A 54,676-nucleotide genomic window follows, 5' to 3' on the forward strand; every position below is an offset into this window, starting at 1 on the left:
TGTTGATAAAATTATAAACTTTAAAATACATTTATTTTATTTATTTTAATTACAAATTTAAACTTAACTGAAGGAAATTATACATTTAGATGCTTGAGGATTATTTCAAGCAAACATGAAGTTTGCTTGTGTGGAAAGTAACTGCATGAGTCCTTCACAGAAATGAGTGAGCACCATTTAAAACAATAAACATATAATACACACTGTTGCTTATTATTAAAATACAGCTTCAGATGCATGACATTTTCATTTGTAGGGTCCTATGAAATCCATTTTAATTGTTACCAAGTTAAGATCCAAAATCCATATATTTTTTTTTCTTTCGGTTCAAAATTTTCAGAATTAAAATAAATTATTATGGCCCAAATTCTGTGCTTCTTTTTATTTTAATGGTTTATTCAAAAACATATCTATTGAACTCAATAAAAAAAAAACAGCTTGATGTATTAATTTGTATACAAATCAAATGAAGGCCAAAAAAAAATCTATCTTTAATTGCAATAAACATCAAACAAACCCTTTTTGTACAAAGTGCTACACAACCACGAGTCTGTGCCATTTATCTGACCATCTGCGTTAAACAGTGAATACATTTTTTATTAATGGACTCCAGAATATTTTCCCTGTTTTCTGTATCGCAGAAATCATATTATTGCTACAAGAAGCACATTCAACGCAGATGTAATAAACACCACAAGCAACTTGTGCTTCCATGCTGAACACACATCTCATATATAAAAATAATTTTGGGGGTGCTTGGTTTTTTTAGGCAGTCGTTAACCTTCATTAACCTTTGCCTTATGGTTAAAGTCCACCAGTTTTTTTATGCATAGTTATTAGATTACATTGTTATGTAACTTCAATCATTGCCCACAATAGCCTAGATAAATTGTTTTTTTAGTCATCTTTATTTAATTTATGAAACTGATAACCGCTAAATCAGTGAGTGAAAGACATTGTCTAGAAATGTACAATGTTAAAACATGTGAAAGCTCACGTCTCACTTGTTGGTTTTGTTGATTTTTTTTTTCAGTTTACAATTCTAATGTTAGTGTAGTATAACTGTGACATATACCCTGTACATGTAATGTAATTTGAATATAGACCTACATTAAAATTAAGTTGTTTCATTGTTTTCTCTGTTCAACCCCAACATTTGAGCTTTTTTGTGCTTCAGCTAGGTCAGATCACAGCTCATTCGCTTTGAAATGCTGGGAAAAAATCGAAATAATACATATTTAAACCTTTTCAGTGTGAGATTAAAATATTCTAGCGGTCCCCCCAGAGTAAGTTTTTTTTTTTAAGACGACCGTTATTTCACAACGTTCACCTTACTGTTTCCATGGCGACGCGTCAGGCTTGTCACGTGACACACCGCATCTACAGAAACACCGCATGACAGATGGTTCGCTTTTATTTAAAATATCCACAAACTTGTATACCATGTCATGAACAATCTGATATTTCAGTTCATAAATATGTGTAAATGAGTGTTTGGTAGTTTAAAAACCTTTTCTAAATGATCTTGATCGTGATCTGTAATGTGAGACGGGCGCTGCCATGTTTTTTGCGCGCTGTAGTTCAGAGAGTCCTGTCAGTCGGATTTACAGCACGTGAATTCATCAGTTTCTCCCGGAATACAAGTAATAAGTGGCGGGTGAACTGGGTAATGAACACAATGAACTTTATAGTTACTTACACTATGTGTATCTGATACGAATAGGGCTTGGGCGCCAAGTTGCATTCTGGGACGTGGCGGCCATGTTGCCAGCTTCGCAAATGTAAACATACAGCCAGTTTGAACGAGAAGAGCAGAGTTGGGAGAAAGAAAAAAAGATGTCAAAATCGCGAAAAGGTTGTGGGATTTATAGGGATATGCTAAATAGGGATGCCAGGGACTGGTATGTGGACAAAATCAGCTCCATTAACTCCATATGAAATTCCCTACAAATAGTGGAGTACCGACGGAGACTTGTTGCCGCACATTTGCATTACAGATATCTTCGGCTACCTTGTTTGTTTTGTGAGCTTCTACACTTCAGAATAGTTCCGAAGCTACAAGTCAAGTCTCATGTACAGTTCACAAATGGATGGGTTCAGGAGCTGCAAATCATAGAAACGGAACAGCGGTAAAACAGTATACAGTAATCTGGTAAGCTGCGCTCTAACGTTACCTAGCTGCTAGTTTAGTTACCGTTAGTGCTAACAACCATTCACACATGGACTTTTAACAATGTGTTTCAAAAGTGTAGTTAGTAACTGTCCACCCTCCCGTTTTTCCGGGGTTCTCGCGTATTTGAGCTGTTTTCCCGCTGTCTTCCCGTTTTAGTATTTTCCTGTAAAATATCCCGTTAGCCCCTCCATCAGACCTGTCAAGTCTCTGTGTTGTTGTCCTGTTGCTACTCCTTGTCCTTCCAGCGAAACAGATGTTTTCAAAGCATCGTTTTGCTTACTTGAAAGCAACCTTAGCGTGATGTTGGGTTTTTTATGATAGCGTGGCTGTTGAGAGAGCACGATTTCACGCCAATCTGTAACTAAAGTCACGTTAGACCTAGCTTCATGCAGCAGTTTTATTGTACGAATTTTTGCTGTCAGCAGAGGGATAGCAACAAAAAGATGAATGTTGAAATTTCCCGTATTTTGGATGAGTAACTCGAGAAATTTCCCTTATTTTCAATGTTGACTTAAGCTATATAAATTAATATTCAGATGTTACGGTCTCCGTAGTCGCGCCTCCATGCAGGAAAGCGGTGTAAAGTTAATCCATTCTCATTTTATTTTCCCCATGGCTATTATGTGTTGCGTTATTACACTAATTCATCAAATTAAGACACACGGATGAGAGGGAGTACGTCTAAACACTGCGCAGTAGTCCGAGTGGCAGTAAAGGAGGCATTTAACGTGGCGGCCACGCCAAGTAATAACGTCACGACGCCCAAGCCCTATAAAGCACATCTGCAAATTAAATTTGAATGGATTGTTATTGTTGCTTTCATAGACATATGCATGTATTTTTCAAACTCTAAATGTATTGTTTTACTAGTATTTACATGTATTTAAATGTCTGAAACCTAAAATATGCATTATATGGTTAATACTACTGCATAGTTGTGATATGAATTTACGATCATTGAGAAAATGTAATACAACAAGCGAATACAAATCAAAAAGTGGCACACTGCAGTGCTGTAATGTAAAATATGTGACCTATAGGACCAATTGTATACCCATAACATGTATGTAACATGTATGTAGGTATGTACACAGTGTGGGCACAGTGGGGAGAGTGTGCGGACAGTGGGGAGAGTCTGGTAACAGTGTAGGGTGGGTGTGGGCACAGTGGGGGTGGGTGTGGGCACAGTGGGGGCTGGGTGTGGGCACAGTGGGGAGAGTGGGGGACAGTGTGGGCTGGGTATGGACACATTAGGGAGAGTGTGGGCTGGGTGTGGGCACAGTGGGGAAAGTCTGGTAACAGTGCGGGGAGGGTGTGGGGACAGTGTGGGCTGGTTGTGGGCACAGTGGGGAGAGTGTGGGCTGGTTGTGGGCACAGTGGGGAGAGTGTGGGCTGGGTGTGGGCACAGTGGGGAGAGCGCGGGGACAGTGTGGGCTGGGTGTGGGCACAGTGGGGAGGGTGTGGGGAGAGTGTGGGCTGGTTGTGGGCACAGTGGGGAGAGTGTGGGCTGGGTGTGGGCACAGTGGGGAGAGCGCGGGGACAGTGTGGGCTGGGTGTGGGCACAGTGGGGACAGTGTGGGCTGGGTGTGGGCACAGTGGGGAGAGTGCTGGGACAGTGTGGGCTGGGTGTGGGCACAGTGGGGAGAGCGCGGGGAAAGTGGGGAGGGTGTGGGGCCAGTGTTGGCTGGGTGTGGGCACAGTGGGGAGAGAGCGGGGACAGTGTGGGCACAGTGGGGAGAGCGCGGGGACAGTGTGGGCTGGGTGTGGGCACAATGGGGAGAGCACGGGGACAGTGTGGGCTGGGTGTGGGCACAGTGGGGAGAGCACGGGGACAGTGTGGGCTGGATGTGAGCATAGTGGGGAGAGTGCGGGGACAGTGTGGGCACAGTGGGGAGAGTGCGGGGACAGTGGGGAGGGTGTGGGGACAGTGTGGGCACAGTGGGGAGAGTGTGGGAATACTGTGGGCTAAAAGATTGCCCTCTATTCATCCAAAGTAGCGTCCCAGCTAAAAAATGTGGACCTAAGGCCCCAGCAGTCCTCACAGTATGCCCACACTTTGGAGGGAAATGTGGACATAAAGCTGTGTAGGGCCTTTGTGGCCTTAACAGATAAAACTTTGTACCTGCAGTACAAATGCTGCAATATTACTATTAAGTCACATGCAGAATAATTATAAGTAGGAGTAGAAATAATAAATTAAAGAGTCATAAATTTCAAATACTTTGATTTAATCACGGCCATGTAATAAATGAAGAAAAACACTGTTCAAAAGTTTAGGATAGGTAAGATTTGTAAATGTTTTTGAAACAAGTCTCTTATGCTCACCAAAACTACATTTACTGGATAAGAAATACAGTTAAAGCAGTAACATTATGAAATATTACAATTTTAAATAACCGTAAAAAAAGTAGTTTTATACTATGATGTTTAATTTTCAGCAGCCATTACTCATCTTCTGTGTCATACAATCCAAAATAAATTATTAAAATTTTCTGTTTTGGTGCTCAATAAACTTTTTTTTTAGTATCTCAAAAACAGTTGTGCTGCTTCATTTTTGGAAACAGTAATACATTTATTTTTTCAGGTTACTTTAGAGGTTTTAAAAGAGCAGCATTTTTTTTATATAAGATTTTTGTCCAACAATGTAATTTTTTTACTGTTGCTTTTTATCAGTAATCTTAAAGAAAAAAAACTTTCTGACCCCAAACTATTGAACACTAGAATATGTTGAATAGATTTATAAAACAGAATAATGACCAACTAGAAAACAAGTTTGTTGAGACAAACTTTAAGTTGGCTTGAGAAAGCCTGACCAGAAAGTTTGAAGAAGTTTAAAGAAGTTAGAAGTTTATAGTTTAAAGTTAGATTGATAGATTAGTTGAAAGAAAGAAAGATATATTAGTTAGAAAGAATGACAGATAGATTAGTTAGAAAGAATGATATAGATAAGCTCAAATGAAAGAATGATAGATAGATTAGCTTGACAGAAAGAATGCATGCGACTAACATGTTTCTAGCATAATTAGCAAAGTTACTAGCATGTTGTTAGCATGACTAGCATGTCGCTACCATGTTTTTAGCATGACTACCATGCGACTAGAATGTTGCTAGTATGATTAGAATGTTGCTAGCATGTTGCTAGCTTGTTTCTAGCATGACTAGCATGCGACTAGCAAGTTGTTAGTTTGATTAGCATGTTGCTAGCATGATTTTAGCATGATTAACATGTTGTTAACATGTTTTTAGCATGACTAGCATGCGACTACCATGTTGCTAGCATGGTTTTAGTATGATAAGCATGTTGTTAGGATGTTTCTATCATGCCTAGCATGTTTCTAGCATGATTAGCATGTTGCTAACATGTTTCTAGCATGATTTTACTATGATTAACATGTTTTTAGGATGTTTCTAGAATGCCTAGCATTTTTCTAGCATGATTAACATGTTGCTAGCATGTTTCTAGAATGAATAGCATACGACTAGCATGTTGCTAGCATTATTTTAACATGATTAACATGTTGCTAGCATGTCTCTAGCACGATTAGCATGTTGCTACCATGTTTCTTGTATGATTATCATGTCGTTAGCATGTTGCTAACATGTTTGTAGGATGACAAGCATTTTGCTTGCATGATTTAAGCATGATTAGCATGTTGCTATCATGTTTCTAGCATGACTAGCATTTTGCTAGCATGATTTAAGCATGATTAGCATGTTGCTAGCATGTCACTAGCATGTCTCTAGCATGATTAGCATGTCTCTAGCATGTTCCTAGCATGATTAGCATGCGACTAGCATGTTGCTAGCATGTCACTAGCATGTTTCTAGCATGATTAGCATTCGACTAGCATGTTACTATCATGATTAGCATGCCACTAGCATGCCACTAGCATGTTTCTAGGATGATTAGCATGACTAACATTCAACTAACATGTGGCTATCATGATGCTAGCATTAATATCATGATGCTAGCATGTTTCTAGCCTGATTCGCATGCGACTAGCATGTTGCTAGCATGTTTCTAGCATGACTAGCATGTGACTAGCATGTTTCTAGCATGATTAGCGTGTTGTTAGCATGTTTCTAGCCTGATTAACATGTTGCTAGCATGTTGTTAACATATTTCTAGCATGATTAGCATGCGACTAAAATGTTGCTAGTATTATTAACATGCATGTGACTAGCATGTTTCTAGCATGATTAGCGTGTTGTTAGCATGTTTCTAGCTTGATTAACATGTTGCTAGCATGTTGTTAACATGTTTCTAGCATGACTAGCATGCGACTAGCATGTTGCTAGCATGATTTTAGCATGATTAGCATGTAGCTAGCATGTCAATAGCATGTTTCTAGCATGATTAGCATTCGACTAGCATGTTACTATCATGATTAGCATGCGACTAGCATGCCGCTAGCATGTTTCTAGGATGATTAGCATGACTAACATTCAACTAGCATGTTGCTATCATGATGCTAGCATGAATATCATGATGCTAGCATGTTCCTAGCATGATTAGCATGCGACTAGCATTTTGGTAGCATGTTTCTAGCATGATTAGCATGTTGCTAGAATTTTTCTATCATGACTAGCATGTGACTAGCATGTTTCTAGCATGATTAGCGTGTTGTTAGCATGTTTCTAGCCTGATTAACATGTTGCTAGCATGTTGTTAACATGTTTCTAGCATGATTAGCATGCGACTAACATGTTGCTAGCATTATTAACATGCATGTGACTAGCATGTTTCTAGCATGATTAACATGTTGCTATCATGTTCTTAACATGTTTCTAGCATGATTAGCATGTGACTAACATGTTGCTAGCATTATTAACATGCAACTAGCATGTTGCTAGCATGATTAGTATGTTGCTACCATGTCGCTAACATGTTTATAGCATTATTAGCGTCTTTCTAGCATGACTAGCATGTGACTAGCATTATTAGCATGTTGTTAGCATGTTTCTAGCATGACTAGAATGATTTTAGCATTATTAGCATTTTGTTTGCATGTCTCTAGCATGATTAACATGCGACTAACATGTTGCTAGCATTATTTTAGCATGATTAGCATTTTGCTAGCATGTTTCTAGCATGATTAGCTTGCGACTAGCATGTTTCTAACATGATTAAAATGTTGTTAACATTTTTCTAGCATTACTAGCATGCGACTAGCATGTTGTTAACATGTTTCTAGCATGACTAGCATGTTGCTAACATGATTTTAGCTTGATTAACATGTTGCTAGCATGTTGCTAGCTTGTTTCTAGCATGACTAGCATGCAACTAGCAAGTTGCTAGTTTGATTAGCATGTTGCTAGCAATATTTTAGCATGATTAACATGTTATCATATTTATTGCATGACTAGTATGCGACTAGCATGATTTTAGAATGATTAGCATGTTGTTAGCATGTTTCTAGCATTATTAGCATGTTGCTAGCATGTTTTTAGCATGACTAGCCTGCGACTAGAATGTTGCTAGCATGTTTCTAGCATGATTAGCATGTTGCTAGTATGTTTCTAGCATGACTAGCATGCGACTAGCATGTTGCTAGCATGATTTTAGCATGATTAGCATATTATTAGGACAGATAGATTGATAGATAGATATATTTACTATAGTATACCATGATTTACCATGTTCAAGTATGATTTGATTCTAGCATGATTTACCGCAGTTTACCATGATTTACTATAGTATACCACGATTTGCCATGTTCAAGTATGATTTCTGATTCTAGTATGATTTACAATAGTTTACCAGGATTTACCATAGTTTACCATGATTTACCATAGTTTACCATGATTTACCACGATTTACCATGATTTACTATAGTATACCATGATTTACCATGTTCAAGTATGATTTACTGATTCTAGCATGATTTAGCATAGTTTACCATGCTTTACCACAATTTACCAGTTTACCATGAGTTACTATAGTATTTCCCACGATTTACCATGTTCAAGTATGATTTGGAGCTTGGGTCATCTGAACATCCTGTCAATGAAAGTCTATGGGCATTTTTATGATTTGTAATATTAATTTTTAAGAAAACCATAACTCAAACCTGTCTGAAAAGATATAGCACACAGAGTCAGAACAGTATGAAGGTCTGACCCGAGTTTGGAGTATGTAGCTTGAACAGTCTAGGAGGAGTAGGTGTCCAAAAATTTTCCGGCCAGAAAAATAATAATAACTAGAAATAAAAGTTAGTGAACTAACCTTGATGTTGGCTTGGCCATCTTGGCCATGGGGCAAAAGAGCCACAGTACTTGTGTGCCCAACATTCTTGAGTTGCCCTGCTGCAAAAAAATTAAAATAATAATACCATAAAAAAATACACCTGCAACAGTCTTTTTCCATGGTCCCTTGCTGTTTTCTTTTTTTAATAAAAAGCCTGGGCTATGATAACAGCTACGACAGGGTTGTCTAGCTGGATGTGAAATAAGTCATGCCTATTTTTCTCGTGTATGTATTTCACAGTCCTGTCACCGTCGCGTTGTGGGCAACGACACACAAGATAACTGAAACAATGCATTTTAAATCAAGGAGATCAAAAAGGGTCCAAGCACAATGGTGTGTATAGATGATGCAGTGACACAATGGACATGTATCTTTTCAAGTAAATTATGAGTCCTTTTGTGAGTACTATTATATGCACAACATGAAAATAGATAACTATCAGTGTCCCTTCTTCACTTTTTCAGTAATGTGTGATAACTTGATAAAAAATTGGCAATACTATTAAAATATGTTAAAATTTAATGATATCTAGGAGATGATGTTCAAGTCTTTGAACAAATGAGGTGTGCTATATTTTTTCTAACTTATTGGACTTACGGTTTTAATAAAAATAAATATTAAAAATCATAAAAATCCCATAGACTTTAATTGTCAGGATGTTCAGATGAGCCAAGCTCCAAATCCCATTAGACTCAATCAAACTTTGCTTCTATGAACTTTTTCTAATCAATTTAAACTCATTCAAACTCATGTAATATTTCAAATTTATTTATGTGCATAAATAAAACATTTATGAATATTCATTATAATTTTTTATAAACTTCAATAAGGCCCAATATAGTAATAATGCTAAAACTATAATCTCCTAAATACCATTCAATTTGACTCTATTTTCACATTGTGCATATAATAGTACTCATAGAAGGAATCATAATTTACTTGAAAATAGGATATGTATGTATTTATTTGTAAGAACTGCTTTGTCTCTAAATATATCTTGAAGTATTTAGTATTTATCCTGTGGCGCCATCGTGTGGACAACATACTGAAAGCATCTGGTGAATGCAATCTCTTTTAATATTCAATCCAGCATCAATACCTATTTATTTCTCAATAGTTTATGTTCATGTGTTTTCGTTTATATTCGCCAAGTTATTATGAATTTTTAAATAATCGTGTACTTGATTTGTCCGATCTACCGATGAAAAGCCAGAGTCACTGTCCTCTGAAGCTGGAGAGATGGACTTTTTTTCCTTCCAGTATTCATAAGCTCTATTGCGCTGATATTTCATTTTGCACACATACACAGCTAAAAAACACCTGAATTCTGCTCTTCTTGTGTTCTAATGGGTGGATTGTGTGAGACATAATTTATTAATGAGATCTGACCCGATAATAATAACATATGTTGGTTTAACTTGTCACTGTGAATGAAATGTGTATTTATTTGTCTGATCTTGCCCCGAAACACGGCTGTCATGTGACTTTTTTTTCCTTCACAATGTCAAATATTGCGTTTTGCACACATACACGGCTCAAAAACCCCTGGATTTTGCTCTTGTTGTGTTCTAAAGGGTGGATTGTGTGCATTCTGAATATATATTTTATTTTAAGATGCTCTTAAAAAAATATATAAATGACTTTACCACAGGGAACTACACTAACTTTTTCCACTGGTGGCTCTTATCAGTCACCACTTTTTCAGGTACTGGCACAAAACATAATTTGGTCGCCCAAATTATTTATAGTAATTACTGGATAAAAATGAACAATAATGAAACTCTATTGCATACAGATGTGCTTTTTGTTTTACTTGCCATCTTTTAAACCACATGCCTTGTTCTATTTCTTACAGTACACACAGTGCATTGCTCTGTCTTGTAGCTGGGGTTAGAGTTGTACAGAAAGAAAGTATACTTGTAAAGAAAGAAACACTTAAGCAAAACATGGTCAGGTCCCTAATTATTATTATTTTTTAAATCAATTTCACTGGTAGCCTACAGTATAAAGAATTTTAGGGTATAATATTTCACAGATTTCACACACTATTTTGCCATACTCACTTACATAAATGAACTAGTGGCCTGCACCCACTAGTAAAACAATTATATCTGATTTTTGGATTGACCTTGGATAAATTCTTGTACTACAAGGTAATTCAGTCAAGAGCAGTGATTGATTTACTTTCATTTTCATAAATTAAAGAAACTGCAGCAGAGCTAGTAAATAAGACGCGGTCGCCTTAAGAGACAAACGCATCCATTATAATGATACACATCCGATTTTTTTGCAACTCTTTACTTTTACTTAAGACATAACCACATAATCTTTCGAACACACTTTCCAAGACGGGTATTTCGACATATTTTGTATGTATTTGTTGTCGGTACAAAAGCAAGAAGACTTTGAGACGAGTCTCTGCTTGCTCCCTGAACACCAGAACACCGCGCTGCTGAATTGAGCTCTTTCGCTTTTCGCTCTTTTTTTTCTGTTTATTTAAACTGCGATTCGTATTTGTTCGTTCAGGTGCAAGGAGGCCTGAACGAGAGCTCGGTTCAATGTTGCTGTTCGCGAGACGCGGCTCTCTCTCGAGGGCACCGAACACAGCGCGAGCCACCAGCTGCTCAGTTCAGCTTTCCCGCAGCGCGGGGTTGAAGCCAACTTGATGTGTTGAATACTCGGAGCATGTTATAAAACGTATTCTTAAAATACACATTTCTGTTTTAATAAATGCTCATTTTAAATCATAGCATAACACATAAGTAGGTACAAAAATAATCAGTGATGAAAAAAAACATTTTTGTCGCAGTGTAGTTCCCTGCTTTACCATGTTATGCAACGCTGAGCAACGCAGACTTTCAGTCTAACAGAGAAATCTCACAAGCACATATAAACACTCATTTTCATGTGTATAGTATATTCTTCTAATTGTTTTTTGCCGTTTCGCTGCAGTGTTTTCATGTGAAGGCTGTAAATGTGGACTTACTTACTTGTAAATGGAGAAATACATCGCGAGCTCGCGGACATTTGGCTGCCGCGAAAATATCATGTTATTACTTTAAACAGTTCAGAAACATCTGAATTTAGCTCTTGGTGTGTTCTAACGGGTAGATTGCGTGCAATCGCGGATATAATTTAATAATAAAAGGTCTTAAATAAGAATGAATTCGCTCATTGTGAGCTCCATGGAGACAGCCTGAGCTGAGCAGCAGCTGATTCTTCTCTCGTCTTTCTGACTGCTCTCTGCCCAGAAAAAAAATATTAATGAGCCCTAACCCCTGTAATAATCAGATATGTTGGTTTAGCTTGTCAGTTTGAGGGAAATTGTATTATTTACGGAATGTCTGTCCGATTTAAAAGTGAAAGTAAACCTTAGATCGGGTATTGCAACTAGGGGCGCAATTTTTCTCAGATAATGTAAGTCTATGGGTAATGTATTTTGACATTTAAAAATTAATAAAAAAAAACTTTTAAGTCTGATCAGTCTGAAAAGATATAGCACACACCACCGCTCTATCCCGCAGGTGTCTGCCGAGTTTGGGGCTTGTGGCTTTAAAGCCCTAGGAGGAGTAGCGTTTAGAATTTCTGTCAGAAAATTAATAATAAGAAAAACTAGAATTAAAAGTTAGTGAACTAACTTTGATGTTGGCTTGGCCATGGGGCAAAAGAGCCACAGTGATTGTGTGCCCAACATTCTTGAGTTGCCCCGCTGCAAAAAAAATAAAATAATAATACCATAAAAAATACAACTGCAACAGTCTTTTTCCATGGTCCCTTGCTTTTTTCTTTTTTAATAAAAAGCCTAGGCTATGATAACAGCTACGACAGGGTTGTCTAGTTGAATGTGAAATAAGTCATGCAAAAACCATAATCTCCAAAATATTAATGAGCCCTAACCCCTGTAATAATCAGATATGTTGGTTTAGCTTGTCAGTTTGAGGGAAATTGTATTATTTACGGAATGTCTGTCCGATTTAAAAGTGAAAGTAAACCTTAGATCGGGTATTGCAACTAGGGGCGCAATTTTTCTCAGATAATGTAAGTCTATGGGTAATGTATTTTGACATTTAAAAATTAATAAAAAAAAACTTTTAAGTCTGATCAGTCTGAAAAGATATAGCACACACCACCGCTCTATCCCGCAGGTGTCTGCCGAGTTTGGGGCTTGTGGCTTTAAAGCCCTAGGAGGAGTAGCGTTTAGAATTTCTGTCAGAAAATTAATAATAAGAAAAACTAGAATTAAAAGTTAGTGAACTAACTTTGATGTTGGCTTGGCCATGGGGCAAAAGAGCCACAGTGATTGTGTGCCCAACATTCTTGAGTTGCCCCGCTGCAAAAAAAATAAAATAATAATACCATAAAAAATACAACTGCAACAGTCTTTTTCCATGGTCCCTTGCTTTTTTCTTTTTTAATAAAAAGCCTAGGCTATGATAACAGCTACGACAGGGTTGTCTAGTTGAATGTGAAATAAGTCATGCAAAAACCATAATCTCCTAAATACCATTCAATTTAATCTTATTTTAATAGTACTGACAACATATTTTAAGTTATCACACATTACTGAAAAATTAAAGAAGGGACACCATATATAGTATACTTCGGCGAGTCAAGAGCTAAACAAAAAGTCTTGTTTCATTACAAAATACTGTAACTTTTATAAACTTTATACTATCACCACAAAATTTTAATTACTATTTATTATAAAATAAATATTTCATAAAACTGAAACATAAATATATTATTTCTATAGGCTATACAAAACAGAAAAGAAAAAAGTCTAAATAATAAGGCTGAATAAGCTGATCTATAGCATGTTAAATGGTGGTTGCCTGTCTATGAATGGTACACCCCAACCACTAAGCTCACAGAAGTGGTTTGACCCAAGTCCTCAGCAGCCAATGACATTGACCTCTTCAAACTGATTTTTAGGGTGTACTTCAGTGTATTTCACGTGAAATACATGTTAAATACCCGCTGATTTTTCAGTTGTAAACAACACTATTTAACACGTTAAATAATATTGGATATAACATTGGAGTAATATAGTATTTTAAGAAGCTCTTAAAAAAATATATAAATGACTTTACCATGTTGTGCAGCGCCGATAAATAAATTATATTAAATACGTGTTGTCTACGCATGAAATACACGTATTTAACGTGTTGTTGACGCGTTAAAATTCACGTGTATTTGACCTTCTTGGCCTTCCATACACATTAGATATAATGAAGGGAGACGTGAAAAAAAGGACATCGCGTTGTTTTGATATGGATTACTTTACCACATAATATTTGTTCGGGAGCACTTGTTTAGTTTAAAAGTAGACATGTCAAGCTTTCTATAGATATATCTCTCATGTCTCTTCTTTGAGTATTCATGGAGTTACAGTTCATTTTAATGATGTGTTTGTAAATGAAGATCAGCGCAGACCAAGGCTGCAGACAGCACACCTTGTTTGTTATCTTTATTTTATAAGTGCCCAAAGTTTTGTTGTTATTGTTTTTGTAACCAAAAAAAGTAGACCCTTTACAGAGACATGATAAAATTCACGTGTATTTGACACTCTTGGCCTTCCATACACATTAGACGTGAAAAAAGGACATTGCGTTGTTTTGATATGGATTACTTTATCACAGAATATTTGTTCGGCAGCACTTGTTTAGTTTAAAAGTAGACATGTCAAGCTTTCTATAGATATATCTCTCATGTCTCTTCGTTGAGTATTCATGGAGTTACAGTTCATTTTAATGACGTGTTTGTAAATGAAGATCAACGCAGACCAAGGCTGCAGACAGCACACCTTGTTTGTTATCTTTATTTTATAAGTGCACAAAGTTTTGTTGTTACTATGTTTGTATCAAAAAAAGTAGACCCTTTACAGATTCGATTGATGTATTGCTCTTATCTGTACGATACATCAATAAACATCAATAAATATCAGTGAAATATTGCATATATCAATACAAATTAAAATGTATTTTTATTTTGACACCATTGAGAAGAGACGCAGGATGACTGCTAGGTTGATCACTTACAACAGTGGCGTCCTGGAGGACCAGCTTCCTGCTGAGTTTATCTCCAGTCTGTCCACACACCTGTCTGAAGTGTTTGGTGATCATGAAGACCTCGATCAGCTGCTTCGGCAGTACAGGATTGAGACTGGAGCTTAACTCTGCGATCAGGACTAGATGGCAATCAATACTCAAAAGAGAGAAGACAAACATTATGTTAATGAATTAAAACTAAAGTTAAAAATAATAATAATATATGGTATATGGTTTAATATCTGAGAATGGATAAGGGAGAAAAAAGAAATTATCACTTAACGTTAAATATTTCATAGGTTTGTATGAAAGAATGTACATACAAATTAACTGTACAGTCAAGAGAAAACTATCAGTTATGAACAGCCCTACATTAATGATAACGAGATTTGATAAGCGTGCGTTTGAAAAAGTCAGAATGACAGCTCAGTAAAGCTGCAGAAGGTAACTTTTGTAAATATATATTTTTTACATATTTGTTAAACCTGTCAATATGTCCTGACAGTAGAATATGAGACCGATAATCTGTGAAAAAAATCAAGCTCCTCTGGCTCCTCCCAGTGGTCCTATTGCCATTTGCAGTTACGTAACTTTGTTTGTGTTCAAAATGTAGAAAAAATTATATAATAAGCGAGTACACCATGAATCCATTTTCCAAACCGTGTTTTTAGATTGTCCTGAATCACTAGGGTGCACCTATAATAAGTGTTTATATTCGGACTATTATAGATTGCTTCGGGGGTACCGCGGCGGAGTAACCCAGTACCTTTGTGATTCTTCATAGACATAAACAGAGAGAAGTAGTTCCGGCTACGATGTTCTTCCGCAAGACGCAAGCAGTTCTGTTTATTAACCGCTAGAGCGTCAAAAGTTCCCTACCGCAGCTTTAACTATGCAGAGTTCCGGCAGTTTCTGCTCTCATTGGCTAGAATTAATCAGGTGCTGAAGAGCTGACACAAATTTCATGTATTATATTCATAGACTGTATAAAAACATGGACGTAGTGTCCGTGACGTCACCCGTAGACTCCTGAAGAGAAGGTGTTTCTCAATGTCAAGGAAGGATCCTCGGAAGCCAGTATTTCGAGGATGCTACGTCATCGACATCCGTCGAAGGACTGTTCCAATGTCGTGGATCCTCGGAATTTCAACCAAGTACTGAGTCCTTCGTTCCAAGAATATCCCATACACAGGAAAGGATGCATATGTGTATCCTTCACTCTTTGCGCTCTCAAATCACCCACAATCCTATGCGCGCAGCTTTGCTATCTTGTTCAAAGATTCAAAAATGTCGAACGTTAGCGGAGTCGGAGCGTTAACGGTTTTTATTTACGTTACCAAACATTTGTTATAAATTATAAATTATATAGTATTATAATTTGTTATAAATTATTAGTAAATATAATAAAGTTTAACGTTTAAATTCCAGTACAAATTACTACCATATTGATATTGTAAATTATACGAATACAAATGGTTAACTGAACCGGACCTGTCATTTAACAATTGGTTGCGTCATCTGCATTTCTTTTATAAATAACTATTTAAGTTGTCCAAAGTAATTTAACGATACCATTCACACCGTTACTCAAATGGACCTTTTCACTGACGTAATGACGCAATTACGTGCACTTGCTAGCCTGTTCCATTTACGTGTTCTCCGAATGCTAAAGAGCATTCCTTCGCCTAGCCTCTGAAGGAAGTGACTTGGAAGGACCAGTCCTGCCAAGGAAGTATCCTTGACATTGAGAAACGCCTAGAGTTTTTGAAGCCTAAAGTGTGTAGAGCGGCCATCGCCTTTTTGGCAGCGCGTCACCGCGCGACTCTCCCGGACAATCAAAAATGGGCAAAAAGGCGGGAGCTAGTTGCTGAAGCCACACCCACCTAGCACAACTGCAGTGTCAGCAGCGGCAATCCACCTGTCACTCAAGTGGCTATGCCCTTAATTATGCAGAACTTTAAGTCTTAATATAATGTAAACAGATGAGTTATAAAAAAATTCACCCCCCCTCACAGTTTTCATGAAGGGCAAAATTAGCTATTTAGACCGAAATCATTTTTTGCACCAGGCTGTAAACATGTTCTTCCTGCTGTAAAGTTGGGCTTTCTAACATGGGGATTCTATGGGACTGACTCCCTTTTGCAACCAGCCTCAAGCGGCCAGTCAATTGCAGTTTTAATCACTTCCTTATTGGCCTCATGAGAGAGAGCGGGAGGTTGGCGCTCGAATATATTATTAAATATTACTTTTTCCTTTCAGAAATATTTGATAATTAAACGATCGATCATGAAACGTATCCAAAATAAATAAATACATTTATTTTTTTTACATAATATATGTGTGTGCTGTGTATATTTATTATGTATATATGTTTATCAATTTGCACTGGCTATAAATTGCTGCTCACATAAAATTCAAGGCATTGATGTTTGCATACAAAACCAACACTGGCTCTGAACCCCTTTACCTAAATGTGTTACTTCAGACTTATGTGCTTCTAGAAGCTTGTGTGTCACTTTTACAGACTTTTAAATTAAATGTTCCCTCCTGGTTGAATGACCTCCCCATCTCAATCCCAGCAGCTCAGTCCTTAGCCATCTTCAAGAATCGGCTTAAAACACATCTCTTCCATCTTTATTTGACCCTCTAACTTTAGCACTCACTATTCTTATTGTATTCTTAAAAAAAGTTCCCCATTTAGACTTAAACTCTATTAATTTACTTGTTTTCTCTAAATAAATAAATAACACTAACTGTTCTATTCTTTTTGCATTCCATTTTCTTTTTATTTATTATACAATTAACAAAAGCAAATAGGCCTCTAACACTAGCTTACTCTATTCTACCCATTTTCTTTTTATTATATAATAAAAAAAAACTTGCTACATGTACTGTGTCTAAGCTAACTGAGACTTGTTATAGCACTTATTATATATCATTGCTCTTTTGTTGTTTTTGATTGCTACCATTGTCCTCATTTGTGAGTCGCTTTGGATAAAAGCGTCTGCTAAACAACTAAATGTAAATGGATATAAATACAAACACATGCATGTATATATTTAAGAAAAATGTTATGTTGATATATTAAATATATTTAAATATAAAATATAAGAATGTAAATATAAAAACGTATATACACATGTAAATATATAGGCCTAGAGTAAAAAATATATAAATATATACTGTATGTGTGTGCATTTTTTTTATTCATATTTAAAATACACACTACACATATTATGTAAACAAAAATGTATATAATTAAAAAAATATATACAATTAATGGCTATTAGTGCTGTAAAACAATTAATCACTATTAATCACATCCAAACTAAATGTTTTTGTTTACATAAATATTTTCTACATGTATTATGTATATAAATACAAACATTTATTTATATATAAATATATTTAATATAAAAACATTGATTTCTTTTTCTTAAATACATGCATGTGTGTATATTTATATATACATAATAAATATACACTTAACACAAACATATATTATTAAAAAAAAACAGTGTGCCCACAGAAAATCCCCATAGGGCCCCAAATGACCAAACTGCTATGGGCCCTGCATGGGCTAACCCACAAGGGGCCCCAAGCGGGTTTCGTGTGGGTAAGACCACAGTGGGCTTGCCCACACGAAACCCACTTGGGGCCCCCTGGGGGCAAATCTGCTGTGGGTTTAGTGTCACATGGGTTTGGTGTGAGTTTGCTCTGCACACGGTCCCACAGAAAACCCGCAGTGGGCCCACGTGGGCATGTTTGCAGGGATGAGATCATGTTCTATTTCAACCCCAAAACAAAATCAAGACTTTGTAAAAGAACATAGACTCCTTTAAAAAGTAAATCACTTCTGTGTCTTTTTAAAAGCAGGGCTAAATTTACCTCTAATCATCACACACAAGCAAAACTCATTTTAGTTTCCCTTTCATAGGTCACTTCGATGCTGCGGTGACGTCATCACGTATGGGAACACCTTCGGTGTGACGAATGTCTGAAGCCCTATACCATCCCGCCAATCCTATTGGCCAAATAGCGCTTAGCACCGCCCTACGCATGCGTACGCATCGTATACCCGGGTGCCGCACGCCATTTTGCTCAGATTTCATTCCTTCAGGAATAGCGAATCATCTGTGCCCTATCATCTCGCGTTCTCCAGCGATTTTCTTTGAGCAGTGTTTAACTCCTCTTTCGCGGACGCGATGAGTCAACGAAAGGTAAGAGCCGTATAATGGGTTTATCACAGGGAGGCACTCATGAGAGATGAGAGCTTCGAACTCAGAGTAGGCTCTGGCCGGCATACGCGGTTCTCATATGCGGTTCTCTCCCTCCGAGCGGACAGGAGAAACGCGCCTCCCCTTCCTCAGTGAGCTATTATGGGCTATCCGCGCGGTGGATAAACTACGCTTCTCACGGACCTCCACCAAGAGGTTTCGAGGTCCTGGAAGCAGCCTTAATCAGCGCATATCACGAACGGCGCGGGTTTTTGCCACGATTAAGTGACATGGCGGACTGCTATCATATAGCTATGCCGTTTGACTACCTCTCTAGCCGAACGGATTGCGCCGAACTCCACCGCGACCTAAGTCTCGTCGAAGACGTATCGAGTCATGTCTATTTCGGCAAATTTTATTCTCTCTTAACCCCACGATCTAACATTGACTGTCTCGCAGCACAGGCACTTCGAGTGTCACTGAACTGTTATTTGAGCGCCCCCTCAGACACTGCACAATTCAGTCTTCAGAGTTTGAGGAACGGCATAAGAGACTGGCGAATATGGCCAATTTATGAGGGCTCACACAGCTGCCGCGTTTTCGCTAGCGGCGTGGCCCTATGTTTATTTTATTGGATTAAGTCCTGCCGTGGACACGTTTCAGGATTATACACAACGAAACGCAGCGAGTTTGACGCATGCACTTTCCTTCAATGTTTACCAGGGTCTCTGCCCTCCACTAAAGAGTGCTGTTGGACTGCTAATGCACATCCAACCCTCTCACTGCAGTCCCCACGCTCTAACATTGACTGTCTAGCAGCAACGGCACCTCGAGCATCAGTGGATTGAGCTATCATTTGAGCGCCCCCTCAGACACTCTGCACAATCCAGCCTTCAGAGTCTGAGGGACGGCACAAGAGGCTGGCAAATATGGCCAGTTTATGACGGCTCATACAGCTGCCACGTTCTCGCTAGCGGCGTGGCCCGATGTTTATCTTGTTGGGTTAAATCCTGCCGTGGACACGCTTCAGGATTATACACAACGAAACGCAGCCAGTTTGACGCATGCGCTTTCCTTCATGTTTGCCAGTGACTGTGCCCTCCACTATAGAGTGCTGTTGGACCGCTAATGCACATCTAACACTCTCACTGCCGTCCCTACGCTCTAACATTGACTGTCTCGCAGCAAACAGCGCTTCGAGCAGCATTGGATCGGGCTGTAATGCCAAAGTAAAAGAAAAAAAAATAAATCCCTCAGACACTCTGAGCAATCCAGCTTTCAGAATTCGAGGGGCAATTCAAGGGTCCTACACAGATGACCCGTTTATGACGGGCTCGCACAGCCGCCGCTTTTCGTTAGCGGCAGAGCCCGATGTTCAATTTGTTGGCCTAATTCCTGCCGTGGACACGTTTCAGGATTATACACAACGGGACGCAATGGCTCTTATGCATACACTTCCCCTGTGCATGAATGCCGCAGGTTTTTCCATGCACGGACATTTAATGTGTATTACAGCATTGCAGAAAGTGGAAATTTTGAGACCGCTAGTATGGTTTCGGGCCGTGTGGAACGCTTGCCCAGCATTTCTCAATGGGTGTTACGCACAATTTGTCACGGATACACTATTCAGTTTTTTAAGAGGCCCGCCTCTTTCAGCTGAATTCTTTCCACGGTGGTAAACCGATGGAAATAGCGGAGTTGCGACAGGAGATGTCAACTCTGTTGAGCAAAGGGGCTATAGAAGACGTACACCCCTCTCAGATGGAGGCAGGGTTTTTACAGCCGCTATTTTGTAAAAAAACAGCGGATTGTGACCCCGTACTTCTCAAAATGCATGGATGCAGCTCTGGCCCCGTTGCGGCTCCAGGGCGTCCGTGTTTGAACCACTTAGACGATTGGCAGGTTTTAGCGCAATCGCAGATCAAGCACATTCTCATCCTGGGCACATAAGAGCCTGGGCTTACACACAAATTTTCAGAGAAGTGTTTTATCTCCTCTCAACGGATAACCTTTCTGGGAATAGAATTGGTCTCTCGCGCGATGACAGCCAAGCTTTCTCTCCCGCGCGCTCAGTCGATTGCATCATGCGTGTGGCGCTTCAAAGTGGGTCGCACAGTGACAGCGAGATTGTGCCTCAGACTTTTAGGTCTAATGGCAGCGGCATTCCCCGTAATTTGTCTGGGGTTACTTCACATGCGACCTTTTCAGTGGAAAAATGGGCAAAAAGATATTTTATATATTTTAGATATATATTTCACCCCGTTGTCTTCCGCATTGGACGATTTCGGTGACACAGAGTTGTGTGATGTTGTTAAAACTATGGATGCCAACCGAATTTCCCCTACCGGAGTTCGGCTGGGGATTTGTGCTTTCCCAGAGACCGTCACGACGGATGCGTCTTTGACCGGTTGGGATGCTGTTTGTCAAGGGCGACCAGCCCACTGAGTGTGAACAGCGGCACAACGCAGTTGGTATATAAACAGGTTGGAATTACTGGCAGTTTTTCTGGGTCTCCGGTAATTCACGAATCTGCTGATCGGCCGTCTTGTGCTGCTTAGATCAGACAACACAGCGGTTGTGTCATACCTGAATCATCAGGAAGGATTTCGCTCTCGCCCCCTGTGCAGGCTGGCGAGACATGTTCTTCTTTGGTCTCAGAACAAATTTCTGTCGATCCGAGCTGTTCATGTCCCCGGACGTTTGAACTTCGGAGCGGATATGCTATCCAGACAGGCTCTGGAACAAGGGGAATGGAGATTACACCCCAAACGATGAATCTCTCATGGCCTACGCATTGCCCACTATGCTTCTCCCCTTCGCCCCTGGGCTTTGCTGCGTTAGCTCACAGTTGGCCCAGGACCAGTCTGTATGTTTTTCCCCGATTCATTTGATCCCAGTGGTATTATCCTAATAAGGCTGGACGGAGTGGAACAGCTACTACTGGTGGCTCCGCGATGGCACACGCATCCGTGGTTTGCGGACCTGATCAGTCTGTTAGCGGGCTCTCCATGAAGTTTCCCCTCAGACAGGATTTATTATCACAAGCACAGGGACTGATTTGGCACCCGAGGCCAGATCTTTGGAAACTGTGGGCGTGGCCTCTGAGCAGAGTGAGTTGGTATGTCCCGGTCTTTCTGTTGAAACTACCGAGACTATTCTGAATTCTAGAGCAGCTTCTACGAGACGCTTATATGCTTTCAAGTGAAGACTGTTTATGACCTGGTGTGAAAATTGTAATGTGGATCCAGTTTACTGCCCAGTGGTTTCAGTGCTGGAGTTCCTTCAGGATCGTTTTTCGAATAGAGTGACACAAATATATAGACGGTACCTCAGTGGACCGTTGTCCACTGGTTTCTCGTTTCATACAGTGTGCGTGACGGCTGAGGCCTCATGGGATTTATCCATTGTGTTGCAGGGTTATTAGGGCATCTGTTGAGCAAATGGTCCTGGAAGCGTTATCCCCTGCTGAGGCAGGATCAGAAGATCTAGGTCTTTGCCCCTTAGGGCTTTAAAGACTTATGTGTATCTTACAGCCCCATGGCGTGAGTCTGACCAGCTGTTTGTCTGTTTGGACATAAGAGTAAGGCCATGCGGTTACAAACAGCGCATGTCCCATTGGCTGGTGGAGGTAATATCTTTGGCCTATGAGGCGCGCAGACTCGCTTCGCCCTTATGAGTTAAAGCTCATTCCACTAGAGCTGTGGCTTCTTCTCAAGCTTTTCTCAGTGGATCTTCGATGGATGATATCTGTGCTGCGGCAGGATGGTCCTCACCGAGCACTTTTATCTAATCCTACAGTCTGAATGTGAGGATGGCTCCTGGCTCCTGGCTCCCGGGTTCTCTCCGCTGAGCAGATACTTCCTCGGATCCCAGCTATCAGGTACGTCAGGCGTTTTGGTGTAGCGTTCCCATACGTGGTGACGTCACCGCAGCATCGAAGTGACCTATGAAACGGAACATCTCGGTTACGTATGTAACCATGGTTCCCTAAATAGGGAACGAGATGCTGCGGTCCTGGCCATGCCGTACCTTGATAGCATTCTTCTTCTTCAGTCATGAAATCTGAGCGAAAATGGCGCGCGGCACCCGGGTATACGATGCGTGCGCATGCGTATGGCGGTGCCAAGCGCTATTTGGCCAATAGGATTCGCGGGATGGTATAGGGCTTCAGACATTCGTCACACCGAAGGTGTTCCCATACGTGGTGACGTCACCGCAGCATCTCGTTCCCTATTCAGGGAACCATGGTTACATACGTAACCGAGATGTTCTTGGCAGGCTCAGTTTGTAAATGTAAGCTATTAATTTAAGTTATAGACAAGTGAAAACTCTGTGCTTAATGCAAATATTGGCTTCATTTACAAAATTAGGTGATTATTTTCGCCCATCTATGCAAATGTCTATCTATATAGAAACAAAAGAATGAGGTTAACCTCATTTTATAGGTCACCTCAGTTTATAGTGATATATATTAGCAAAGACACTGATAAATACACCACATCTTCAGAAAACATCTTCAGCTTTTGGTTTTATTTCTCATCAAACACAAAACAACTTAAAATCAAAGGATAGCAGCGGTGTTTATTTATATCCATTTATTTGTATTAAACACCAAACTGACGGAAGGAAGATTTAAAATAAGACAAATAGACAAGTAAGTATTTATTTATTTATCCATTCATTCAGCAACGGATGTAGTGCTGGATGTTGCTCGGACGCGCAGACAGTAATGTACTACACCCTTCGCTTTTCTTTTTAGGTCCAGCGGGTGGCGCTAAACACATTCGTTTGTTTGAAAAACACCATTAAACCTCAGAAGAAGAGGTTTATCCGTTTATACCGCGCTCTCTGTTGTTGTTATGCCAGTATGCTGCCTTAATACAAACAGTTAGACATCTTTCTTTTAAGAGAAAAATACAGTTTTTGAACCAGGTCAGTAAATAGCTGTTATATTGTCATCCTCACAGTCGTGACTAAGTTTTGAATCCAGCAGGAATATCTGGAGAAGTATCGTCTGAACTGAGATCTGCTGCTGTGAAGATGGAGTTTATTAAAGAAGAGAGTGAAGAGAACACGAGAGAACCAGAAACCTGGAGAATAAAACACGAGGAACCAGAAACCTGGAGAATAAAACACGAGGAACCAGAAACCTGGAGAATAAAACAGGAGGAACCAGAAACCTGCAAAATAAAACAGGAGGAACCAGAAACCTGCAAAATAAAACAGGAGGAACCAGAAACCTGGAGAATAAAACACGAGGAACAAGGAGGTTGGAATTTATTTTTCATTCATCCTTAATGTTTTGTTTGTGGTAATGTTACAGTAGGTATGTGACAAAAAAAATCAATACTAGAAAATTTATATATAATCATAACCATATGATAGATATGTTTTTTAAATGTTTTTTAAATGATTAAAGTCAGATGATTAAGAAAATTGTGGAATTTTTAAATTCGGAAATTAGGGGTCATTTTTGTACCTAATTAAAACAATAAAACTCAATATATCATAACTTCCTCATTTCTTGGTCTATTTGCATAATTCAAACACCTCTTTTTTAAAAGGTATATATAAAAAAATTATTTTCGAATTAACCACTAATTAATGAAACCGAGAACATCAATCATACTCCAGTTTTTCATTATAATTTAAAATAAATATCTACTTATTAAGACTACTACTCCATAATTCTATTTATTTCAGTTAGGATGAAAAATGACTCACCTTGGATGATATGGAAGTCAAGTTATTTTCAAGTAAAAATACAAGTAAAGTCAAGTAAAAATACCTAAGTAAAAATACCTACAAAATAGACAATTATTTATTTCTCAAAAGTAATATTAATTGATTATGTTATTTATCATTTAGAAATCAATAAATGCATGTATGTTGAATTTTGTTTAAGAATAAACATCAGTAGGCCAAAGAAATTCATTTTCACAACACACAACAATGAGGCCTACAAGTACATTCTCGGATATTACAATCTGAGAACATATTAATACAATTGAGAACATTTTTTTTAAATAATCAGCCTTTTAAAAATATGATATATTATATCAACAGTAAATTATTATATTTATTTATTTTTAAGTATATTATATTTATATTATATTTCAAATAGTAATATATATCTGTAAGTCTACAAGTACTATAGACATTTGGTTGTTTTTGCTGCTTTAATTTACAAAAAAAAAAAAAAGACATTTCAGTAATTGTGAAAATAATTCAATTTTACCAACTCTGTGCAGAATAATACAGCACACATGGGCTGAAATATTTGTCATATTCGGCCAATCAGCTTGCCAGAAATTGGACCTAGCAGGCAGCCAGAAGCACAGTTGTTCCTAAACGAATCTATAACCATCCATGGTATTTATTTATATGTTTGACAAAATTATGCCAATAATGTAATCTAGAGATTCTAAACCTTGGTTCTGTATGATTACTTTGAAAAATACTGCAGGGATTGATGAAAACTGGCAGAAGTTTTGGAAGGCAGTATGATTGAATGGCCGATTCTGCTTTTGACAACATCGCCACTTGCGGATCGTCAAAAAAAAACACACATGCGAATGTTACAATCAATCCCAAACTTCCCCTAATTCAAGTTAAATGTATATTCTATCAAAAGTATTGGGTTTGAAACAAACAATGCACTCGTGTGTATATAGGTCAGTTTGTCACATACATACAGTAGGGTTACAAAGTTTTACTTATCTGGTGTTTTGGAGCCCTGACATCTGCGGTTTATTTATAAAGACAGCACCCATTTAAAAATGGGTTTGCCGATTTCAGAGACGGTCAGCTCCACACGATCAGCGGGAGCTCAGTGCACATTTATTCGCTGAGAGAATTCTTACCTCGGCTAGTCCTTCTGATATTTGCAGCGGACTCTGAAATCTCTTTAGTGGTTAAACATAAAATATAATTTGTTTTGGGTTAATCTAACTAGAGATCCGATACCCTTTTTCTGTTCCCGATACCGTTTCCAATACCTGGGCTCAGGGTATCGGCCGATACGGAGTACTGATACGATACCTGGGTGTATATCTGTATATACTACTAGTACTACCTGTGTAAATTGCTAGAATTATTTTATGGTGTGCTTCACACTGATCCCTTAATAAAACATGAACAAATACATGGTGAACTACTCTTAAGCGAAAGAGAACTTCAAATGCAGCCAAAAATCTAACAACGCAAACTAAAAAAGGTTTTTTAGTTTTACAATATAACTGTATAAAAAACTGCAACAAATAAGTCTAGGAACATAAAAAATTATATATTAATCAGATAATCTCTTTACAACAAAACAAGTAAAAAACAAGCAACCGTCTAGGCATAATTATTATTATTATTATTAATAGAGACGTATTATTATTACTACATAGAGACATAGCTAAATCTACTGTAGGCTGCAACAGTAGCTTAATATATTGTCAATTTACTCATGTTAAACCAAACATTTATTTTAATGAGCTGCCATGAAGATCTTTGAGTGTCTGTGTTTATGATATGACCGTTTTCTTAAATAAAACGGTAAATTCTCATGAAGTGACAGTTTATGCGTTCGTGTCCTCATATAGTGACACACAGCAGAGACTACAAAACGGTGAGCTCCCGCACATCTGCGCCCGTCACCCACAGAGATGTAGAATTTGCAGGAGTAATATTTAAATAGTATTTTGCAGTTTAATGTTCACAGACACTAGTATATATTCGGCTACTGTCTGGAGCCCTGCGCTTTGACTAACACGGAAGCGACTGAACGCAGCTGCGGGTACCGAATATACTCAGAAAGTCGGTAACTACCGGTACTACAGAGACATACTGCTAACCACTGATCTATAATATAGAAGCGGCTTCACTGTCTGGTGGCAGTTTAGAATGCGATGAGCGATCCAGTCATATATACAGGTCCTTCTCAAAAAATTTGCATATTGTGATAAAAAAAAGTTACTTTTCCATAATGTAATGATAAAAATTAAACTTTCATATATTTTAGATTCATTGCACACCAACTGAAATATTTCAGGTCTTTTATTGTTTAAATACGGATGATTTTAGCATACAGCTCATGAAAACCCAAAATTCCTATCTCAAAAAATTAGCATATCATGAAAAGGTTCTCTAAACGAGCTATTAACCTAATCATCTGAATCAACTAATTAACTGTAAACACCTGTAAAAGATTCCTGAGGCTTTTGAAAAACTCCCAGCCTGGTTCATTACTCAAAACCGCAATCATGGGTAAGACTGCCGACCTGACTGCTGTCCAGAAGGCCATCATTGACACCCTTAAGCGAGAGGGTAAGACACAGAAAGAAATTTCTGAACGAATAGGCTGTTCCCAGAGTGCTGTATCAAGGCACCTCAGTGGGAAGTCTGTGGGAAGGAAAAAGTGTGGCAAAAAACGCTGCAAACTGAGAAGAGGTGTCCGGACCCTGAGGAAGATTGTGGAGAAGGACCGATTCCAGACCTTGGGGGACCTATGGAAGCAGTGGACTGAGTCTGGAGTAGAAACATCCAGAGCCACCATGCACAGGCGTGTGCAGGAAATGGGCTACAGAGAAGCAGCACTGGACTTTTGCTCAGTGGTCCAAAGTACTTTTTTCGGATGAAAGCAAATTTTGCATGTCATTCGGAAATCAAGGTGCCAGAGTCTGGAGGAAGACTGGGGAGAAGGAAAGGCAAAAAATCAAAGGCAGGGTCAATGCAGCTAGTTATCAGGAGATTTTGGAGCACTTCATGCTTCCATCTGCTGAAAAGCTTTATGGACATGAATATTTTGTTTTTCAGCACGACCTGGCACCTGCTCACAGTGCCAAAACCACTGGTAAATGGTTTGCGGACCATGGTATTACTGTGCTCAATTGGCCTTCCAACTCTCCTGACCTGAACCCCATAGAGAATCTGTGGGATATTGTGAAGAGAAAGTTGAGAGACGCAAGACCCAACACTCTGGATGAGCTTAAGGCCGCTATCGAAGCATCCTGGGCCTCCATAACACCTCAGCAGTGCCACAGGCTGATTGCCTCCATGCCACGCCGCATTGAAGGAGTCATTTCCGCAAAAGAATTCCCGAAAAGTATTAATTGCATAACTGAACATAATTATTTGAAGGTTGACTTTTTTTTTGTATTAAAAAACACTTTTCTTTTATAGGTCGGATGAAATATGCTAATTTTCTGAGATAGGAATTTTGGGTATTCATGATGTATGCCAAAATCATCAGTATTAAAACAATAAAAGACCAGAAATATTTCAGTTGGTGTGCAATGAATCTAAAATATATGAAAGTTAAATTTTTATCATTACATTATGGAAGATAATGTACTTTTATCACAATGTGCTAATTTTTTGAGAAGGACCTGTAGATCAGTGCTGCTAATGCGTTTTCATTCTTCTACTGTGCAGCGGTTAGGCAAAGCTAGCGGTCATAACTAGGTCTTGTTTAAGAAAATGGTATCGGATCGGTATATGGGTTCATGTACTCGCCGATGCCAGAATTTGTTGTGGTATCGGAGATATTTCCGATACTAGTATCGGAATCGTAACAACTCTAAATCTAACAGGGACTCTTTGGTCTGTATTCAACTTATCTATATGTTTAAAAAAAAAAAAAAAAAGGCAAGTGATTATAATATTTCAATACATTAATGGGTGTATATGTAGCTCCCCGTAGAGCTATGGCAATGCTAACTACGCCACCGCTTGTACAAGACTGGTAAGGCAAGGGGACTCTATGTTAGAAAAGGAACACACGCACAGGCTTGGTTTAGCAAAGTAGAAAGATGCAATCTTTATTTTATCTTTAATTAAAATTTAGTCGCTTTTGGTTGTCAATAAATAACACGTGAATACATAATTTGACATGTATAAGCCATAGGAGGGCAGGCCCCCAGGTTACAAGCTGGACCAGGTCTAGCTTTCAATACCACACGTTGAACTAAAGCACACTGATTTTATGGTAGAACAAACACTACAAACTCAGCCTACATAACCACAGCAGTCATGCTCTTTGATGCATCCAGAACTTTGAAAAAGTACTACCTCACCCACAGGTACTTTCTGAGGGGCATTTTTTACCTGGAACTTTTAGATCCTGGTTCCTCCAGTGGACCGAGTACCAGCCCAAAGTCCCTAGTTCCTGTGGTGGAAACGTGGTATTAGAGTGGCCTTTTATTGTGGCCAGCCTGAGGCACACCTGTGTAATAATCATGCTAGGGCTGGGCGATATGGCCTAAAAATCTCAGATTTTATTTTTTTTAATTCGATTTCCGATTTTTTCCGATTTTCCCCCCTACTTAATGAAAGCAATAAGTACAAACAGCAGACAACTTAAAGCAAATTTTGCTTTTATTTAATCAAAAGTAGGGCTGCTCCGTTCTGTTAATGTGCATCTCATAAGTAAAGCCGGTTTTCTAATCAGCGGTAAACTCCCTCAGGTGAGTGATTTCACATCGAGCAGCTGTTACTAAACAGAGCCGTTTGTTAACTGAGAAGATGTGCAAATAAACGCTGAAAATTAACGTGTATTTGTGCATCTTCTCAGTTATGGCTCATTGTAGTAACAGCTGCTTGATGTGAAATCACGCACCTTAGGGAATTTACCGCTGATTAGAAAACCGGCTTTACTGAAGAGATGCGCATTAATGATCGGCCGATCGTGATCGGAGCAGCCTTAATCAAAAGCAAGACCCCCAGTTTCATATTCGGCTGGTGCTGCTGCTTTTGACTACGATGGGCTTTAGGCAGTGTGGGGTCTCTTGCTCCACGTCTGTCGCAGCAAACCCATAGCAGTTCCAAACAACAGATGATTTTATTCCTTTCTTGGGAACAAACTTCCAACTCTCACTAGTAGCCATGTTGACGCTTGTTGTTTCGTGTGTGCCATGATGTTGTTGTTGTTGTTGCTTGCCATACTGCCATGTGAAACTAACACTACGGAAGCTCCGGGGAGCCAAAAATGCGGCATTACACAAAAACTCGATTTACTTATTTTTTTAAATCGCCTGTAACAAAAAATTTGTATTAATTCATTCAATCGATTTTTCGCCCAGGCCTAAATCATGCTGATAATTCAGTTTTCCACTCCCCTGATTCTTCCTTTTCCTCAGCTGTCTTTGAGCAGTTTGAGCCGGTAACATTCTCCTATCTTTCTGACATAGTTAAACCACTACCTCCTGCAAACTGCCCCCTTGACAGTATTCCTGCACGCTTGGCTAAAGATGTCTTTGACACTATTGGGCCAAGCATTGTATCTTTGGTCAATACATCTCTCAGCTCAGGGTGTGTACAAGCTGTTTTTAAACATGCCGTTGTGCAACCACAATTAAAAAAGAATAACTTGGATCCTTCCATTTTGTCTCATTTTAGACCTATATCTAAACTCCCCTTTTTATCAAAAGTTTTGGAGAGAGTTGTTTTTAATCAAAATCGTTTATCGATGAATTTCGAATTTCTGAAAATTTTCAGTCTGGTTTTAAGCCCTGTCACAGTACAGAAACTGCTCTTTTAAGAGTTTCTAATGATCTTCTTTTAACTGTGGACTCTGGTAACTCTGATGTTTTAGTCCTTTTGTATTTGACTGCGGCCTTTGATACTGTCAACGACTCTATTATTTCATCTAGATTTAAACAGTGTGTCAGCATAAAGGACAACGCCCTTAAATAGTTTCAATCATATTTGACATACAGAAGTTTTCACCTTGGTGAATTTTCGTCATCTGCTGACCCTCTTTTTGTGGCATCCCCAAGGGTCAGTAATGGGCCCTATGTTATTTTGTTCGTACTAGAGCTGTAGTCAAGTCCGGCTTTGTCGAGTCCGACTAGTCGAGACCGAGTCTAGACCGAGTCCAAAGAGGTTCGAGTCCAAGTCAAGTCCAAGTCCAAAAGTTTCGAGTCCAAGTCCAAGACCGAGTCCAAATGAAAGAAAAAAGGGTCCTCTTCAAGACAACATACTTAATTATAATGTTTGTGATGCGAGAGAAAGCATATCTCCTATTCTAAGAAAATCATTTTACATTATTATTTGTAATGATCAAAAAGCATGTGCAAAGTAACAACTCTGTAGGTCAGGGGTCTCCAAACTACATCCTGGATGGCCAATGTCCTGAAAAGTTTAGCTCCAACTGGCCTTAACACACCTGGAAGATTAGTGTATCTAGTAAGAGCTTGATTAGGTTCAAGTGTGTATAATTAGGGTTAAAGCTAACAGGGGCGTTACACAAGATCCTGGGCCCTATGCATAGGCAGTCCTGATGTGCCCCCATGGCCCCCACCCATGAAAATATCCAGGTAAAAAATATATATTTCAGATTCATACTTTTCAAGGGCCCTCTCTTCCTTTGGGACCTTGCTAATGAGTACTGGTTTTACCCCCAGTCCGACCCTGGGAGCTAAACTTGGATAAACAAACAACGTTTGGAACTGTAAGGTCAAATAATTTTTATGTACTTTATTTTTTGTTGACATTATATCTGTGGTCAAAAATGTATATGACTATGCCTAATTGGCACAGTGCACAGACACACGCAAAGCTCGGGACAAATGCGCGCAGCAAGGCTAGAATGGATACGTTTGGCTCTACTGGACATGCGCACATAAATACAGCGAAATTTTTGTCATATGCCGCGTTTCCACCGAAATTACCCGGAACATTTGTACCAGGAACTTTTTTCCCAGGAACTTTTTTCCCCCCAGACCTGTTGCTTTCTGCGTTTCCACCGCGGTGTAAAGTACCGGGTAGATTAGGCAAATAGACTGGTGACGTAGGTCTGCGCGCGTTTCTCAATACAAAGTACTGCTGATTAAAAAAAAAAAAAAGTACGCTGATTTTGGACGTGCATCCTCGGTAGTTGGTTCAGACTTTGTGCATTCCTCTCGGGAGTGTGATGTCCGCAACGACGCAAGTCCGGTAAATCTATAAACAGCAGCGTACTTGATAACTTCAGTCTGCTCGTCTTGGCTACTGCAATTTTCCTTACTGTATATTTACAATAAAACGAAATATGATATCAAATACCACTGCCTCCTGTCGTTTTCATTTAAGCATAATAACAACTGCAGAAATGTACTTAGTTCAGGGAAATGTGTATATGCAGCCATTACAATGAAACAAAATATTATATAAATTTGCCTTTTTTATTTTCATTTTAACATATAGATAAATTGAATACAGACCAAAGAAAACCTGTTAGATATACCCCGCAGCTGAATTATATGTTATGTTTAACCACTAAAGAGACATCAGAGCCAGCGGCACATATCAGAAGGTCTATCCCAGGAGAGGCTGCTCTCTGCGGATACATGAGGACTGAGCTCCCGCTGATCGAGTGGAGCTCACCGTCTACGAGATCGGCGAAACACATTTTTAAATAGGCACTGTCTTTATAAATAAACCATAGATTTGAGTTTTAAACAACTACATTCTCGCCTGAAATACTTTTAAAATTACATTTCATGACACAATAACATTAATATTTGAAAATTATCCGAATAAATGGTGGTTGAACTCAACCAATGCTGCGTGAACTCAGATCGCTTTGGCTACTGCAATTTTTCCCCTCAGTATATTTACAATAAAACGAAATAGGATATAAAATACCACTGCCTCCTTTCATTTTCATTTAAACATAATAACAGCTGCAGAAATGTACTTAGTTCAGGGATAAGTGTAACGTTATATACAGCCATTACAATGAAAGAAATATTATATAGACTTGCCTTTTTATTTTCATTTTAACATATAGATAAATTGAATACAGACCAAAGAAAACCTGTTAGATTTACCCCGCAGCTGAATTATATTTTATGTTTAACCACTAAAGAGACATCAGAGCCAGCGGCACATATCACAAGGTCTATCCCAGGAGAGGCTGCTCTCTGCGGATACATGAGGACTGAGCTCCCGCTGATCGAGTGGAGCTCACCGTCGCAGAGATCGGCGAAACACATTTTTAAATAGGCGCTGTCTTTATAAATAAACAACATATTTGAGTTTCAAACAACTACATTCTCGCCTGAAATAATTTTAAAATTACATTTCATGACACAATAACAGTAATATTTTGAAAATGTTGATCCGAATAAATGGTGATTGAACTCAACCAATGCTGCGTGAACTCAACCAATCAGCATGTTTAGTGCCAAAGTCCCGCCCCCGAAAGTTCCGGAACTTTAAAAAAGTACCACCTCGCCAGCAGGGACTTTCTAGGGGGCATTTTTTTACCCGGAACTTTTATTTAGTTCCTGGTTCCTGCGGTGGAAACACACCAAGTACCGGACCAAGTCCCTAGTTCCTGGGTAAAATTCCTGCGGTGGAAACGCGGCTATACTGTACTAGGGCTTGCATAGACTAGTCGAGCTCTGTGTGAAACAATCGACTACTCCAGCATGTATTAACCATAATGCATACAAAGTGTTTGCAAGTACGACGTGAATTTTAGAATTACAATATTGCGTGGAGCTGTTACTATATGACCTTATCTATGTTGCATGTAAAAATAAAATATGTAATGTAATAATTAGGGTTGTGCCTGAAGCCGAATACCTTATTCGGAATGGCACGGATAATGGCTTAAAAAACGAATAACGCTCAAGGAATAATTCTGCCTGAATACTTGGCTAAAGCTGACAGAGTCTGGTGTTTGCTAGATAACAGGTGAGCCAGGGCATCAGCGCCAGAAGTGAATGAATGTAAACTTTATGAGTGAAAAGAGAGCAAATCAAACACCGCATTGTTGTCGCCTCTCTGTGCATCTCTCAGAAATCAGAGCATTGCAAGAGTAATTTTACCTATAATAATACATCATAGCTACACGTTATATTATTTGTATATACTTAAAAGGCAAATATTGAAAGCTTAGGCTACCATGATACGAATGAATGGAATAAGCACAGCGCGCTCACCAATAAAACAGCCGCGCTGCACGTCTCAGTCTCTCAAAAAACAAATCAGTTCTCTCTCAAGAGTAGGCTAATAATCAGCTTCGATACGGATACATTGTCTACTTGTCCTACATGTTGCATATTTACCTTTTGCTGGTTTGCGCGGAACACACACATCTGTTTAGTGAAGTTCATTAACATTAAGACTCGCTCAAAGTGTTCTGCGTAATGAGAATGTGTGCATTGAATGGATTCAGTCGTGTTCAAATGATCACTAAACGTTTGTCATGACATCTCTCTGCTTGCATGATAAATATTATTTTAGAAATTAATAATTATTTCAGTTTAACACGACATACTTGTTCAGTGATAACTACGAAAAAATATATAAAAAGTCATAACAGTCTTATCAAGTAACTGTACGATATTGTATCCGAATGCAGATAGGAAAAATTTTGTGATTGTTACAGATACAAATACTGGCTGTTACATGAAAATGTAAATATGTAATGTCATATATAAAGTTTTTAAAATTTACATATTTAATTGTTGCATAAGGCTATACATTAATACGCGTTTATTGATTAAAAAAAAAGGCTATCTAGGTGTAGACGTAAATAAAACACAATCTAACAGGTAGAAAATTAAATTAGAAACATCTAAACTTTTCAGGTCGCAGTGAGTGCACCACTGGTCCTGCACATCCTTTCCCGGAACATTTACATTTACATTTACATTTAATCATTTAGCAGACGCTTTTATCCAAAGCGACTTACAAATGAGAACAATAGAAGCAGTCAGGTCAACAAGAGAACAACAACAGAATACAAGTGCCATGACAAGTCTCAGTTAGTCTAGTATAGAACGCATAGCCAGGTGTATATAATTTTTTTTTTTTTTTTTTTTTTTTAATTAAATGAAAAAGACAAGAAAAGGAAAAGTACTGGTGTTAGTAGGTTAAGTGCAGGCGAAAAAGATGAGTCTTTAGATGTTTCTTGAAAGTGAGTAAAGACTCCGCTGTACGAATTGAGATTGGGAGGTCATTCCACCAGCTGGGCACAGTCCAGGAAAAGGTCCGTGAGAGTGATTTTGAATTTCTTTGGGATGGCACCACAAGGCGTTGTTCACTTGCAGAGCGCAAGCTTCTGGAGGGCACATAGGATTTAACCAGTGAGTTTAGGTAAGTTGGTGCCGTGCCAGTGGTTGTCTTGTAGGCAAGCATCAGTACCTTGAATTTGATGCGAGCAGCTACTGGTAGCCAGTGTAACCTGATGAGGAGGGGAGTAACATGAGCTTTTTTTGGCTCATTGAAGACAACCCTCGCTGCTGCATTCTGGATCATTTGCAGAGGCTTGACAGTACATGCAGGAAGGCCGCCAGGAGAGCATTACAATAGTCCAGTCTGGAGAGAACAAGAGCTTGGACAAGAAGTTGGGTTGCTTGCTCTGACAGGAAGGGTCTAATCTTCCTAATGTTGTATAAGGCAAACCTGCAGGACCGGGTCGTTGTATCAATGTGGTCAGTGAAGCTTAACTGATGATCCATCACAACTCCTAGGTTTCTGGCTGTCCTCGAAGGAGTTATGGTTGACGAGCCCAGCTGTATAGGAACATAGAAAGCTGGTTGAACACAGCTAGAGCTGAAACAACGAATCGATTTAATCGATTAAAATCGATTATTAAAATAGTTGTCAACTAATTTAGTAATCGATTCGTCGCTAAATAAATTGTATTTGCCATAAGCGGCTCATTTCGTGCATATTTCAAATCTGCGGTGACCAAAGTGTGGCAGTAATGAGCCACCGGAGGTTTTACTCAGCCAGTATAGCAGGTGAAGTAGCGAATAGCCAATAGCCGACCTCGTTTTATGTCACGTGCTTCCCGAACAGCGTCTCTGCAGCATGCCATTCAGCGGGAAGTGGGAGTACTTTACTTTGAGCCTTCGAAATGAAGAGTAACCTGTAAACTCTGCACTACTGAACTGTTTAAGGGGCCGTTCACAAATCGTGTCTTTTGCGTGCTCAAGTTCATTATTTCCTATGTAGGCGCGAAGTATGCACTCTCATAATGGAAGCGACGCGGTCGCGACACGCACGCGGTGCGATGCGCCCGTTTTTCCAGGCGCGTCCACACCGCATCCAATTATCCTTTGCTGAAATTTCTGGGTCTTCATGGAGAGGGCACGTCATGGAGAGAGCACGTCATGGTTGCTTAGCAAAGGCAGACGCCTCAGGGGCGCTTCTGCCCGAGCGCTTTGGAAAGAAGGAGAAAGCGGCGCGACTCGCGTTTTCCACGCGTTTTTAGGTGCGATATGTGAACGGCCCCTAAGAATTTTATTTGTGCAGATTCTCCAGTACAAGGTTGTTTGCAAATGTTTAGTCGTAAAAGCTGATAACATTGCTTTTTAACAGTTAACATTTAAAGCTTTACAAACATGTTATGTGATCAGTTTGTCGTTTACCAGTTCATAATTCAGACTTGCAGCCTAATTATGACTGAATGAGAGAGGTAAATGTTTGAGTATATTTAAAATGCACTTCTTTTCTAAGTATTCAATGCTCTTTTTCACACAGCAGGTTTTTTGTGTGTGTCCCAATTTTTTTTTTTCTGGACAACCCTCTGATGGATTTTACTTTAAATTGTGAGTTCCATTCAGGTTTCATGCCATTGGCACTTTTTTTCGAAGGGTTGTTTACAATTTCACAGCATAAGCTATAAAGCTTTTTCCCAGTAAATAATAAAATACAAGGCACTGCAATTTTATTCTGTTTTATCCTTATACTTCGTGAAAATATGTTCTCAAAGATTCCTTAAGCTTTGTTTGGGATGTTAAACTACTTTAGGAGCTCTAAGGGCTGCCATGGTGAAAACAATATTTGAAATCTCCTTGTGAATTTTGCTAGAGTATGGGTCAGTGTTTTGATTGCAGAAGAGTTCGACAAAGGATTACTAACATAATAAAACAACTCCAGGTATATTTTTGATGAGGATATGACAATGCAAAATGGTTAAAATCTCTTAAAAATCTATGCTGAATGATAAAGACCCTTTATTAATAATTTACTTGGGGGAAAAAATTGAAAAAACTAAAATATAAGTACATAAACCGATTAATCGATTAATCGTAAAAATAATCGACAGATTAATCGATTATCAAAATAATCGTTAGTTGCAGCCCTAAACACAGCCCCCTCAAGTGTCTTTGCAATGAATGGAAGAAGGGATACCGGTCTGTAGTTTTCAAGAAGCGCTGGATTTAGAGATGGTTTCTTGAGCAGTGGGCTTACCCGAGCCTGCTTGAATGCTGAGGGAAATGTTCCAGAGTGAAGAGAGGAGTTGATAATGTGAGTAAGTGAAGGTATGACTGAAGAAGAGATCGCTTGAAGGAGGTGAGTGGGGATAGGATCAAGTGGACAAGTAGTAGGATGATTGGAGAGGAGAATTTTGGAGACGTCCATCTCTGAGAGTGGGGAGAAGGAGGATAAAGAGTGTGCATCAGTCATTGTGAAGTTTTCCTCAGTCTGTGGTGTGGAGAATTGTTCACTGATGGATCTCGTCTTATTTGTGAAGAAAGTTGCAAAGTCGTCCGCTGTAAGAGTCGATGGAGGAGGTGGAGGCGGCGGATTAAGAAGAGAAGAGAAAGTCTTGAATAGAGTCCGAGCGTCACAGCAGCTGTTAATTTTGTTGTGGTAGTAGGATGTTTTAGCTGTTAAGACCTTTGCAGAGAAGGAAGAGAGGAGTGATTGATACACACTGAGGTCCGTAGAGAACAATACTGAAAGCTAAGGCAAGATGGAGAAACAGATGATCATAGTTGTACAAGGATAGCCATTTTTTAAATGAATCTATTAGCAGAGCTACTGCAAGTGATTTTAAGTGAATTCCATTTATTCTTTGCTGAAACTTCTGCCTCATCATGGAGAGCGGGTCATGGTTGCCCAGCAACAGCAGACGCCACTGGAGCGCAAGCGCAGGCTACAGAGTGCTTTGGAAATATGGAGAGCGGCGCGCCTAGCGTTTTCCACACGTTTTCAGTCGCGACATCATGCAAATGTGGTTTTGTTTTGAAGGAGAAATTTTTTATTTTATTTTTTTGCTGGACTCAGTCGAGACCAACTAGAAGACTTGGCGAGTCCAATGGCCAAGTCCGAGACAAGTCCAAATGCAAATTCAACGAGTCCGAGACGACAGAAAAATGTCTCGAGTCCAAGACCGGACTCGAGTACTACAGCCCTAGTTCGTACATGCTGCCCTTAGGGTATTTTTAAGAAAGCACAATATCACCTTCCACTGTTATGCAGATGATGTACAAATTTATTTGCCTGTCAAAGCAAATGACAAAGGTTATTTTCTGTCATTACTTAATTGCCTTAGAGATTTAAAAATATGGCTGGATCAGAACTTTCTTTGTCTTAATGAAAATTAGACTGAGATTGTTGTGTTTGGTCGTCCTGGGTATTTAAGGGCTTGTGTAGATGCACTTGGTAATTTAGGTGTATATGTTTGTCTATTTACCAAGAATCTTGGTGTGATTTTTGACAGTGGTTTTAAATTTGAAAAATAAAGTAGTTCTTTTGTAAATGCCAGTTTCTTTCAACTGAGACTATTGGCTAAAGTGCTTACAGTTAGTCAAAAATGCAGCAGCTCTGCTTTTAACTGGGACTAAAGAGTATGAGCATATTACCCCTTCACTACACTGGCTTCCTGTCCTCTTCAGGATTGATTTCAAGATTTTATTGTTTGTTTTTAAGCTTTTAAATGGGTTGGCGCCTGTGTATTTATCAGAGCTTTTACATGTCCACGCTCGTGTTAAAGCACTGAGGTCATCCAATCAGGTGCTCCTCAATGTACAGAGAACTAGGTTGAAAAATAACGGTGACCAAGCTTTTTCAGTGGTGGCACCTAATTTGTGGAATAGTTTACCTGTAAACATAAGAACTGCTCAGACTGTTGGAATTTTTAAGTCATTACTTAAGACACACCTGTATTGGCTTTTATTTCAAGTTGAGATGAGACATTGTGATGTTTTACTGTATTTGTCTATTTTTTGTCTAACTTTTTTATTTTCCGGACATTAAGCACTTTGATCAACCATGGTGGTTTTATGTGTGCTATAAAAATAAATTGAACTGAACTGAACAAAGACCCTGGGGTCAAATTGACTCCAAAGAACAACGATGCTTCAAAGTGTGTAGAGGGCATTGAAAAAATAACATGTTCATTTTGTGTTATTTTATCGAGTTGTCCCCATACAATCTGAAGCAAAGAAAATTAATTGTGTATTTACAGATGTTAAGCATTGAATGGGTTCACTTTTATGTTCACTTTTTTTAACAAGTTACCAAAAATAATTTTTACTTTTATTTCAGAGTTAATTGAAGAAAAAGAGGAGAATGAAGAATCAAATGAAGTTGAGGAGAAAAATCATGTCAAAACTGGAGGAAAACCAATGAGTTGCACTCAAACCAAACCGAAAGATTTAAAGAAAAAAAGAGTCAAGAAATCTTTCACCTGCACTCAGTGTGGAAAGAGATTCACACACAAAACAGGTTTTGAGCGTCACATGAGAATTCATACTGGAGCAAAACCAGTCTCTTGTGATCAGTGCGGGAAGTGTTTCAAACAATCCGCAAACCTGAAGAGACACATGAACATCCACACTGGTGAGAAGCAGCACGCATGTGATCAATGCGGTAAAATGTTTTTATGGGTTTCACTTTTGAAGAAACACTTAAAAGTTCATGCAGAGGAGAAGCCACATCCATGTCATTTGTGTGGTAATAGGTTTTTGCATCCACAAAGTTTGAAAGTACATAAGAAAACGCATACTGCTGATACAGAGTACATGTGCTTTGAGTGTGAAAAGACTTTTAGTTCAGTGAGCAGTTTAAAACAGCACCAGAGGATCCACACTGGAGAGAAACCTTATAAGTGTGCACACTGTTACAAGAGATTCAGTCAGTCAGCAAGTCTGAAAAGACATGAGAGGATTCACACTGGCGAGAAACCTTATAAGTGTTCACACTGTCACAAGAGATTCAGTGATACGGCAAGTCTGAAAAGACATGAGAGGATTCACACTGGCGAGAAACCTTATAAGTGTTCACACTGTTACAAGAGATTCAGTGCGTCAGCATATCTGAAAACACATGAGAGTATTCACACTGGCGAGAAACCTTATAAGTGTTCACACTGTAACAAGAGATTCAGTCAGTCAGCAAGTCTGAAAAAACACGAGAGGATTCACACTGGAGAGAAACCGTATAAGTGTTCACACTGTGACAAGAGATTCAGTCAGTCAGCAAGTCTGAAAAAACACGAGAGGATCCACACTGGAGAGAAACCTTATAAGTGTGCACACTGTGACAAGAGATTCAATGTTTCATCAAATCTGAAAAAACACGAGAGGATTCACACTGGAGAGGAACCGTATCACTGCACTGTACGTGGGAAGCATTTAATTTAGTCATTTGTTATACACAGTCATATAAAACAATCACAGTAAGGCCCCGTACAAACGGAGACACATTTAGCTGTATATGTACATTTTTCCTGTGGTATATATGTTTTGTCCAGAGAAATCCGGTGTTTTGGGAGAGTGAAATCCCTATTTCTTGAAACTGGGTCCCAGAGTGCATAAATCTTAAAATGACACCTTTGCATTTTCATGTGTACAGCCAATCCGTATATTTTGTGAAACAATGATGTCATCACCCCACGTCTCAACCCTACGTCATGTAACACAAACAACAACAACAATGGAAGACTACATGTTTGTGTTCATGCTGCAGAAGAGCAAAGAGAATAGATGAGTGTCAGCGAAAGTGAACTAGACTTTCAGTGAAAATGTTCTTTGATAATGTAAATGTTCTCTGCTCTGTTTCTGTACAGTGAAAGTGACATGATAAGCAGGGGCGGGTTTAGTGATTTGGGGGCCCCAAGCAAAATACAGGAATTGGGCCCTATACACTAAACAATTTTCTACACAATCCAAGGTTGATAAAATTATAAACTTTAAAATAAATTTATTTTATTTACAAATTTAAACTGAACTGAAGGAAATTATGCATTTAGATGCTTGAGGATTATTTCAAGCAAACATGAAGTGTGCTTGTTCCTTCACAGAAATGAGTGAGCACCATTTAAAACAATAAACATATAATACACACTGTTGCTTATTATTAAAATACAGCTTCAGATGCATGACATTTTCATTTGTAGGGTCCTATGAAATCCATTTTAATTGTTAACAGCAGCAGCTGTCGTCATAGTTGTAAAAGTTGTTGAAGCTTTGTTGGCCACGCTAAAATAAATAGACATAGTTAATTTCAGTCTGCCTTTTACCCCTGATTTGTGGCTGTCAGCTTGCATGTGATTTTACAATCTTAATTTCCATTGCTCCCAGCTTAAATACCGTTTTACAGACGCAGCAAAATCCTTCCCCGTTTTGCCCATCAATGGGCTGCAACCAAACTGTTCACCTTCCAGCCACTTCTTCTGGAATTTGCTCTTTCCCATTTTTCTGCTTTTATTTCCATGTCAGTTAGCTGTTTTCCAAAAACCTGCATAATGACAATTTTGCACCGGCCGGAAGCAATCACCAAACTGGTTACGCGTTTATCACACTAATGTACATATTTTGCAACAGCAAATCATGAAGGCTATATTCAAAATAAATTGATAATATACATTGTCTTTAATAATATCCAGGGCTCCAGACCAACTTTTTTTTTACTTGGAGTACTGTAGCCCCTTACTGAACATTTTTAGGAGCACAAGCAGAAAATTTAGAGGCACACCTTAAATCAACCTGCAACGCAGTTTTCATATTTCCCCCCATTTTGACTGATATACCAACAAATGCCTTTTACAGACATTACAATGTGCAGTTTTATTTTAAGTTCACAGGCTCCAGACTTAACATTTGAGGGCAGCAGTACCAGAGCCACTCAGATCTACAGACAGTATTTGGTAGCTCTGGGGTAAAGTTAAAGCACTGAGGTTGAGTTAAGTTGTAGATCAAATTAACTTCATTATCATTTATAAGTGTTGGGTGATATGGTCATTTTTCAAATCATCATATCGTCAGCCAGTGAGATCGATGATACACGATATTATCGTGCATGCATGGAGCAAGAGAGAGACTCTTTGTTCTTGTCATAGCATAACTATTTGGTGTTTTAAACCGCACAGGTGCACGAGAGAGTCAGAGAGAGCCTATATAATTTCGGTTGCACTTTATTTTACAGTAAGTGTACTAACATGTACTTATAGTGTACTTACAGTGTATTTATCTAAGAAAGTTCTGGTAATACAAGGTAACTACATGTGGTAGGGTTAGGTTTAGGGGTAGGTTCAGGGTTAGTACCTAGTTATTGTAATTACTATAATAAGTACATAGTATGTACATGAGGAACAGGACTGTAAAATAAAGTGCTACCAAGATTTCTTTACCGGATCTTTATCTCTTACACCAAGCAATAATCTGTAAGAAATGTTACGAACAGATAAAATAAATGCTGATAGTGAGCTATCATGTCAGATCGCTCTTTCAATAGGAAAAAAAAATATCCCACCCGCTATATCAACGTAGCTTGATATAATAATAATATTATTTATCATGCAGCCCTAAATAATATTATTATTAAAAAACACAATAAGACAAATACAATAGAGATTACAAATTAAACTCTTTTCAGATACAGTAGGTTTTACTTAACATGGATACATTTTTAGCATCTTTTATTGGTTCACATTAACATTAATTTGGAATGCTGTCCTTTTAAGACGAAAGGCATGCATAAAATACTGACACATAATCAGTTTTCACACACCTGTTCACTTAATCCATAACCTACTGTATTTACGTGAGATACTCGACACAATAAACATTTGGACTGCTGTGTGTGTATTTGAGCGCTGAGAGCTGATCGCGCGCTGTATATGAGAACTGAGGAAGTGGATCGTGTGCGCGCGAGAGAGAACAATTCTATCAGCATGATTCCACACATCCTTCCCTTCATTAACTTTTTTTAAAATTACCATGAAAGGTAAAAATCTACTTAGGGATTAATCTCCTGTTAATCTTGAGTACCTATAGAGTAGTACTGCATCCTTCATATCTCCAAAAAGTATTTAGTTTTATTATATTTATAAGAGAAATAGTCTGTACCGATTTTTTGTCCGGAAAAACACGAGCGGCTCTAGGCGTGACGTGTGGGCGGAGCTAAAGCATCACGAGCGCGAGTAAAGCTTTTGCGTTGCAAGTGTCTGGAAGCTGTGACATTACCGTGAGGAAAAAAAAATCATCCAAAACAAACCATGGCTGACAGTCAGATTCAGCCGTTTATTTATGATCCAGAATCAGATCCAGAGGTTGAAATTGAACAAGAGCAGCAGCAGCAACGACTACAGCAGGACGTCTCTATGTAGTATGTATTGAAACTGTAAACTTGCTTAGTGGTTTCGAAAAATGACTAAGTTCCACTTTATGTCGTCTTTTTTTTTTTTTTTTTTAAGGTGTACATTCGGAAAGTGCAGTTTGATGACAACATCGCATGTTGTTTACTTGATGTGCTCATGCGCCGATAGCTAAGTTAACAACACAGAGATATTTGAAACAGTTTTACTCACCGCATGCGGTTCCAACACACGATCATGACCCTTTTTCGTTGGGACTGCATTATCTTTAAGAAATAAACGATATGCAAATCCGGCGTCAAACTGGGCCTTGTTTGTAAAACAAGCATCTTCGAAATGCAGGGAACAAACAAAAACACTTGCACAACTCCGTTGATGCTCTGTAAAAATAAACTCCATCCACTGGTCCCTTAATGCTGTTTCTCTTTTGGTAATCTGTGCAGGGTTGTCTTGCCCTGGCAACCAAAAACACACTTCTTTTGTGACAATTCGGTCTCTCGCTCTGATCAGTGAATGTCTGAACAAAAATACTCCTTCAAAAGTACAACTTAATTTTTGAAACTTTGTCCATGTTTAGCATGGAAATCCAACTCTTTAACAGTGTAAAAAACTCAGTATGGATGAAATAGAATTTCACCCCCCCCCCCCCCCCCCTTTAAAAAGACATATTTCTGCTATGGTTAGACTCATATTGTATGAAAGCTATAGACAAGCACAAACTGGGTGCTTAATGCAAATGTTATTGTCCACATTTACAAAATCAGGTGATTGTTCGTCTATCTATGTAAATGTGTCAATGTGTATAGAGACAAAAGAGTGAGGTTAATCACTTTGCAAAGACACTGATGAATGACCAGAAAACAATCTTGAGCTTTAAGTTTTATTTCTCATCAAACACAAAACAGCTTTAAGCAAATAGTGTTAAATCAAAGTGAAATCCCATTTTAATTTTAATTCTTTTTTTGTATAGCACATTTCAAGACCCCAAGGATGCTTTACAAAATAACAGAAGGAATTGGCAAAAAATACACCAGAGAATCAGACAAAGAAGTGTTGACAAAGAACTACAGATAATTAACAACAAGAGGTCATGCAATCATAAGATGAACATCAATTATGTCAAGGAGGTGCTCACACAGACAGAAACGCGGAAATTGAGAAGCAGAAAGGTAAATGAGTTATTTAGAGAACAAAGTCAGTAGATGAGTTTTAAGTTGAGACTTAAAGGTCTGGAGAGAGGCTGCAGTTTTTAAGCAGTTTTCTAATTTCATCACTTCTGACGATTCACAACTTCAAGGAGACTTTGTTAAACGTGTGCTGTGTCACAGGAAAAATGCATTTGTTCTCTGGTTTATAAATGTCCTAAAGAAAAGTATCATAAACTTTTAAAATAAAGTTCATAAAGTTGTTTTCTCGTGATCTAGACATAACAATATAGCTAACTTCAGAAAGTGAAAAGAGAGTAATAACGCTCGTCTTCTTCTTAGGGGTTTCCTGATTGGACAGTTTAAACGTGTATTCCGGTGTGAAAACGCCCAGTGTTTGGGAAACTCCTCTTTGTTCTGCTTGAGCTCAACGGCTGCAGTCCTGGATTCAGTGAGAGCTGAGGAACAAATAACTTTCAGCAGAAACCGTGAACTAAGAGTCCTCAAAGCTTTCGGACGCAGCTGCAGCGATCTTCTGAGGAGAGGGGAGCAGTTCACGGTATTTATCATCTTTAAACAACGGTAAAACACACTTTACACTGTATGTTTGAACAGTACATGAGGTCGTTTCTGTTTTGTTTTCATCGAGTAAGATGTGCGTTACATTAAGAGCAGCAGCAGGCATTAAGTAGCAGGAAAACACAAGGAGTTCATTAAGAACTGAGCGATTTTATGTTTTTGTATGTTCATGTAAACAATGGTTTCGATGTTTGCAGTGATAATGTTGCTGTTATGATCTGCGAGGATGATAAATGCGAACAAATATCAATTCTTGCTGCTACGATTTCATCGAAAACAATTCTTCAAGATTTTTCTTTGGCAGATCAAATCTGTGCAATAAAGTTCGTTTCAAGTTCAAACTTAAATATCCATGGATAATTGCATCGTTTAAGGGACCGTCTGCAAATTCCATCCCAAAAACCTTATGCTGTGTTCACACCAAACGCGAATAGAGCGTCTGGCGCGAATGATTTCAATGTTAAGTCAATGCAAAGGCGCGTTTACGCGCGTCTGGAGGTCTCGCGGCGCGAATGGGGCGTTAAGCGCGGCGCGGAAGACTGAATGACGCGAATTGACGCGCGAATAGGGCGTTTCGCGCGAAACGCGCGTTAAGCGCGAAGGTGCTTTTTGTGCATTTAGCGTTTGACGCGAATTCGCGTCTGCCGCCCGAGTTGAAAAATTTCAACTTTGGCGTCAATTCGCGCCGCGTTAACCAATCAGCAGCCTGCTAGGAGTCACTCATTCAACAGAATGTTCCTGCAGCCTCCGGTTGTGCAGGAATACCCTTCTCCACTCATTCAACAAGGAGGAACGACTGATGTTGTCAGTGAGCAGTCAACCGGAGCTATATGACAAAAGTTCATATTTCTATAGAGACAGGAATAAAAAGGACATATATGTATATAAAAAAACATATTAATAGATAGATTGAATAAAGGCCAATTGATAAGAAACGTTTCATTTTACCCCAAACGAATTATATTTTATCTTGAACCACTAAAGAGACATCAGAGTCAGCGGCAAATGTCAGAAGGTCTAGCCGAGCCGAGGCTGCTCTCGGCGGATACATGATGACGGAGCTCCCGCTGGTCGCATGGAGCTCATCTCCGAGATCGGCGAAACACATTTTTTTAAATAGACGCTGTCATTATAAATAAACCGCATATTTGAGTTTAAAACAACTACATTCTCGCCTGAAATACTTTTAAAACTACATTTCATGACACAGTAACAGTAATATTTTGAAAATTATCCGAATAAAAATGGCGGTTGAAAATGCTGCGTGAACTCAGCTGGCAGAAGCCCCCCCATGACGCGAATTCGCGTCTGTTGTGAAGTTAATTCCACGCGCGAATGAAGCGAATTACTCGCGCGAATGAAGCGAATGATCTCAAAATGGTCAAGCGGCAAACTAGACGCGGTAGACGCGAATTTGACGCTCTATTCGCGTTTGGTGTGAACACAGCATTAAACAATGCCCAATCGATGTTTGTAACGAATGATTTTAGAAGGTTGTAGTAAATGCAAACTGACTTACTTAATGTGAGCTGCAACAAATGGAAAGTTATTGTACTTGTTTAAAGACGGTGATTGAGGTAAATAGTTGAGCGTGACACTTAACTTCAGAGGTATTTGCAAATGTCACCTTTATTAAGTCAGTCGAGACTCTAGCAATGTACTACAAACCTCCACATACAAAAGTCACATAGATTGAAAAATGTTATTAATAACTATATTTTGATATATTTAAATATATTAAATTCAAATAGAAGAACATATTTCATACAATATTTGTAAATATATTATGAAACATATATTTAAATTATTAGATTTTGGCTGCTTTTTAATATTTTTCATATTTATTAAATGTAAATATTTCAGATAAAAAATATTTATACATTTACTTTACATGTAAATACGTTTAGATATCAGACTATGTCCATATATTAATTTCTAATATTTATTTTAACATTACATTTTCTGTACGTGTAAAATGTATTACATTTCTATAAATCCAAACCCAGCTACCACAGTTACATCGTGACCATATTCGTCGCAGCGACGTACCAAATACGAAGTATGTCCTAACGACCAAAATACCACAATATTTACTAGGGGTGGGCGATATATCGATATTTTAAATATATCGAGATATTTCTTAAACACGATATGGATTTTGACATATCGTATATATCGATATATTGTTTATATTCTGATTCCGCCACTTTGCTTGTTTGCCTTCCCTGTGCTGTGCTCGCCCCCGCTCACTCGCCCCCCGCCTCCTTGCTTTTGTCCCCTCTCACCTCGCGTGTAGAGAACTAGTCAAAAAAAAAAGACACCTGGCTCCATTATATGGAGATACTTCAGTTTTAAGGCCTAGGGCGAACGGCAGGCAGATGTCTACTGTAGGGCCCAATGAAACGCGGACGGAATCGCGGAATCCAGTCATAAAAATGGAATTTACAGTTTAACGCGGAATGTCACGGAATTGGTCAAATTTTAAATGAATGAATCAAAAGTCGGTCATGGACTTACATCAAATCGCGAAATGGACTAATATCTGCAAATATTAACCCGGAAAAGTCTATTTAAATATGAATCCTGCATGTTCTGCGTGTCTGTGTCAACGAATGGAGCAGAAGCGCGTCTTCATTCATTAAACACGGAAGCTCGCATAACGCTCGCGCTGATTTCATAGTCTTTCCTCACTCTAAATAAAGACGTAAACACATGAGGAACATCTCCAGAACTGCACTGAGAGTCACTTCATGAGCATCTGACCGTTTGATTTGAGTATGACTAGCTCATATCACATCATAGACAGTGGTATCACATACACAGAACTGTAAAGGTAAACCTGTCAAAATAAAAGTATTTGACAGAAATCTATTACTATTGTTCAGCAGAATGTAGATAGCCCACTACTACTACTATTAAAATGAAACGAACATAATTTTATAAGGAATAATCACACAACATTTCTCCCATGTTTTATTTTTAATAGTAAATCCCCTTTGTTTACCAAAAAAAAAGTTTGCTTCATTTTAAATAATTAAAAGATAAATTAAATGAATGTTTTATGCCTTCATTTGATAATCAGAAAAATGTAAATACACAGAATTTCTGAAGGGGAAAAAAAACATTTCACATAAGGCTATTTTAAGAATTGTTTTTAACTACTTAAGTTGTTTTTATACTTTTAAATAATTGCACATGCTAAAACACAGAATTAGGTAACAATAAAATATATGGTGAAGAAAAAAATAAAATATTTCATAGGCCCCTTAACATGTAATATTTGCCATATTTGTTTTTGCAGTAGTTTTTTGGGGGTTATTTTTCCTGTAAAGATATCGAGATATATATCGTATATCGAGATATAGCAAAATATATCGAGATATATTTTTTGCTCCATATCGCCCAGCCCTAATATTTACACCTCACCTTCAGTCTGTGTCCTGATGTGCTCTGACCATTACCTTGAAATACACAAATAACTAATAAACTCAAACCTTCTCTGGTGCAAAAATAAAGCTTATGAACTCTAATTGTAATTGAGAATGAGAATTCACGTGCCGATTTGGGTTGATATGGGAGGGGTCTGAGCCGGTCGTCCCTGATGGAAGGATACGCTATCTGTTGCCAGGGGCAATGCCTTCAGAACTTCACAGAGGCGCGACTGAACATTTCAGAGCGCTTTCATTTTTGCGCATTTATTTTGTCGGCGGAACAGATCGAGACGGATCTACGAATACGAGAAAGAAAAGGAAAAAAGTAAAGCAATGCAGAAACATAAGGTGAAAGAAAGTGGACATTACAGGAACAAGCTCACATCAAGCGCAAAACAGCGGTGTTTGGAGAAGCTCCCAGGCAGCTCCCTGCAGCGGCACAGAGACCTGAACCATATACCTCAGTGCACACATATGGACATTGGGAATTATATTGTTTACAATGTAAGTCAATTTGCATTCACGCTGTTAATGGCTTAATCTAACCCGGACATTTACATCTCGCAATCACACATTTAACTACCCTAGCTAACCCAGAACTGGTTTGTCCACTTTGCAGCCCCCAACAAAAAAAAACCTGGCACAGTATGTGTCATTGGGTTAAAATCAAATTATAACTAAACATACACAGCTTTAGCATAAATCAAAACATGTTGGAAACGTTCGTATACATTGAACATCTCGTTACAATCTAGTGTTCAGTCGCAGTTAATTCTAAATGCAATGTAATTACAATACGCTAAAACTCATGTGAATAAACTTACTTTGGCCAGTACAACACTGTTTTCATCACTTGCTGTAAATGGACCCAGCCACAGCAGAAAGCCTCGTAACTTTCCAAACACTTGTGGCTTTTAAACTCCTGCATTGTGTAGTAACTTAAACCAAAAACAATATAATTCCCAATGTCCATATGTGTGCATGGAGGTAAATGGTCCAGGTCTCTGTGCCGCTTGAGAGCTTCTCCAAATACCGCTGTTTTGCACTTGGTGTAACCTAAAAAAACGGTATTTCATTGTTCCTATGTTTTCCATATGTATCGTGTGAGGTACTGCAGCAGTTTTTAACGCAGCAGTAACTTCCAGGCATGGTAAAACAGTGCAGAATTGCGAAAACCGCCTCTTAACAACACATTTAAACAATCCTGTTTCGCCGCCGGTATCATTCGTTGTCGCTTTCATTCTGTTGTACTGCGGAGCTTCTGTCACGAAAACAAATTCCTCGTATGTGTAAACATATCTGTCAATAAAGCTCATTCTGATTAGGATTCCAACATGGCGGAGACCGTGATATCGAGGGAGGGGCTTTGTGCTATGACGACAACTTCTCATTCTCAATAGAATTATGGGGGATTCATATTAAATGCATTCATAATGCGAACCAATACAAAAACCTTAAATTTTAATAAATGATAGACAAAAACACACTGCATTCATTCACAAATCGACATTTATTCCGCGCTACTTACTACAAAAACCAAGCCAAAACATTTTGTCCACTGCACCTGTTCTTTAACCATGCAATGTGTTACCAAGTCATGAGCACAGAAAACTGAACACATCAATTCATAGATTACACAATATAATCAATAGAAAATGTATTTATTAAGGATGTTATAGTTAATGACGTTATCAGTGAAAATAATTATCAGTACACTTATTGATACAACTCTACATAATTTGGTGCAAAAAAAAAAGACATGATAAAAAGATATGAAACAGTTCAGCAGATACTGCACTTTATCTTCAAAAAGAAAGGTAAATTTGTTCCCTGAGCGTTGTATATGAGGCACCTGGTAATGTCTGGTGGTGAAGTGCTTTAGGGGGCTTTCACACTGGCAGTTTATTGTGCTGAATGGGGCACAGTTCACATGAAAAATCGCTAATGTGAACGCTGTCATCGGAACCTGGTGCGCACTGGGGTACCGAACTCGAGACTACCTGGAGAAGGTCGTCTGAGTTCGGTTGCTCCCGAATTGTGGCGCGGTTTACGTGAATGTGCAAGCAACACGGACTCAGGTGCGCACTTGTTCAGAAAGTAAAGTATTCCGTGCATGCGTAACACTGTCGATATCATTGTTTCCTCAACATACAAGAGAGCCGAGGTTGATTCCAACCACTCCTAAAAGTCAAAATTAAATGAATTAAAATGAAATAATTAAAATGTAATTATTAATTATTATGCTGTGCATAATAGCACCAAAATAACACCATTTTCAATGTGCCTTTGCGATGACATAAGGTGACTGCAAACGTACCTGGGTTTGATACTACTATTGAGTGTGAAATAGGGATGTCAAATTTCGATTATTTCCATGATCGATCGTCGTTTAAATTAACGATCAATTAATCGATTAATCGTTAACCATAATACTGCAAAATGCGTCTATTGCAGGCACGCAGTCAGCGGTATGACAGGATGTGCAAAAGCCACACACACACACAAAACGCTTTATCACTTGAATTAAAGAGGTTTTAGTCTGAATAAAATGCTAGTAGCAGGATTATAAAATGAATAGATGCGATTATGATCATTTGATAAAATGAAGAGAGCGCGCCATACTTTTGAGGTCATTTTACTTTGTTGACAGTTTCCAATCCCGCACGGAGAACGCTGAACGCGCCTCTTTAAATGGTTTTGTGGTGCTCGTTGTTGTATTTTAAAGCACAATTGCAATGTTTTCAACTGACATTATTGTATATAATTATCCGAAATGTGGAGCGCGTGTGAACTACATCGGCGCTGCTGCACCAAAACACAGTTGCTCACATTAATTTGATCCTGCTGGATTCTGTCCTAGAAAATGTCAGATTTTTAAAAATCCGGCATACAGCGCATTAGATCGTGACAGTGCATGCGTGCAGACGAGGATGAGCGAGCGCGGCTTTGGCTAGATTTATTTGGAGGTTATTGCTCATGTCTCATTCGGCACAAATCGAAATGTTTCCATATTCGCAATGTATTTGAATGTTAAACTATTATTTATAATGTAAACTAGGCTTGTACTTAACACGCATTCGCATATAGACGGAAAAGATGATCCTCTTCATATGAGCAAAAACGTCCTTGGCATAGCAGAGTGGACCGGTATACTACGGTCTATTTAAACTGACCAGTGTAACCTTTTAATGTTTAGTTGACATTTTATATGATAATGAACAGACTGCGATGTAAGTTTGAATCGCTAGAATATACGTGTGCAGCAGGCTCCGGTGCGATCGAAACAGCTGAGACATTAAAAAAAATATATATTTTCCGCAAAAGTGTTTACTTTCATTTGTGCACACTCACAATAAAAACAGAAGATTTGTGCTCTTGTAAAATAAAGCAAACAAACAGAATGCGTTGTCATCCTTTTTTTTTTTTTTTTTTTTTTTTTTTTGTGAACTTATGGAGCGCCCACACTTCTGTTTTAAATCCGTTAATCTTAATTAGCCTATTTAAGTCGGATATATTTCGCATAGCCTATTTAAAAAAAAAAAAAACATGAAAACAAATTGTTATTTTTATGTTGGGCCTATTACTTAGTAGGCTATAAATTTTCCTTAAAGCATCCCATTTTGTCCCAGGGCTTAGAACCTGTGCCCTAGTCAGGTCCATGCAGAAACTTGTGAACGATGCTCGGCGTCACCGTTTAGTGACAGCAGTGAATGCTCCAGGAATGTGTCGGTCACAGCGCCTATTAATCGCTGTTTTGAATCCAGCAATTATTTATTTAGAAATGATAAGATCTGATTATGACAAGTGTGGTATAAAAGCTTTGTTTATTAGAGGAATAATAGGTTAACTGGAAAATGTTAGTTCGCGACCATGCTTTTGGACCCCATAGTCTTCATTTACGCGGCTCTGTTCTGGTTTGCCGGTTGGTCACGAATTTCCACAAATTCAGTATATTTAGGCATTGTTTCTTTTCCTAAATCTTCATAGTCTAACCCTCTAATTTCCCAGGTTTATTTTATTATTTTTCGCTTTTAATAACTGTTTTCGCATCTCTTACTGTGGTAAACATGGGAAGGGAAATTAAAAATTTCATGAATTAAGAATTCGTTCGATTTATTAATTTGTTCCCTTATTTCACTTAAATCATGGGTTATTTAGGGAACAAAATTAATGAAACATGGACAATTGCCACATTAATAATTCGTAGGAATGAATTAACAAGTTGTAGGAATGAATAGACTACCTGTCCTGTCACTGTGTCCCGCAGCCCTGCAAAGCGCACGATATAAAACAGTTATCTGATTAAATGATTAGTAACTACATTTCTATTGCATTTAATGTTGAAGAACTTTTATGTTGTTTCTATTTTAATGTACTTTAAAGTTTAAATCACATTAAAAGCTTAATTTGTACATTGTGAATGAATGATGATGCTTTTATATATCGTCACCGTCACTCACAGCCGCTCGCACGTGTTGAGTGCGCATGAGCCGCACGCAGCCCAACATTGAATCGGTTAACCGACCATCGATAGCCTTAATCGATTGCATCTCTTATCGACAATTAATCGATCATCGATTAATCGTTGACATCCCTAGTGTGAAAGCAAACCAACGTTGAGGGCGGCGCTGGGAACAATCGCGCTCTGGCTCGGAACGCTGCAACAAGCCCAGCGTAAAAGCCCTCTTAATTACATGGCATGCAGGAAAAAGTTGGCTAAACCACGTGCACTATTTATAAATCGAGAGAATGAATTAGTAAATTGTGTGGACGATTTAGAAAATGGAGGAAATTTTATAGTAATAGTGTGCACGTTTTAGTAAATTGAGGGAACAAATTAGTAAAATGTGCACACAATTAATTTTTTTCTTGCATGTCATGTGCGGGGCTCCGTATTTAATACTGCTTCACTATCAGAAGATAAACCATACAAACAAACAATATTGCAATTACCAAAGAACCATAATTACTGAGCTTCTCAGAAGATTAAAAAAAAAATAAAGGAGACATGAAATTAATTTTTTCAAATTCAATCTTATGCATCCTTGCTATTAAGTCTCTCTCCCATGTACATATACGTACATATATACATATACGTACATATATACATATACGTACATATATATATATATATATATATATATATATATATATATATATATATATATATATAATCTCAGTCAGGTGCGACTTATTTATCAAAATTAATTTGACAAAAATAATTAGCATAGAGCGCCCTCTCGAGACGGTAATGTTTTCTATTGGTTCTTAGTTTTAAATAAATGCAACTTATAGCCCAGTGCGATTTTTGTTTTTTACTCGTCATTACGTATTTTTGGACTAATGCGACTTATAGTCCGAAAAATACGGTATATATATATATATATATATATATATATATATATATATATATATATATATATATAGAAAAAATGTCAATCATTTAAATACAAGTTTTAGAGCATTTATCAAGCTGAATTTTTCAAGTTTGTTGGAACATAAATGTAAACTTAAATATACATTTAAATTAAATACAATTGTATAAATAAAAATCAATTAAACTGAAAAAATATAAAAAATGAAATGTATAAAAATTTTATAATAGTAGTGCTGCAAACCCACTAGCAACTAGCAACATTTGTGTTTGGTATAAATGACACAGAACATCTAAAGTGTATTCTAATTTCAAAGTTACATTGCAGTCCGTTCATTATTAAAATAAAGTACAGTCAATCAAACATATAAAATGCTTCCGAACAAATGTGATTCACCATTCTGGGCAGCTCCAGTACAGCTGTCTCTCCGAGCAGGGTGCTGTCTGTGAGCGGGGCGGAGTAACGTAGCCCTCAATCACGCTGCAGTATTTGTAAGAGCTGCCAACTTCTCCACCCCATTTACAGAGTGAAATTCTTTGACTACCTTTATCTCCCAGGACTGTTGTTGATTCTTCCAAAAGTTTTGGCTTGGGGTCCTTTAGCAGCACTTTCCACTGCACCAATAACCCGGGGCTGCCCGCCGACGTGCCTGACTTAAATCGGCGCTACTAAACACGGATATCCGCCGATGCTGATATATTAAAAAATGACAAATATCGGCCCGATATATTGGCCGACCGATATATCGGTCGACCTCTACTGGATACCACTGCTCAAATCTTTCAACCATGAGAAATGCAGTTCCAGCATGTCCTCACATCCAGTACAGCAGAATGGTCAGGATGACCTGAAATATATAACCAACTTAAATCAATTTAAATGTATTTAGTCTTGCGCTGAGTGATACTGAAACAACCAGTTTGGTGGGGGTCTGCTAATCAATGGCGGCGCCTGGGGAGCCTTCAATAAAATATGAAACCATGCCCCCCTGGAAAAACACCATTAACACCCAATAATGAGCTATAACAGAATGTGTTGTTCTTGAGGGAGAAAATGGGAAATGATTTATCCCACATACACTGAACATGATATCGGCGGCCTCGGTCTAATTAACGTTAAACTTTATACAGTGGTTTATAAGTACACTAT

The 54,676-nt window shown here is 38.5% G+C and overlaps 1 protein-coding gene across 1 annotated transcript; it reads left to right on the plus strand.

Moving 5' to 3' along the window:
* Window positions 1–23,906: 23,906 nt before the first annotated feature.
* LOC113079618 (zinc finger protein 239-like) lies at window positions 23,907–41,172 on the plus strand. Its single transcript, XM_026251862.1, has 3 exons — window positions 23,907–23,953; window positions 38,947–39,367; window positions 39,452–41,172. Exons 2-3 carry the CDS (start codon window positions 39,027–39,029, stop codon window positions 40,041–40,043), a joined length of 933 nt encoding a protein of 310 aa, XP_026107647.1. The 5' UTR covers window positions 23,907–23,953; window positions 38,947–39,026; the 3' UTR covers window positions 40,044–41,172.
* The last annotated feature ends 13,504 nt before the right edge of the window (window positions 41,173–54,676 follow it).

Source organism: Carassius auratus, unplaced genomic scaffold (assembly GCF_003368295.1).
Source record: "Carassius auratus strain Wakin unplaced genomic scaffold, ASM336829v1 scaf_tig00028738, whole genome shotgun sequence".
Taxonomy (NCBI): domain Eukaryota; kingdom Metazoa; phylum Chordata; class Actinopteri; order Cypriniformes; family Cyprinidae; genus Carassius; species Carassius auratus.

Excerpts from the sequence above, each read along its gene's own strand:
- LOC113079618 (XM_026251862.1), top strand. The coding sequence starts at position 39,027 with ATGAGTTGCACTCAAACCAAACCGAAAGATTTAAAGAAAAAAAGAGTC. Across the intron at positions 39,368-39,451 it reads TTGTGTGGTAATAGGTTTTT|TTCAGTGAGCAGTTTAAAAC; the intron begins GCATCCACAAAG and ends AAAGACTTTTAG.